This window comes from Bradysia coprophila, unplaced genomic scaffold (assembly GCF_014529535.1).
Source record: "Bradysia coprophila strain Holo2 unplaced genomic scaffold, BU_Bcop_v1 contig_391, whole genome shotgun sequence".
Taxonomy (NCBI): Eukaryota; Metazoa; Arthropoda; class Insecta; order Diptera; family Sciaridae; genus Bradysia; species Bradysia coprophila.
Genome location: NW_023503649.1, coordinates 152,856 through 213,999, shown reverse-complemented (window position 1 = coordinate 213,999; position 61,144 = coordinate 152,856). Strand labels below are relative to the sequence as shown.

Below are 61,144 nucleotides of genomic sequence, written 5' to 3'. Positions count from 1 at the left end.
CCACTGTCGATTTATCTAATTTTTATTTATTTCATTATGCGGCCGGAACTTATCGCAGTCGCCGTTATTTTAATTACTTATTTATACGGCCGGAACGTATCACTGTCGCCGGTATTTTAATTTATTTGTTTATGCGGCCGGAACGTATCACTGTCGCCGGTATTTTAATTTATTTGTTTATACGGCCGGAACGTATCACTGTCGCCGGTATTTTAATTTATTTGTTTATGCGGCCGGAACGATCACTGTCGCCTTTATTGAATTATTTTAATTCGAACACTTAACTTTGACGAACGGTTCAAATTAACGGTATCGGACAAAGAAATTTTCGAACGATTTTTTTTTCATTTTTTAGGGTAATTTTAGTGGACTGTATTACATTATTGGTTTATTTAATTTCACTTCATTTCACCGGTTATCACTGTTGGCGAACGAAGGACCATGAACGAAATTGGAATATATTTCGCCTTCGGGGTTGCTTCAATATAAATATCTTCATTTCAAATATAAACTTCTTTATTGATATCCGTCCGATGGTTGATATGGTCAACAAAACAATACTCGAAAAGGCGCAATCCGCCCCTATTTATAGACAATAATTGGTATAATTTGATAACAATGATTACTAACAGATGTCGCAATGTATTAATTTGATATGATGCATTGATTTGAAAGGATTTAAATATACAGCGCCTTCGGATCTTGTACATGTGCAATTCCACACTTCACTTGGCAAATTTCCATGGTTCTTGAAAATAATAAAATCGTCAGGAGAGTGTAAGCTAAATGCTGAAAAATGAGTATACGGAAAAAATTTATTGTAGAAAATTGGTATCGAGTTTTTGTGGGGAATATATGAGATAATACATTTGTAGCAAATAATTAAATATATTCGCGAGGGGCAAATATTTATAGAAAATCCTTCAGAATTTTACTAAGTAAAATCCTCAAATTGATAGAAAATCCTCAACAAAATCTGCAAAATCATAAAAAATCCTTTAAAAGGCTCAAGAAAATCGAATAAAAAGAAGATAATCCTTAAAAATTGAAAATCCATCATGAATCAGTAAAAATCATCTGAAAATCCTTGGAAAACGGTTGTCTTTTTAGTGTAGCCTCTAAAGAAAGGAGGGAAATTCCGGTGTGAAGTAAATACGGATAATATAATTGCTGATACCTCGGCTGATACGTGTTCATTATTACAATTAATTAAAATTAACAAATTAAGAAGATAAAAATGACCAAAGAGACTTTTTATACGCCATCATGTAAGTATTGTGGTCAAAGTTGATTTTGAAAATATACCGCTACGCTCTTCACGAAGAAAATATTGCCATCTATTGATTGTTTTATATTGACTGTTTTGACTGTTGACATTAGAGCACCGCAAGAACTTTACAATATTTTTGTTTACGAAATTCCATTAATTTTACGATTTGTTTCTAAACGGACCAAGATGAGTAGTAAATCGAAGTGAGATTAACGAGTTCCTATTAGTAGCTAGCAAGTCTGACCCAATTATTCTTTTCTTCTTCTATCAGATTGAAAATCTACCCGAAAACTGTGATATGTGATGACGAATCGGTACTCATTGGTGAAGTCACTATATCCAGCGGCTGTGTTATCCATCCACATGCAACTGTTAATGCGAAATCGGGCCCAATAATAATTGGTGAAAATTGTCTAATTGAAGAATACGCCACGATCATACACGACACCGGCAAAGTTGACCTGGACAACCCAGGCCCAACTTTAGTTATTGGTCCCAACAATGTGTTTGAAGTCGGTTGCACCGTTGAGGCCTCAGCCATAGGCGAAAGAAATGTATTTGAATGTAAGAGCTACGTTTCCAATTTGGTAACGGTGTCAAACAATTGTGTGATCGGGGCGGGTTGTAAATTGATCGATGAACATAACTTGCCGGAAAATACGGTGATTTATGGCAGGCGCTCCGAGCAACGAGAAACAATCGAAAAACAGAAAGCTTTATCGATGCAATTGGACCATTTACGCAAAGTGCTGCCCAATTATCATCACATCAAAAAACCAACATTTGATCCGAAGAAACCACGTGAAATTGCTTAGGCGGAACAGCGAGTCATAATTTTTTCTAATTTATTCAATAAACCAATTTCAGTCGAAAAAAGACACAAAGTAGTTTTCTTGATCCTGACAGATAAAATAGATATGAGAATGACTGACTCTCAAATCTTATGTCTTCGGATAACAATCAAAAATAATAATATTCGATCTTTTATCTATAAAAACTCGTCTGAAGATGTCAATCCATATCTTAAATTGTTACAGACGGCAAGCAAATGACCAGCATCAATCCTACTACTGTACAACTAACCAATACCCTCTCTAGCAACCTAGAGAAACTAGAAAAAACTAGGAAAATGATGGTGGTAAAACTGTACAGTGTATTCTGTCATAGAAAATTTTACTTTTAAAAATAAATTAAATGAAGTATGAGTCATTTTTTGTGTATGGAGAGTGTTATGACGAAAGAGAAAGAAATATTTTGACAAGTACCCCAAGGCAAGTTGTAATTAACTAGTCTTCGGTTCTCTCGCTCTGATCATAACAGTCTGTTGAAAATATTACGTTTCCTGTTACCATTTCGGTGTTCGAAAATAAATATTTTCTGATTGTGACGTGTTTTTTTTTGTGTTGATCCGTTCAAGGCTGTAAAGTTTACAGCCTTGTAATCGACCAATGGTACAAAACTTTATTTTACCTGGAAGCCAGACTAACTCCAGGGGTGGCGTTATCTAATATGCAGAACAATCACCAAAACAAACAAACAAACAGAGCACAATTACTCTTCCCTTTCCCATGGATCGCGTGAAGCGAAAGTGGAGATAAAATGCTGTTTCGACCTCTGGAACCAGTGGCGGTCAGAGGTTAGCGTGGTCTAACCATCTTCAGTCGTTTCCACTGGTCCGTTACACGAGACAGCAGTAAATTTTCTGATTGAACTAGTAATTTGAAAATTTACAAAAAAAAGTTCTGCCACCTTTCGATGGAAATTTCGAAACTTAGTGAGAAGCTACTACGAAAACGTACCCACAAAACGTAGCTCAACAAAGAGAAAATTCATTTCAATCAAAAAAAAAACAGAAAATTCATTTCAATCAAAAAACAAACACGGAACAAAAACCTACGTAAAAACAAACTAAAAATCACTCACCCCACCCCACCAGCTCACACACGGAATTACAATATTCAAATGGCTTCCAGGTAAAATAAAGTTTTGTACCATTGGTCGATTACAATAAAGTTTTGTACCATTGGTCGATTACAATGACCATTGGTCGATTACAAGACCTGAAAGATGCTTTGTAGCAATTTGTTGTTATGCGCTTCACGCGATCCATGGGAAAGGGAAGAGTAATTATGCTCTGTTTGTTTGTTTGTTTTGGTGATTGTTCTGCATATTAGATAACGCCACCCCTGGAGTTAGTCTGGCTTCCAGGTAAAATAAAGTTTTGTACCATTGGTCGATTACAAACCCCAAAGTTTACAGCCTTGGATCCGTTATTTTGGTCTGCAAAAATGAAATAAAGTTTAAAATTTGTCTTTTTCGTATGACGTCGATATTGCTTTTTTAAAAAATACCGTGGCACGGCAACTCTATTACAAAAAAAGTCGCATTCGCATTTGTCAAAATAAGGTGGTATTTTGACTGCGTCAAGACGAAGTTTGGTTCCTAGAGAAGGTATTGTCCGTGAGCATTACCTTCAGTGTTTACATTTGATTAGTAACACCTTCAGTGCTTCACTACTTCTCGTTCCGTTTCACACGTTCCGTTGCTTATTTTCTACAAAAAAAAGGTACGAATGAAAACCATGAAAACGGAAATAATGATCAGCTTTGTCACGCGTTTTCATGTCAAGATTCAACTGACCCAAATCGAATAATTCTAGATATTGAAGTTCAATCAAATGTTATAGTATTCAAATGAAAAGCTTTCAACAGATTACTAATTGCAAAGAATTTCAATTGCTATTCAAAGAGGAAACGCAGCATGTATTCTTGGAACGTTGGGAACGTTCGAAAAATTTTGTGATGGAAATAATTTTTATTGAAAATTTAAAATTACCATTTCAGTACAATCGCTAAACCGAACTGGTGTGCATACGTTATTTTGCACCAGCTGGTCCCATTTGGAATTGTATGTGACCAGCTGGTGCAAAATAACGTATGCACACCAGTTCGGTTTAGCGATTGTACTGAAATGGTAATTTTAAATTTTCAATAAAAATTATTTCCCATTTGGAATTGTATGTGACCAGCTGGTGCAAAATAACGTATGCACACCAGTTCGGTTTAGCGATTGTACTGAAATGGTAATTTTAAATTTTCAATAAAAATTATTTCCATCACAAAATTTTTCGATTGCATTGCTGCTGGTTACGTCTAATGATGCGTTTATAATGCTATCATCAAAAGAAGACAAATTGAACATAGTGGGTTAAAATTATTAACAAAATATAAATTTGAAATATCATTTGAATTTTTTATTTTAAGATAAGCGAAAAAAAGACTGCTCAAATTGCACAGCCAGTAAAAAATCGATCTTTTCAAAAACAGAAATTACAATAAATAAAAATCGTCCACTCTATTCCTTCCCAACGTTCCAAGAATACATGCTGCGTTTCCTCTTTGAATAGCAATTGAAATTCTTTGCAATAAGTAATCTGTTGAAAGCTTTTCATTTGAATACTTTTCATTTGGAATTGTATGTGACCAGCTGGTGCAAAATAACGTATGCACACCAGTTCGGTTTAGCGATTGTATTGCGTAGTAAATTCGAAATGTTTAGCTAACAGCCATTTTAAGTATAAGGAACATGGGCTGGAAATATTTACGTTTCATTTTGTAAGCAGGTTTTTCAACGACTCAGACAGGCAAGCATATTTTAGCCGGATACAAAATTTTCGAAGTGGACTAATTCCCGCAGCATCCAGACTTACGGTGTAAATTGCATAATTTGAGAATTCAATCTATACGGTTTAACATATGCCCCTCTGTTCTACTCGTAAAGCTCTGAGACTTTGCCGAAGAAAGTAACTCTCTATCTCTCATAAGCCAAAAAATGTTACTCCTTTCATCCTACGCTCGAGCAGCTCAAAATTTGGTCACTCTGACCATTCTACCTCAACCGAATCTGCACCAATTTTTCTAATTATTTTTTTGTTCAATTCGTGTGGCGAATACCTTTCATTTGATGGGTCACACGCCCCTGTAGGTTTCAATACAGCTGAGCTACAGCCGAAAACGCGTTCCCGACCTTCAAAAACCACACTCAGAAGCCACTTCGAGGCCAATAAAACAAAATTCTGATCTTTCCTGGGGAATGGCGTATCACATTTTCATTTTTATGCCCACCTTGAGGCTCCTGCAAAATTTCATGGAGATTGGCTGACTAGTTTCCGAGATCGACCGTCGATAGATAGACAGATAGATAGACAGATAGGCAGATAGATAGACAGATAGATAGAAACCTACAGAGTAAGTTGAAAGATTTTGATTGTTTGGAAAAAGTCAATTTGGTGTATTTTGTATGAAAATGACAGATTTCAAAACGATGTATCTCCGGCAATTTTAAACCTACATAGTCGAGTGATAGCTCGTTTTGCTCGTATTTGAAGCGAGAATATGATAGAATAGGTTTTGTGGTGATATAGACCAAAGGGTAGAAACTCAAATTTTCGGCTATACACAGTTGTCGCGTCTCAAAAAAAATTCTTCGTTCTTTTTCTGGGGGTTAGACTGCGTCAAGTCCTCCGCTATCGCTTCGGACATGATTTTCATTAACACCCTCAGTCATTTCATGCGCTTCACTGCTTTGTTCCGTTTCTAGAGTAATTATCTATTTTTAAGAAAAACAAACACTTTAAGAGCGATATCGCGAAAACGTCGACCAGAATCAGAAATTTTGGGACAAGGGGTCGGGACTCTGGTCGAGTTATAATAGCTCGTTCGATTCGTGGGACTGATGCGAGTAAAACGTAGTACTACGTTTGGCGAAATAAATTCTGTGGTTGGCGCTAGAGGGTCATTTTTTTCACCGAAAATGGGCGATATCTCCGGCAGGTCGAAATGTGCATGATCGTATGTATACTCAAAATAAGCGTCTTTTCAAGGCCTACAATCGTGCTGAAAAAAGTTTTACGATTATTTTTTATTTACATGAAATATCACACAAAAACGATTTTTGCCACTCTCATGCAGACCATCACTTCGCGCCCTCTAGCGCCAACCACAGAATTTATTTCGCCAAACGTAGTACTACGTTTTACTCGCATCAGTCCCACGAATCGAACGAGCTATAACTCGACCAGAATCCCGACCCCTTGTCCCAAAGTTGGTCGACGTTTTCGCGATATCGCTCTTAAATGTTTGATGGATATAAGAAAGACATTTATTTGTAATGTCGTCTTGAAAATAGGTAATTCCTCTAGATAGCTCTAGATTTGTGAGTAGAGCGACCTCGATGCAAAACTTGTTCATCAATAATTCTTGTAAAGCACAAAGTATGGCATATTTGGTATCGTTGTAAAGCTGAGACTCTAAGCTACCATATAAGCAACCACATTGACGGAAAATACTCTTACCAGTAAGGTATTGAAGCGTCCAAAGTTCACCGAGGGTAGCCTAAAAGAGCAATTTCATTCAAAGGCTTTCCCAGTTGCTTTGTAAAGGAGATATCAGTCTTTTAAAATGGTGAAATTTTAACTTTTAGCTACTATTGCTCGATGAAGAAATTATCGACATCCATAATTTTTACACTGTAAATCTTAGAATTTGTCCCTCTACCAATTCCAATGTAAATCTTAAGACCTCACTGTTTCACAAGCCCTGGCTGACGCTGGTGCTGGTTCTCAGGAACAGCTAAGGGGATTTTTCTAAAACTTGTTTACTTGAACAGCACTTCCCTCCCCCAACTCACTTATGAAAAAAATCTGGATGTTAACTTACACGTTTATTTAAAAATTTTAAGCCTCACCGTGAATTGTGTTGGCTATGTTTTGCGGTAACAAATCAGTCTATAAATTTTCTAATACTCAGGAGACATAGTGCTTTCATACCAAGAAGAATTGGAATTTTTAGCCTGCCAAGTGTGACTTGTGTGATCGCAAAAGTCGGCGGTTAGTTGCGTTACACGTTTGTGACTTTACAAAATATTTTCACCAAATAAAAACTGATTTCGAAAAACTTTTTTTCCCTGAAAGCTATGGTCAAGACGCACAGTTTAAGCTCAATATGACGTTGGTAGCCGAAAATTTGGGGGAGATATGTCTATAAAAGTGATATTTTTCAGTGGTCATTAACAGCCAGGATTTTTTTTTCACAATTGGTGGTTGTTACCCAACAGAAAATGTTTCTTTGGCTCAAAACCGTTTAAAAAAATGGTTACAAAATTTTTCGAGATAATCTCGACGAGTTAAAATTAGAAGATGACACTTCTCACCACTGGGAAGCTGTTTTCACCTACTATACTCATCCAACTAACCTGATTGACCCAAAGTTATTTTTCTCGTGAAGTCATATGCTGTAGCTTTCGAATGACACCGATCTTCAGTTTTTATTTGAAAAAATGTAATTTCGGCAACGTTTGGGCCAAAGCAGAATGAACCAAAAATCTTTTAAAAATTTAATTTCGTGTCATTTGGAGCAATTGTGGAATTATATAGTTCAGATCTACAGGAAAACAAATTGACAAAAATCATTTGAGATTTATTGAGAATATCTCGGAAAGCCGAATACGAACAAACACTTTTTGGTCATATCTCCCCAAGACCTCATTTTACAATGACCTCATATTGGTGTCAAAAAACGCGTCTTGTCAATAGCTTTCAGCAAATTTTTTTTTAGTGAAATGGGTTTAGGTTTCGTGAAATAAACTATAATTTTCAAAAATTTGCTAGAAACAACCATACATTCTTTTGGTGGTATCTCCCCGAGATTTTCGGCCACCGACCTAATATGGGGCTTAAACGACGCGTCTGGTCAAGAGCTTTCAAGGAAAAAAACGTTTGCCGAAATCACTTTTCATTTGGTGAAAATATTTCGAACAGTCACAAATTAGCTGGAATTACCCTTACCATCTGTTCCAATGAGATAATTAAATGATTCCAAGAATTCAAACGCAATAGTTATGGCAATGTTGCTCTTTAATATATAAAAAAGAATCAAAAAGAAGTGATAATATAATCCTGCTGTATAAATTGTCTTATTGAAGATATTGATTGACATTTATAAAATATTTTTAAAAACAAAATTATTTCCAACAAAAAATTTCGAGAAAAATTATACATTTTTGTACAAAATCAAAATTAATTCCAAATCGTCAATTGTGTTTTGCTTTCTCTTTACACAAAATAATTAGATTTTTCTTAAAGTTTGATTTTAATACTAAAAAAAACATTTTTCTGATGAATGTTACTATCCTGTTTGTGTCTTTAGTTTCCAATGAATTGTCTTCTTTTCGATCGCATGTTTTATTTCAATTTAACAAAAATGGCACTAAAAGTCTGATTTAAAAAAAAAACTTTCAATTTAGTGGTTTGCTTTTGCTAGAGATTCAAAACGGATCTCGGCTGCATTTATAATAATAATGTTCTCTCTGCTTGTATAATCTTAATTAACTAACCTTTTAAAATTATAATTTAAATTCCTTTTCTACTGATTCATTCAACAGTTTTTATAAATTTTTTTCTAAATAAAAATGAAAACAGAAATTTAAAAAAAACTTTTTTTTTAACACACAATGCCGTTTACATGAAATGTAATCAACCCAGTTTGCAAGATGATGTTTTATAAAAATTTGTTAAAACTTTCCAATGGAATATAATCTTATTTGTTTTAATAATAATAATTTTAATGTGATCTATAAACTCGCTCACACAAAATATGAATCAAAACGAATTGTATTTGATCCCAATATAATTTCATTTTCCCTAATATCTAAATTAAAACCTATGCTCGTACTATTATCCATCTCCAGGCATTCAAACTGTATATTTCAATTGGTTGATACGGATTGAGTTTGTTTCTTTAACAAAAAAAAAACAAATTCTGTACTGCTGCTATTGGATGTGTCTGTGTGTGGTGAGCTCAATCCGGATCATAGTTTCCGTCCTTAATATGGAACATTTGAAAACAGATAAGACACACTTTCACCATTGTGTGTCCTACGCACGGCCTCGGCGAACATCATCGACACATCGATGCACTGTAAATAGATAAAATGTTCAGAGATCACTAACGTTTCTTCTGCGACAGGAATCATTTTATTGAAGGGAATCCTGTGCATCTTGCTCTCACCTGAATTTTGGGACAGTCGCGCATATGACCATCTTGTGGAATTGTATTTGTAACAACAACAGCCTCGAAACAAGCATTATTTATCCTAGAAATGGCTGGTCCAGAGAATATACCATGCGTTAGTATGGCATAGACTTTAGTAGCACCAGCTTCCATGAGTTTTTCTGCTGCATGGCATGTTGTGCCACACGTATCAGCCATGTCGTCAACCAAAATAGCAGTTCTATCTTTAACATCACCAACCTGGAATTTAAATGTTCCTCTTAGGATTATCTCCATCGATGAGCTAACACTTGACGAAACTCACCAGCACCATTGATGCCACCTCGTTAGCCTTCTTTCTCTCTTTGTGAATAAGAGCAAACTCAACGTTTAATCGATCAGCGATCGATGTAACACGTTTTGCACCGCCTGCATCTGGTGACACAATGATGGAATTTCTCCATTCGGGAATGTTTTCTTTTATCCATTTGAGAACAGCCGGTTCGGCGTATAAATTATCGACGGGTATGTCAAAGAAACCCTAACGAATAATTTGGACATTTTTACGTTATAAAGGCACATTGGCCGTTCGGTGTGAAACCACAAACCTGAATTTGTGACGCATGCAAATCCATAGTTATGATGTGATCAGCACCAGCAACGGACAACATATTCGCCACTAATTTTGCCGATATTGGTGCACGACTCTAAAATAATGAAAGAAAGGAGAAAAAAACGAAACCAATTTAATTGCTCAAATGAAAACTGTTCAATATTAGTGGATTGAAAAAGTAAAAATTCCCAAAATGTTGCTGGTTAATGTTCGATTAAAATGTCTAAAATGCCTGAAACAAAACAAAAGGGACAAACACAGATGATCTAAACGGAACACAAAACAATGACGAAACATCTGTGGAAGACTGCAGTATAATCACGACCAAAAATTGAATTCGGAACAACAACATCTTCAATTAAATTAAATTGTGACTTTGTATGAATTACTACCAACACTTTCCATGCCAAAAACTGTAGTTCATATTTACAATCAGTCAAACGCATAAAGGAAAATTATGGTCCTAAAGCCAAAAGGCTTCTAAAAGGCAATCTGAAAGACTGGGCTTTCGATACTAAATGCCATTACTTCAAAAGTTAATGAAAGGTAAGTTATTACGCGATGATGTGAGACTCTGTCCACCCACTATTTCTTTTCATTTTTATCAAATCAATGTTCTGTTTTGAAGGCCAATCAGTACCAGATGAGACTATTTCTAAAAAAAAGGTTTTTTGTTGTTATCGCGATAGAGTCTGGAAATAGTTCCGATTTCAAAGCAACTCAAAAATGATGTAGCCTTTTTATTCGTCGATTGAGATAAGGAAATGAACATGTAATCAATGCTAAAGTTCAAACGTTCATGCTGATTACGTGTTTTTATTAAATTATTTTCGTAATTCTCTTAACTATTGAAGTGACCAAAACAATGCCACACCATGTGTTCGTATTTGAGTTCAATTGGAAAAATTCTTAGCTGTTGAAAACAGAACGGAGCACTGTATCAGTGCCACTATTATCTGCGCTCCTGCTATTAAATTTCTTCTCCTTTAGCTCGGACAATATTTTTTTTTTTAAATTTGATTTGATAAAAAATCAATGCGAAAATGTTATTGGACAATTAGAACAAAATCTATTGATACTCTGGATAATAGAATTATCTACATGAAGAGAAAGATCTCCCTCGAGTTATGCAACGATCTATGATCTGAAAAAATCTAGACATTTTTTAGTTTCGCTTTCGTGTTTGCATAATTCGAAAAAGTGAACTGGAAATAGTAATAAAGAAAAAAAAAACAAAAATGAAAATAAAATACAAAAATCTTCAACTTCGGGTTACTCACAGTATAGCTATGGGGTGAAAATTCCTATAAAACCAAGAGTTTTGTTTATTTTTACTTCGTTTTGATTTGTTTTTGTTGATGAAAATGGCGAGATGATTGACCCCCGTGTATGAAATATACGAGGGATTTTTTTAAAGTCCGTCAAAAAAGTGTGACATCTGAGACGCAACTCTATTTTATTTTACAAACAATTGCTTAGAATATGCGGCTAGCAACGATTCATATCAACTATGCTACCCTCATAGAAACGACTAGTTATCTACTACCGACAACGACTACGAGAATAAAAGATGAGCACTAGTTTGGTCAGCTTATTCTGTGCCGGTCAAATGAACGTGTACGATTCTGAGAATAATAAAGTTTTAAAACAAAGAACGATGGGTACGAGGGTCAGTGTATACTTTCATATGACCGGCGCTATATTTACAAGCTTATATACATTAAAAATGTTGAAATAATAGATTATTGTGTCAAATGAAGTAATAGATTTCATCATTTTAATCTTAAACAAGTATGTAGCTATCGGGTCCGTTCGAAATTAATAAATTATTTGAAGCCGATTTTTGAAATAGGAAGCAGCCGAATCCAAAGTGTACTCGTAGGTACTTCCTTAATATCGTATCTACATTTTATTCAAGTGACTGTGCAAACAATCACTAAGCCAGATAAGAAGATGGAAAATTTAAATAAAATTCTTAAATTGTAAGCCATTGATCCGACAATTTATCAAAAATAACCTTTTGAGCCATCCAATCTGAACTTGTGTGTCCAGTGGGGCAACATTTACGAAATAAAAAAAAAATTGTTAAAATGTTGTATACGCAAAACATCGTTCTATTGAATGTTTTGAAATCAACCGCAACCAACAACAGTGATGATAGCAAGTTCATATTTAAAATTTTCAAAATGAGTTCAAATTAAATTTTTTTTTATCAATTAAATTAATTTGTTATTGTGTTGTCTGGAATGGAAGTGCAGGTTTGATCCTAAATGAATCTTGAAAAAAAGGCGTACCACGTCACTGACTGGTGTGATTCGTCTTTCCAAATAAATAATTTGTTTTGATAATTTTGAGAAAAAAATATACTTATTATGACGACAGTCCACCGAACATAAACAAATATATTATCAAGCATCAGAGATCACGTACATAAAACACATAATATTCGTTTTGTTGTTAATAATATTTTGTTATTGATGCATTGACGAATTTCGTTTACAATTTTCCTAAACAACATTTAGCATCGACTAAGCATAAAACATCTTACTTATCGCACACGAACGTCACAGAAGAAATATTTAAAATTAAGAGTTATTGATTACTGGAAGAGAATAACTTTTATGAATGGAAACCAAGAGTCAGAAATCTTGCAGGTGTTCTCCGAACAATTTTAGTGTTCTCATTTGTCCCCATTTTTGTGTTACTCGAAACTTAATGCCGAAACACAGAAAAAGCTGTCCCAAAATTGCAAAATGGTCTGCTTCCATTCCTAGGCTGCATGGTAAAACAAGAGTTTTTCACTATTTTATGATACAAAGGAGCTTTTTTAAAATTTATTTCAAAGCTATGTCATCAAATATCGACAAATCTAAAACATCGAAAGAATGACACTTCATTCATCATAAACTCGGCTCTCTTTTAGTCTTAACGCTCGAGTGCCATCTTTGAAAGAAAGTCGATCCGTTAGTAATTAGTGCTCTCTGATTAGGAGAGGAAAAGCGACAACATTTGTAAAATCGAGGATTCGTTCTGTCATGAAATAGTGTTAAGCCAGGAACGGTGGTAGTATTTAGTCGAATATTTGTAGAACCATTAAAACCGGCCTTGTGACTCCATAAATAGTAGTACCTCTGACTTAGGGTTTGAAAGAATAGACTAAGTAGCCTCCGAGTTGATCACTTGAATACAATCTTCATGAGTTCTCATTTCTGATATGTTAGGAACGGTGACTCAAATGCTTGTGGCTCATAGGTTCTGATTTCATAACTTGGAAGCATGATCCTTACTCTTTATTTTATATGTATCCCTTTTCCATTCAGGTGATTCCTGACAAAGTTGTACAACAAAATGTAAGTTTATGTCATAAAAATGAACCGTTCAAAATTGGATGGTAGGTGTTTAGCCAATTATTTCAGAACCTAACCTCTGACTCCTTTTTAGTTTGAAAGGTTCGACAACGTGGAATATATGGAATATGTGACTCCGCGCGCTTCGAAATTTAATTCAATTTTATTATCAAAATAGTGAAATATGTTGAGAAGACACATTCTTGGGATTAATAAAAATAAATAAAGTTTGGCAAAATATGTACTCGAAAGGGAAAATTTGGTGGAGAATTGTTGTTAATATCTTTGATCACGACTAACCTAAGATTGTTAAGGAGACTAACGAATATGATTGGGCAATTTCTTCTGTGTGCAGTAAATAGAACATTTTGTGGCTATACAATATAAGACGATGGACAAATAACATTCATTAAACATGATAAAATATTTCTTATACTTAACAAATACAAAATTTATTACAGTGAAATTGTGAAATGACATTGAAAATGAAAATACTTTAAAACATGCCAATATCTTGTTTGTTTATGTAGCCCCAAGTATAAAATGTTAGGTATATCAATGCGCCAAAATAAAAATAGTTCAATACACGATATGTTTCGAGAGTTAAAAAATAGAAAAAAAAATTGTTGTTGTTGCCGTTGTGTGTATGTTACAGTTATTCAACAAACAATATTTGAAATGTTTGGAAACTTTTTTTTGTTTTTTTTTTACGACAACACCGAAAACAACAACATTATCGTGTAAAGAACTGATATATTGTGTTAAATAAAAAAAAAGGAAAAAAAATAATAAAAAATTGAAAATTACTAATAACTTAGGTTGTACCCTAAATTTCCATTCGTTGTATTTCAGGACATTGTTATTGGCTTGTTTCGCAAGTCCTTCCGTATCGCCGGTCTGTTTGGCGGGTGGAAATTCAACAATAAAAAAAGAATAATTTTCTATGAGAAATGTGGTGACAAGAAACGAAAAAGAATTTATTTACAATAATATATCGTGATCATTATCTCTCGTCAATTGAATCACAGGCAGTACAGGCATATCGAAATGAAAAAGGTCAAGTTGGAAACACAGTTTTGTCTAATGTCTTGCGTACAGAAACTGAAACGTATATTGAAGATAATTGAAAAGAAATTAGTTTTTTTTTCTCTATTTTAGTCTTTCCGGATGCTCAGAGTCTATTTTAAAGAACATATCAATTGATTGTTGTGGAAATGCAAACAATCAACGTTGAAATAATAAACACAAATTTATTTTTAGTTTTATAGCAATGAATTGCGTTAAGTGCAAAAACATTTATCTAGGTATTCTTTGCCTCCAATCTACCTTTCCTTATATATCAAGAACTGAATAAAGCGAACACGATTACAGGCCTTAGATTACGCATTGACGAGTCCGATAAATAAAGTAAAAATCTGAAGTGAATATTATAGGATTCCATCACAAACGGGCGATATTTTCGACTATAGCAAAACTGATGAAAAAAATATCGAAAGTTCGATGTCTAGAAGCGAAAGTAGGTGTGTGCCGTTGATTGAATGTGTCCAACCAAAAAGTGTTGTAAACAAGCACAATAGAAAAACATTAAATTATTTCTTTAAAATTCGTAAGTGGAGCAATTCACATTCACTGTCATGTCAAAGTCAATGTTGTGTACGTCCATACCACATTCGTAATTGAATCATTTTTATTTTATGCCACATTGCCGCACGACTATAATATTACAATAGGAAGAAAATGGAATCGTTGCAAATTTTGCGATGATAAAACATGAAAATTTACAAACGAAGGGCAATCAGATGAAATAGAATGCTGTAATATTCACTTGTTTCATGTTTGTTGTGGTAATTGTGTATAGTGTAAAAGCACATCAAATTTTCAATGTCATTTGTTTTTTTGTTCACATAGCCAATCGATTACGATTCCTTAATTTCATTGACAAATCCTGTTTTGCTAATTCTTTGCAGTTTAGTTAAACTGGAAATTCATAAACTTGACAAAATTGCATATAACTAAGCAAAGTTAAGCGGAAGTTGAAATTGAAATTAACGGAAAAAAATAATTCCAAAATTAGATACCAAACTTTCATTGCGGAAGCTTTAAAAAAGCCCATCCAAACAACAAAATTCGATGAGAAAAACAGCCAAAAATAAAAGCAATTACACTGATCACAAATTAGTATACTCAAAAATCAATTGATCTGGATCAGCAAATCTTATACGAATAAGTCTACAGTTAAGAAAATTAACTTATTTCCACCGAAACCATTTTTTTAATTCTAGAATAGGAAATAATCGGATCAAAAAGTTCTCTTACAGTGCTTACCTTATCTTTTTTGTCCTGTCTGGCATATGGAAAGCATGGAATGACGGCGGTTACACGCGATGCTGATGCTATCTTGCATGCATTTATCATGATAAGCAATTCCATAAGATTGTCATTGATTTCACCAGATCCAGATTGAACAATATAAACATCCTCGCCACGTACCGATTCTCCAATTTCGACACTACAAACAAACAAGAAGGAACTTTGTTATTGCTTTGCTTGTAACATGTATAAAATAGAGAGAAAAAGTCTGAGAATAAATTATCTGTATGTCCGAGATTACTTATGTCACATTCGAAATTGAAAATCATCTATCAGGCTATTGATTTTAAATAGATGTTTCCAGTGGTGTTCACATCAGCGTAGTCATCACATGACTTAGAAAAAAAAACGATTTTGACAAACTGTTTAATTTTAGAATAATTGATGAAATCGGTTCCGTCTTTTACAAAAAACTACTTTCAATATTTTGCACACAACAGGAAATAGAAACCTTCAAAAAATAAAAGGCTGCGGACCTAATCTACCTACCGATAAATATACCTTAATCTGTAAAACCAATCTAAAGAAATATGTTACCAAAAGACGATTGCGCACGTCATAACTTAGAAAACACTCGATCGTATCGATCAAACAAATATGGTTGTTATCACAGTACCCATACCCAACCATGTCACAGGTCAGAAAATACAAGGTTTTCGTCGTTATTTTTTTGACCTAATTGAGAAGTTTCTACATTTCTATTCATCTGAGGAAAAACATATTTTGTAAAATGTGCAGTTGCAACGAATTTGAGGAAATAGTACATTACTATGCAAGGGAAGTAAAGTGATATCTCGTATCCAGATGAGAAAAAGTATCCGAGGGCGGCAGCCCGAGGTACTTTTACTCATCGTGATACGAGATATAACTTTATTTTCCGTGTGTAGTACGACGTTTTACTATGCGAGTGATGTAAATGTTATTGCCTATACATGTAACAGCCTTATTACATGCACCAGCATAGTAAAGTTTTTTTTTCAACGAGCGAAAACACAGCTACAACTGACTATTCAAGAAAGGTGAATCTCGCAAGGAGATCTCAGCCAAAGATAATTAAAGTGAACCGTTCTTAAAGCATAAGCATACATAAATAACCATCATATGCGAAAGGTGAATCTCTCAGAGAGATCGGAAGCTCGATATTAAACGTGATGAATGGTGAATCTCCCACGGAGATCGGAATAGCAACAACAATCTAAACATAAATGTCGTAGTTAGTCGGACTTTACACCATTTGAGGGTCAGTTCTTTGTGTGTTTGTCCATTTTCCACATACTTGGCCTAGCGTAACCTAGGAGGCATAACAAATGGAATACATCGCTCCCTGGGTATAGTGAAGTCGGGGTTGGAGTTTTTTTGTCATCGAGGGAAGAAAGTTGGAAAATGCAACATTTTTCGCAACAAATGCTTCGGAAGTTTAGACTTTTTCAGATAATTGTACAGTTAGAGAAAAGTGAAATTCCACATAAAATTTGTTTAACAAATGAAGATCTAGATTATTTATTTTAGTATTTTAGTATTGTTGCAAGAGTGTTACTAACAAAAATTCACAAAATAAAAATCTAGATTTTCATTCGTTCAACGAATTTCATGTACAAACCATAACAACGCCATGTATCTGTTTAAGTACTATGGAGTGGTGTAATATTTATGGAGAAGATTTAGTGGACCATAATAATATATCAATGAATAATTGTAATTTAGAACAACTGAAAAATAACTATTGAATTATTCGTGGAAACCCCTCTTGATTAATTCATTAACAGAGAGAAAAAAAACCTGAACTCTTACTTATCTGGACGTATGCGAGTGACTTTCTAGAACGGGTCTGTCCTTTCGTATAATTATTTTAAATCATTTCAATTGGCTAAGAATTCCTTTACAAAAAAAATGATCTTAAACTCCAACACAATTAAAATCACAATCCGAAAATAGATGGCAAAAAACACCTGCTACGGTCTATAGAATATTGAATAGCGTATGAAACATTATGTACCGTCAAAAATCTCCTGAAACCTGTGTGTCGCATGCTCAAGACAAATGTGTACGCGAATGTTTTATGTTGTTTTCATATCATATAAATACCTGTTTTCGTGTATACCGTGAAGAGAGATGCATAATCATAAAAACCACATGTGGAATGGTTAGAGAGACAAATTTAAATTACCGATTCATTCACAAAAAATCTAAACATAGTGTGGCGCATATTTTTATGTATTAAAAGTCGATCTCTATACATCTGACCTCGAAATTGTACTATCTCTGTACACATAGACGCTAATAATTCATTGCCCCAAAAGTTATATGTTAGCCGCATAGACAATCCCAACCAGCTGTTTAATTGAAAGCAATATATCAGAGCGGCCAATTTAAATCAAATTAATTGCGAATAGACGACACAACCAAAATGAAGCCAAAAATACTAATTCGATGATAATAAACGTGGTATATAAGTACGATATGTAGCATTATTACATCACATTTGATATGACCGATGGATGTGAAGAAAAAGTTGTCACGTTTCTTTGGCCAAACATAACAGTTTGGATGATAATTCATATCAAAAAACTGATTAATTAAGTTGAATTAGTTAATATTTCGATGGAAATTTGATCACAAAAATGTGCTTCCTACAAGTAAAACCGATTTGAGGTTAATTCATGCAGTTTTTTTCCGTTCATCTTCACAGTTTAATCGAATACACTATGTACATTTTTCGATGCTCGAGGCAATCCATCAATTTAATTAACATCAATAAATCAAATTCAAAACGCAAAAAAATCGAATAATAAAAAAAAACAAATCGAACTCACCATGTTTCCAAGTTGCTGAATTTCTTTGTAACAACTTTTCCCAGATCGATACCGAGACGGTCAACGATGCGTTGGGCCAAATCCGGGTGCGATGTTCCCGAGAAGACTTTGATGTTCGGCATTCTCGATTGTATTTTGAGAACACTTGACTTTTCCAAGTTATTCCTGATTAAACTTTTAGCGCGAATCGGGTTAGCACTACGAACAACTGGCATCACATAGAAATCTAGAAGAAAATTTTGAATTCGTTTTCGCAAGACGAGTCAAGTGTGTGTAAAAATGAAATAGAATCATAAGAATGATAACGAATGCTGGCATTGGTTGGAAAGAGACGTGCATATCACGTATAGTTTTTGTTTAAACTGTTGGTCACAGTAGTTGTCAAAAATTGTTTCCATATGTCATCGTATGTCTGTTTTCGGATCAATAATCTCCACACACCATACGAGACGAAACATCTTCGTATGCAAACCGTCAATATGACATTTGTTAATACAAAAATGGTGATAGAAATTATCGCCCCACAGATTGACGACCACAAAAAACATTTCCAGCACATTTTTGTCAAAATTAAAATATTCAAATTTCATCATTCGTGCCCCAAAATATTACCTGAAACTGCAAGTAAATATTTACGCTTCGACTTGAAATATTTTCTTGTCTGGTCACCGGTGTATTATAGTCACGAATTAGGAAAATTTAACAACAATCTGGCAATCAGTTTTTAGAGTGACGTTAATGTCGCACGCACGCACGTGTTGATTGTTAAGTGCATTGAATTTTTTTTTCTTTCAGATGGTACTGATATGTTTTCAAAAGTGGAGGGAGTGGAGGTAATAATGCTGTAAAGCCATTCATAGATGAAAGCCATGTAGGCAGTAAATATGACGTTAGACGTATTCCATTGATCGTTTAGAGTTTGATGTGAAGTTAAATAAATGAGGCTTTACTGAATCTGAACTGAATCACTTGATAATTGTATTAATCTGTAAGTGATTCATTTAATTTCGACGTGACTGAAGGCAGCGCGGCAGATTAAGTCTGTCACATCAGTTTTCAGGTTTCTAAAAAATTGAATGGATACTATAGAACTTAATGTAGATAATGATCCGCCGGTAATACCAATTTGCACACAGAAGATTCACCACGCCATACAAATTAGTATCCAGTGAATTATTTTGTATGGAGAATGTGTCTTCCCGCGTATTTAATAAAATGGATGTTATCGTGACGAAAGTATACAAACATACTGAAGGTAATGCAAATCCACAAAAACTGACGGAACCCTACTTTCGTGTGAATATAATTTGTACAATGTTGGCCACTAGTTAAATTCACTTTGTTTTAGGTTGCATCTTTATACTCAACACAAAAAATTGTATGCCGAACAACACATTTCTACCAACATTAAAACGTCAAACGTCACGCAAGCAACAGAACAAGTCTTATATTTACTCGAAACTTGGGTTCCGTAAAATTTGTGATCCGCTGAGCATTTGCATTACCTTCAGTATGTTTGTATACTTAAATCGTGACCTCCCCAATTTTTAGGGCAACAATAAATCATCTCAATCAGGTTTTTTTTCTAGATTACTTCACCTGACGTGAACCTTTACGTCAAGAAATTATTTGATTGTGGTGACGCAATGACAGTATAAAGTTTATACTATAAACCAGGTACTGGTCACAGTGTGCCTGAACCAAATTTAAACAAAAATTTTTGCACCTCTGATTTTTCTTCTTATTTCCCTTTTTTGGGTTATAACAAACAACTTTTGTTCGAGGGGTAGGTGGGCGCAGCGGGCGCTTTTCAAAAAAAAATGGCGAAAACGTCATCTGAAGTCCATTATTTGACCGTTTCCAACACTTTAAATAACTGTTGTGGGCTAAATGACTTATTATATAAATTTTGATAAGTCATCTGATCATTGAAAGTGATCAAGAATACTGTCAACTAGTTACAAGAACGTAATGTGCCAATAAATATGATAATTAGGATGGGATTCATCAATACATGTGAGCAGCGCTCCAAAATTTCGGAGTAGCCGTACGTAACAGCATTGTAGGACCAATCAGAGTTTAATATGACCACAGTTTCCTAATGTTAGTATCTTTTCGATGTCTTCGAAGTATATAAAAGCGATTCTCTAATTCAATTATATATTTTTCGTTCGAAAGTGTCGGTTTTGGTGGTTTCGGTTTCACGGAGGTCCCTTAACTTAGCAACATTTTTTCTATAGTGTTGCAATATTGGACAAAAAGACGACTAGATAACATCACAAAATGTTTTAATATATTCGGTATGGCTAGAAGCATGTATGGCAAAAAAATGTCAATCAAATCTTCAAAAAATATAGACGGAAAACCAGCACACTTTTTAGAAATCTCTGTAGACCTGACGGAATTTGGGAGTCACCACATTCACCTCTTAATGTTTACGCTATTGTTAAGTTTTACTAAAATAAGTGTTATAGAGTCTATACTACTTGTGTCTTAAAACTACAATTCGTTAATTTCTATATTTTTCTGTGTTAAGTCACTGACATCCTGCACGTCGCGCTCTTCCCTCTCGTCATAACATGCGGATGCGATTCCCGCAAATCACTTGAGGAAAAATAAGCGGTGGCTCCTATGTTATTGCCATTTCTACATTTTACGAACATCATACCCCCACAAAAAAACGACTGTCATTCACAATATATGCATTTTACGTTTTTTGTTGTTTTTGTATGCCTTTCCGTGCATGATAATCGAAATATATTTTAATAATTACCTAATTTTTCGAAAAATCTGGTTTTCTAAGAAATATACAATGTAAACTATGCAAATTATCGACACTATTTCAATTAAAATCAATTAATGTTTGATATTTTCGGTTTCAGATTGTCAAACAAAGTGTGAAAAATGGCGAATATGGCAGTGTCCAGGATAAAAAGGGAGTTCAAAGAAGTGATAAATAGCGAAGAGGTAAGATCAACTTAAACTATTCATTCAGACAAAGTAAGTGGCCTTGCGATTAAATTTAACCATCCATTTTTCGGCACAGAACAATGACACAAATTTTGGTGTTATTTTGGTTATGATTATACTGATGTGCTATTGACTGATAATTTCACACAATTGACACAAAACAAAACTTATATAAATCGCACACATTTTACCTTTGTTAACACACGCTGTGTTGTCATTTTCCATCTTTAAAATTAAGTTCCTTTCGCGTGTCGAAAATTTAGCACAAAATTACTAAAGATCAAAACAAGTAAATGCACATAGAGAATCTACACGAACCGATTGATTTACGTTGTTTTAATGTTTGCGATTGTGTAACAATTTAGATTAGTACGAAATATTATTCCCAGGGTTGTAGTCGGCCCGGCAAATTTTGATAATGTTGAGACAAAGTAACTGGTAATTGCACTCAAGGAAATCGGTCCTTAATGCAAAATAACCGAGAAGTTAGAGGAAGTGTTCACAGATTCTACGTTTGCACTCGTAATTTTTTACGAATATTATTCTGATTGACGTAAAGTCTTTGACCTCGCGCTCATTAAAATTTTGAAGCGATAAGGGTAATCCTTTGCTTTTGGGACAAGTTTGTGTAATGAAAAAAATTTTGACTGTCTCTTTTAAAACTCATCTGGGGTTTAAGACAGAGTTCTTAAGCAATTAATTTTACACAGAATTTCAAATGACTTGAATCCCGTCATAGTGCAAAAAACACTATGAGTCATTAAACGCAAATTCACAATTTACTTACAAAATTGAGCAGATGAAATCCTTAGTTAATTGACAACTAGATACAGTCAAAAACAAATTTCTAATGTTAACCCAATTGTACTAAGATCGCCACTGAATGTGAATGATTTTACTCATTGAGGAATTGATGAATTTCTAGTGTATTGTCTTCATTCAAAATTCTGCTGACTAAGCTACGCATTTCCTGTTTATTATTCCAAGCAGAAATGAACATTGAGAATTTCAAACTATAGTGAAAAGATGAACAGTTAAATGCGTCGACTAAATTAGTTTTACACTCTGGAGACTTTCAGTCAACATCGAATAACTCTAATCGACGACCGTGCAACAAACTCATTTGGAATTGAGAAAAAAAGACTTGTGTCGTGTTTGTAACCAACATTGTACTCAAGTTCACCATTCTCTGTCATTATTTGCAATTTAAATTAAACGTAACTCGGTTCGGAGAATTAAAACATTAAATTGGATATTTTGCAGATTGTTCAATGTTCGATCAAAATAGAATTAAACAACGACAGCTGGACAGATTTACGTGGAGAAATAGCTGGCCCACCTGACACGCCGTATGAAGGTGGAAAATTCTTATTGGAAATTAAAGTACCCGAAACCTATCCGTTCAATCCGCCGAAGGTAATTTCATCCCCATGAATGTTTGAAATTTAAACAAAATTTATAAATTACCTCGTTCGTTGCAGGTCCGTTTCAACACCAAAATTTGGCATCCAAATATCTCTAGTGTGACGGGTGCTATTTGCCTCGATATCTTGAAAGACAATTGGTAAGTAATTCATGCGTTTTTTACCGTTGATTCGGTGATCACAAATACACTGATGGTTATCCTTAGGGCTGCTGCTATGACATTGAGAACAGTTCTGCTGTCACTACAAGCCCTTCTATCGGCTGCGGAACCGGATGATCCTCAAGATGCTGTGGTTGCATCACAGTTTAAGGAAAATTACGAAATGTTTGCCTTGACGGCAAGACACTGGACGAATGCGTATGCCGGTGGTTAGTAAATTATTTTATTTTGCTAAATTGATTTGAATGTGATTCGTCAAGACAATACGTGTCATATTGTGTTCACTATGTTGAACAAAGTAAATCAATGACACAGACAGGAACGCCTTCGGTACTTTGACAAAGAGAATCAATAATTTTTCCATTTTCGTTAGGTCCGAATCGAATCGTGGATTGTGATCAGAAAATTCAGCGTTTAAAAGACATGGGAATTAGCGAACTGGAGGCGCGTGCAGTTCTATCGAAAGAAAATTGGAATATCGAAAAGGCGACTGAAAATTTATTCAGTTAGCTCGTTGTTGGTTCATTTTAAAATACGAGAGTGTTTGTTTTCTGTTTAAGGTATGAGAATGGACGGAGAGAACGGATTTTACAAGGTTTTGAAGATTTTTTTTTTTTAATATTGTTACAGTCGCTCGTGTAAAAGGAAACGCTAGTAATTTGATAAACAAAATTTTTGGGTTCAGAAAAATAAGATTGAAGAATGAAAATGATTAATGGCCTGGTTGTCCATTACTTGTAAATAATTTTTGAAGAAATAAATTCAGTTCTGTAGATAATAAGAAGACGTTAATTGAATCGTAATATTATTAGAAAACTGATAGACTTTAATGCGCTATTAATGTTGATAACTTTGTAATATGTGGCCGTAAAGTCAAATAAGTTAAGTTCTTGTCATTTAATAAGTTTTAAAATCTACAGTTTCTTGTTTGATTCCATCTGGATTTGTTTATTCATTTCAATAAAATCATTTTTCTAAAACTTAAAACATAATAAATCTTTTCTTGCCTACTGGTGAACTCTGGTGTCGTTAACATTCGTCATCGGCTAATTCCATAGGTTTTGTGAACATACGCATCTCTTTCACTCTTAATGCTGGCGCCATAATCTCATGCAATCACGCTCTACATTGTGCATGTTCACAAAAATATAACGTCGTAGAAGGTCTCCCTCTCGCGTTTGGAAATGATGTTTTCTTCCCGGTATCCGAGTCAAAATTTCCCGGTAGCCAAAAAGCTGAAGGGAACTTCCCGGTACCTACATTTCCCGGTGGGTTTGTTCGGCAGTGGTTTTATTTCCCGGTATCCGTAATTTTTGCCAAACGATTTCCCGGTATCTAGGATACCGCGGATAGCGTGAATTTCCACACGCGCTCCCTCTTTCGTTTGACGGCAGTACAAAGTAAGGCTCACTATCGGGTCAGGTCAACCTGAAAATTTCAGGTCAGGTCAATTTCAGGTCAGGTCAAAAATGACCTGAAACCTGAAATTGTTATCAGGTCAAAACCTGAAAATTTTCAGGTTGACCTGAAATCATTTTGTATGAAAATGAAAAATGTAAAAATTTTTGATTTTAGTTATACCTAAAGTCTTTTAGAAAAATTTTCGATGAATAGGACGTATTTTTTACAAGTTCTTATATTTCTGGTTCCATTACTTCACAAATTTGTTGGATTAGTGACGCTATAGTGTCAAAAATGTTTTATCAAGCATTAAATAAACTGTTCTCTTGAGTTAGGAGAATTTATTTTCTTTTATCAAGCTCGGTTTTTGATTGAATTAAAATACTTGATACAACTTTCGTTCCTTGTAATTGTATGCAAAAAATCTCTATATAAATTCAATTTCAAAAAAAACATACGATTCGTAAAAATGCACATTTATCGGTTCCCATAAATTGTACGAAGACAATTCTGGTAATTGCATACGCGTTACATATCCTCTATCACTAAAAAGAAAACGATTCTTTTGTCAAGTGTCGGTACGAAGATGAACTTTTTTCAATTACATCTTCCAGAATACAATTTACACTTTTCACTGCATATTAGAAGCATGAAAATGTACATACCGTAATTTAGGTCCTTTCTTAACAAAAGTGATGAAAAAAAACTCCGTATCAAGAATAAAGGAAACAGCATACAGCATGTAAAATTTGTAAAATTACCTGATTTTAAGTAGTTTAGCTTTTATCAGAAATTCAATTTCAGGTCATCAGGTCATTTCAGGTTTTTTCAGGTCTTGACCTGAAAATTCAGGTCAGGCCAGGTCAATCAAATTTTCAATTTCAGGTCAACCTGACCTGACCTGTCGTAAGCCTTACTACAAAGAGTGAATATAGTTGAATGTAACGTATGAAACTGTGGAATTATTAACTACGCTTCAGAATTTGAATTTTGAGTGAGCCAATGGATTGAATTAGTAAATTACGTCAGTGGTTTCAAATTTATATTTTAGGAATGTTATAGCTCGGTATTCCAACTCGTCAAAATAAAAATTTGGAAGAAAGATTAAAAAACTGTACTTTTCATGCTTCAAGCACTTCTTGAGACGACCGCATGTAACACAACGAAAACGTGTGATTTTATTGACCTCGGAATCGCTTTGGATCAGCAAACTATACTCAATGGTTATTTACATGACAAGGGATAAAAATTTGAAAGTCCAGTGTGATCTTCACACTCTGAAGGCTTCGCCTCGGATCAACAATCACTTTGTTCAAGCATGCCAGTGTTTTGGTGAATCTATCAGGTAATCGGATGAAAAATCCAATTTTCTTTTGAATGTGTAGTTAGAAACTGAATAACGTAGTTATTCGGACTGTACGCCAATTGAGGGACAGCTCTTTGTGTGATTGTCCATTACCACTTACCTGGTTGGCGCGTAAAGCGAGAGAGAGACAAAGTTACTGTTTCGACCTCCGGTTCCATAGGCGGTCAGAGACTAGCGTGGTCTAGTCATCTTGAGTCGTTTCCACTGAGCCGTTACACGACACAAAATTTAATAATTATTATCATCATTACAAGATAAAATACTGGTGATATACTGGCAGTCTAAGAAGATTTTGAAAAGTAGTCATCGAAACGTAACAGATGTATAGTAAAACATCACTGCCTCTGGCATAAACATTATAGTTAAAACAGTGTTCGTGCTAGTAGCAGTGCTATGACAGTAAAGAAACATCGCTGATATCACATCACAGCACTGCTACTAGTACGAACATAGAAAATAGTAGCAGTGCTGTGCTGATACAATGAAATATCGAAAACTGTAGGTCATAAACTCCATCTGCAAGAAAGAACTTCATGTTGCACAAACTTTCGTTATCCCTCTCTTGTTTTCAACAAGAGTCACATATACAACAATAGCAAAATCCCTTCTACTCTATCTGCAAAATATTTGTTTTGTTCTGAGCGCCACCAATGTTAGTCCCTCTCTTAAATGACGATTTTCAACGCTGTTCGAATACTTCAAACTTTATGCACGCATTGTCATTTTGAGTTAACGTTCGTTTTATAAATATGACATCAAAGGAATATTTACCTTTACGACACAAATCTGTTGCATCACAAAAGCCGAAGCGTAAATATGGGCTCCAATCGCACATTTCCAAAGTTAGCAAACAGGCAGGATCTTCAGCAAGCAACAAAAAGAATCGATTTCATAGCCTGAAACCTGTAAGCGACATGAAAAAATGGTCAACATCCAATGCTGACTCGATGGATAAATGCCAAAACTCTTGTGGCCCTCAATCGTCTGCTAACAGTAAAATGGATTTGAGTGATATTATTGAGGATGAAGATTTTGCAGGTTTTACGGATATGGTAAGAACAGCAAAGAACCGCAATTGAAGCTGTACGAGCTTGAATGGTTTCGATTTACAGACTTCAGATGAAAAAGAGAACGTTCGATCACATGAACATTTTCCCATTTAAGGAAGACGATGCTTTCCAGCTGGCCAAATATGTTGAGTCGGATGGTCCTTTCGATGAAATAATGGTTGAAACACATCGAGAAAATCGCCCAAATCTGACATCAAACGCCGTTTTTGATCCACGAGTCGAAAAAATGTCGATGAGCGCCGCATCTCTTGAAGAATTATTGGATATTTCAATACTTGAACTACAGAAAGCAGGCATGCCATGTAATGGTAACACATCCAGTGTAACTTTTCGAAACAGCATCCAGTCTCAGAATAATGTGGCCAACAATTGCAATTCAAACAGAAGTGACGAAAATAACGATGAAAGCGAATGTATTTTCGTTTGTGAAACTAGAAGTGGCGCAGCAACCTTTCACAATGTCCAAAGCCAGAAATCTCATTCGTCAAGTGGATATCGAAGAATGGTGTCGAATGAAAGAGAGATCACTGGTGACCAAAGACGATCGTAAGTACAAGATTACTCAAGATTAATTTCTGATACAAGAGAAGATTAAGAAATTGAGTCTGATCTTAAAGAACACTAGAAGAACGTTTTATGAAAATATTGCCTTTGTTCTCTTTGCAGAGTTTCAGCGTCAGTTTCGTCACACTGTAAGGGTGCAGTTGGCCGGACACCATATACAACATTGACGAAAGGTGTTGCACTCAAACAAAAAGTGTTCCATTTATTCAATCAACCATGCCATAAATATTTGAATGACCAGTGCATTGGCGGCGTATGCAAATGGAACCACAGCTTGCCACCTGCTCGGGACATTTATCACAAACTGATGCTGTTAAATGACGAGACCGTGAAATACATGTATTTCAATTTCGTTTTGAGAACCAAAAAAGCTTTCCTCGTCTACTTTCCATCGATGTGCGAAGTGCTCGGAAAACGAAAAATGAGATCGATTCTGATAGGAGCAATCAGCAAATGTGAAGAACGGGACATTGCATCTCTTAAGTTTGTGTTCAGTGGGCTGGTATTTTATGGTTCGTCGAAAATGGAAGCCCTAACCACCATAACCGATTACTGCAGCAAGAGCAGAAAGTGTTATGACGTTCTTCTTGAAATAATGATTGAAACGGATGCTCTGTATTTCGTTGACACGTTGAAGCAATACTACTTATACGGGACTATCCGTACGGAATCAATGTACAAACTGTTACAACAAGTCGTCGACGCACCTGGTACGGCATTATTGTCGGTATTTATTGATGTTTTGGATAAATACTCAATGTGCCGCGGCTTCGATGAGAAAGCATTGAAAAATATTATACCCAGAGCTGCGAGTCTCGTTAAGGGTAATCTAAGTCTGACACAACAACTAAGTAACATCGTAAAGCGAATGGATTAGTTTTGTTACTTTGTTTTACTTTTCTGTATAATTTTGAGCATTTTTGATATTTTGGATCCTTCGAACTGCTTTGGACTTTTTTCATTTTGTTCTTTTGAGTTATTTGCTTTGAATTTGTCTTCCTTTAATTTTGTTATATTTTGAATCTGTTGAACTGCTTCGAAATAATTGAAATTCATTTACCAGTAATTAACATGAATTCACTTCTATTAATTTACTTTCTGTTTTCATTAATAAAAACCGCAAAACAAAATCAATTCTTTTTATTCAATGGAATCAACGTACTTCGAGCATGAGTACTGAAACTGGACAGTGTAAATTTTGGAACAAATTTTCATACTAAATATTTAACACCTGTCATTAGAAGCACTTTTGCTTGAAGCGCGTTGATGAAATGCAAGAAATGGTCATTTTTGATTTTTCACCGTTTAGTTGTATAAATCATTCACTTTGATTAAATTATTTAAATTGTGGTCTCGCTTCGCTCTGGCCACAGACGTAGAAATAAAATTTTCAACTTTTCTTCCCTCGTTGAACAAATCATTCATTTTCATGCCGAGAGCTTAAATTACGAGAAAAATTCTGTTTTACCCAGAGAATTTCAGGAAAGTCAGGTGACCTGTGACTAACACTGTTTTGAATAGTTAATACAAGAGAATTTTTCTGTTGCTAGAGGTCGATTTTAGAGCAAAAATCCAAGATTTAAGGTACATTTTGAGTGGCTACTATGTCAAGAAAACGATTCGGGAATTGATGTGTGTGGGCTCGTTAGAAAGTCTCGTTCATCACAAAAAATATACTCCAGCTCTCAGAGACCGAGTGGATTGAATTTCGAAGAATCTAAATAAGTTAAAATAACTTTGACATTCTCGTCGAAATAAGTGAATAAAAGTGAGAATAGTGTGAGAACGTAGCTAAACAATGACTGTCTTTCAAAATCTTTGAAAATAGTGAGTCGCATGCCTGCCTACATTTGTGTGCCTCAAAATTTGTAATTTGTAAAATTTTAATGCGTGGAAAAAGGCCATATTCATGTCAACCAGCACGAATATAATTTTAAAATCGAACTGCTAACATTAGTCAGAGCTTGTCTCTTATTTATGACTCCGTTAATAGATCAATCGAAGAAAGTCTAGTCCGCAAGGCAATTCTTTCATTCTACGTTTTTGAATATATTCCGCTTACGTGATAAGCAATATTATTGTCAACACTGCTAAACTGTCACACTAGCGCCACATAGCCACCTTTTAACCGAACTACTCTGTTCAATCATTTATTCTAGTTCAGTGTATTCAGTACTCGTTTCCATAATGGCCACAGTTTTTTGACATTCCGTCGTTGTTACAAAGGTGAAAGAATTAAATTGTGTTTTTTAAGTTCTGCCTGTAGAAAACTTAGATTTCCGTGATAATGATCGTACAAAAAACTTTTGAAGAAGTAATGTGAATACAGCGACTTGGACTTGGATTGTGAAAATTTGGTGAAAGTGCTGATTGAGTGATTTTTACGTGTGATTATTAAAAAAAAAGAAAAGAAAGAAAGAAACGCAAAATATAAGACGGATATTACAATAAATAAAAGAATTGCCTCGAGAATATTGAGTTGTGCAATTTCAGGTAAATTCGCAATTTTACTTCATTGTTTCATATTTTTAATTGTGACAACTTCAAATAAAGAATATTTCTCTTGTTTTGGAACGATTTCGTGAGATTGGCCCTGACATATTTCGTTTATTAGTTTAGTTATACTTTTACCAAACGATATTTTTTACTTCCAAAATTAATCGACACCTAAGGTATACCTTTAATACGTTTCACGATTGTGGATGACTCAATTTTAGTAACATTTCGAGATAATCCCCTGGTTACATGAATCAATGTTTTGTTGACCTTTTCGAAAACAAGAGTTTTGGTCGTTTTGGTGTAGTAATTTTCTTTTCGGTTACAATAACACGACAGGAAAATAATAAGCATTTATGACGTTCGCGTTCCATATGGTTGAGAAATAAGTGTCGTCAGTGCGTTATTATTCTATAGCACAGTCGAAATTTGGAGTATACAGTAACCAAAACACTTGAATTCGTTATTTACCTACAAAATCCATATATTGCGTAGATACCATGTGTGCTAGCGGTTCTTCTTAAACTTGTGGTGGAGGTTACAGTATCGATCTTGTATTTTTTGGGTGGAAATGTAATAAAACATTGTTTAGACGAACAAGACATAAAAAAAACTCTTCAATTAAACACATGTAACGGTCTTACAGTGGCGAAATCCAATTGAATGTGTTTCAAATCGGTGCATAAATTACGATATTTTCTATTTATAAACGTTTTAATGCTGTCGTTATGCTTTTGTATGTTACCATATTGCCTTACACGAAATCCGAAATTAGCGCATTGTTCAGTAGCTGCGATTTCAGTTCGTAGGCGTATGACATGGAGTTTGATTTGAATAGCTCGACAGAAACAATTCAACCGTTATCTGCAGCAATTACAAAAATAAGAGGTCGCAAAAGAAGATGTTAGTATATGGTCTCATATAGACATTAAACAAAAGAAGTAATAGATTTAATTGTTATTATCGCGTCTGCTAAATGGTTAAAAAAAAGCTGTAATCCTCCTACTGTAATTATTGTACCATTACAACTGTATATTCGGGTGTATAATGCGAGGCTATTTAATTTGTGTGATAAGCAATTCCATGAATCCGATTGAGTCAATTCAATTAATGGAAATACCAGACTCAAAAGTTTTCTTTTTTGAAGTTACAATTACTGTTCTCATCCGTATCGTGTAAAGTTGGTAATAAATTGTCTCAACATTTTGTTATCATTATCGCTTTTACAGTTGTGTCACAATGCGATAATTATATTAAATATTGATAATTTGACGTATACGGTGCTGTGTATACTCGTAACTAACAAAATAACATACGAACGGCGAACCAGACACATTTGAATCTATATCGAAGTCATTATAATTTTTCTGTTCAGGTTTTTTTCGTTTTGTTTAGCGTTTGTGTTTTTATTGAGTGATACGATCATATAACTCACGATAAATTGAATCAATTTTAACTTAATGCCAAACAATTAACGAAGAGAGGAAGCTGAAAGTTGTTCTGTTGTGTATGATGTAACTCGTTTTTATTTGAAAGAATCAACATTTTATCTCCTTATCTGAAAGTAGATACCAAAATTGTTTTATGCTTGAGATAGAAATTTATTTTCTTTTATGACACATTAGAGCCATTAGAGTTAACAACAATGTGAAACAATTTCGACGAGTTTTATGTTTCCTTTAAATGAGTTGAGCACTTAAAGTCAAAAGGTGCTAAATTTCATTCGTACGATCTGTTGATTTCAAATATTTAGCATTTAGCAAGGTGTATGGTACACATGACAAGAAAAACATTTATTTTTCTGCAAAATGTTGAGTTGTGAATTTGAATAAATGCAATTGAACGAATAACATTTTTGTATAGTGCGTGACTCGATTAATATTACCTTCAAGTATACTGGTTACTGGTTATGCGGCTTGTATGCACATGGTGTTATTATTTCAGTTTGTCGCAAAACAACATTCTATGGTTTCGCAATTGATGCACCACATCAGAAATTGACTTTCTTTGCACAGAAATTCAATCATTAAATCAGCGACCATTGCATACATAACAAATTAATTCTTCAATGCAGAGGTCACATCCCCGGTTCGGAATCGTTTTTAAATCATACCTGTTCAGTTCTTAAGAATGAAATTGATTGACTAATGATTGGATGAAAATATACTCATACAACAATCGAGTGAATTGGTTCCGTTGTCACATACATTTCTGTAGTTGCTACCTCAAAATTACAATAACAGATGGATATTTCTGTTGTACGTCTGAATTTTTCCTATTGCGCCAAATATACGTCTCGTATGTTTTTAACGAGCTTCATGATTAATTAATTACTGTCAATATTGAACAAACAGAAAGGTAGATATAATTGTCGAATGCCATTTGCATTTCTATAATTACAAGAAACAGGCTAATGTAGAAATGAATGAATGAAGTCGACGAGAAAAAATGTGTAAAGTTTGTCATCCCATTGGAATCATTAACTTTGTTACCTCACATTGCGTGTGCATGAACAGCTACAGCTATTTTATAAATACGTTGCAATATGTGTTACCCCCTGGTAATTAATCTCGTTTTAAAATGACTCGTATGATTCTCGTCTGATCAAATTGATACAGTCTTTTCAAGTACTATTAGCAGCTCTAAACATATTTTTATCCTCAAAGAACCTTGAGCCGTATCCTGGAAGTTGTATCATTCTCACAACGTAATTGTCTTCCCATCCCCACAGTTGAATTAATAGGCAAGAAAATATTAGAAAAGAAATATTTTATAACCTGTATCACGTTAAGATTACACTAAATTCGAAAAATTCATCGAAAAATAATGTTTCCCTTTCTACTGGTTTTTTTCAGAATTATAGCATGTCTGTGCTGCCTACAGAATCCGTTTTGAATGTTACAACAAAAACTCCTAATCTTATGGTAAGAGTAACGGAGACATCAGCTGCCGCACTTGCCATGGACCCGCTGAGCCATGTTGGAGATGGTATTTTTCTACAAACAAAAACTGCGCAAGGCATCGCCGGGGCTTTCGTGTGGGTGGCATTATTTTTAACATGTCAACAGGTTCGTCTGAATATTTTATTTTCCATTTTATGCTCTATCAGCTACCATAGAAATTAATCACGATTTAGAAGGTTGTGTCTGAAATTTGTGGCATCTAAACGATTGGTGTTGTTTGAACACTTTTTTTTCGTTTGAATTTTCAATAAAAAAAAATTGAAAAATGTAAATATTTGATGGGAACTAATAGTCAATACATTTCGATAAGAGAAATTAATAACATTTTTAGCTGATAAGATTACATTGAACGAACAATTTCAATTTATTTTTTGTGTTTGATTACAATTTCTACTGCACACTCAGAACAACGTACAAATTACAATACACTCATATAAGCCGAAACGTCAGTACGTACTCGAGTGTATTCTTATTATTTTAATTAAAACGGCAAGCCATCTGTTGTTTTGACAATAACGTCAAACGTAAGCAATGGGCAATATGTATTTTCAAATAAATGTTTAAACAAATAAAGTGCTAGATTTTGCATAACACTATGCGACACTTTAAACTAAATAACTAACAGACTGAAACGTTATATGACATACAGATACACGTTCAAAGACTGAAACATAAGAATCGTTTTATTGCTTGAAAAACATATGATGATTTCATGCTATCAAGATTAACAACCAATTTTGCCAAGGTAAACTTCAAAAATTATATTTTCAATTAGATGACTAATTTTAGCGAATTTGTTCATCATATGATTCAAAGAGTTACCAATTTTTAATTCACTATTTTATTCAGAAGTCACGTTTTATTGTCGCTTGTTTTTGCCAAGCATTTTTATGTCCAAAAATCTTTCGTTTCACATATTCACTAACTTGGTAACTTAGTACTGAGTCAACATTCAACACAATCATAGTACATCGTAGGTCAAATCGCCAAAAAAAGGTTTTCCTATGAAACTACACACTACGACCTCTTGCATATATTTGGAGGGAAGACGTATGTGACCTTTAAATTCGCATTGAAAAGATTATTCTTTCAATGAACTTCTGTTGCCAAAAATGTTTATACAAAAATTTCTGCATCAGGCTAGGTGAAAAATGTAGGTATTTAATCGGTCAAATTACTGGCTTCCATCAAGGTAAGCGAGTTTAATTGCGTTGCGCATAAAGCGTATAAACGAGCTAATATTTCAATGTGAAACAGATTCAAACAGAATCAAACCGAGCGCCATTAATTGCTACTATATATACTATAAGCGTTGTAGTGTTGCAACAGTTCTCATCAAAACAGAAATGAAAATTTGTAAATTATTATTATCAATCGGCTGATTTACTCTCTGCTACCAGTGTACGCACAACACAACATTTTGATCAGAAGTTGTGCGAAACACGAACAATGAATTTTTTACTCATCAGAATCGAATGTTTTGAATTTATTTTATTGCCCATTTTTACTCGTGAATGAAACAATGTATATTCCATTGGAGGTTGGGCATTTCTATGCTCATTACATTATGGTAAACCGAAATTGTTGATAGATGAGCGTTCAATGACTCCTAAAATGTGAATGTATGATTTATAGGTGAGTGTCTATGTATATATACAGTACACGGTACACATAATACGTTGGGAATTATATCATCTCTCTAAACGGTTTAAAAATAAATATAACAAAATTGGTAAAGAAGAACTGGAAACAATATACACTAAAACGAAAATGAAATAGAATGTGGAAAGACGCGATACATAACCAGCCAATTTTGCAAGCAAATCGAATATCGAATTGTGTAGCCATCATAAAAAGAATTAATTCATGCTAATTAAGCGATTCGTTTGATATATGTTTGGACGGTTGCATGAAAGTAAAATAGAAATTAAGGGAATCTGTTATTTTACTATTTATGTTGCCCATTGAGCGTAGCAAGCTAACTGTTCTGATTTGCGCTATTTTTCGAAGAAATTGTTTATGTTCTTTGATTGCGAAAGATTTGTGCTTTTTGGACCAAACAATTTTCTATGCGATGAATTGATGATTGAAGAATAACTTAAAATACATTAGCAATGCCCTGACCATGGACCGACCTGTTTTAGCTCAAGTATGATATATTATACCTGAGACCTGATACTCAAAGTTTCAGGTTCCCGGTGAGGTCTCTGTAGGCTCTACTAATTGCTTGTTAAAATCACAGCTGATCAATGGACAAAAGTAGCAGCAAAATATTGTCGAGATCAGGCTTCATGGCCTGAAAACTTCCAGAATCTTGATTTCTGAGCCTAATTTTTGATTGACTAACTTATATAACTTGCATATTAGTACATGTCATTGACTTTAATGATTCTAGAAATATCGGTTTTCTGGGTAGAATCCACCTTTTGTTGATGCTAGAAAGTTTGAATGCGTTTGCATATTGTGTGGATAAAACTGTCTATCTCAGTTTGGACATAGTTTCGCCATCGTGAAATAATGCCGTCCACATTCTCAGTGCTGTCAGTAAATTTAAACCATCGATAACTCGACAAAACTGCATTCTAAGCAGCAAAATGTGTGTATGGGCCTAATTAGGAAGACTGGGAGACAGAACGCACATTGGACTTCATAAGATAAACATTTGTCGAATTATCGACGATTTAAATTTACTGGCAGCACTGAAAAATGTGGACGTTATTATTGCATGCTCCAAAAATCTAAAAATTAATTTTCTTTTGAAACACATTTTATGACATGCTAAGCTGAAGATTTATATTAAAATTCCAAAATCCATTTTTTTTATGACCAATAATCCAAAGAAACATCTGTGTGAAATCAAATCAAATCATCAATCTCGATTTGTTTGATATAAGTACGCACGTCGCACATTGACATGCTTTTTCATGTGTTCAACAAGAGGTATGTAATTGATAAATAATCAATAAAGAAACTGGATATCTGAAATATCCTCTTGTATTTAAGATCAACTCAGGAAGCAATCACATTTACCCTAAACGTGCTGTTCCAAAGCGGACGACAAGAAGCATCACATTTAAAATAAATCCAACTGTTTGGATCGATGAAACGTTTCCAAGTTTTGCATGCAAAAACTAAAATGGAACATTAAAAAGAAATTTTGATAAAAATCAATACATTTCCGGACTTTATTTTCTCGTTTTCGTCACTAAATCCATGTCGGTTGTTTGCGGGGAGATTTCAACTTAAGGCTTTTTTTAACGATAAAAACAAACAAACCATTTTTTATGAAAAGACACCACTTGATACCATATTGATGGTGTGGATGTTAAAGTTCTTTTTTTGTGTGTCGTCCATAAGAATTGATTGAAATTATTGAAATTGATTCGTATACGACACACTGACTAAAAATATCGACTGCGAAGCAGAAATAGAAAAATAGAAATGAAAAATAAATGAGACTTCGTTGTGTGTAATTGGTGCTAACAATCGATTTATTTTTATCATTTTGTCCAAGTTTAATTCTTACTCGTCGATAGTGGAAAAGTTTACAGTCGCACAACTACTTCCACTTATGTGGCACACCTAAGTTTGAATTGCGAACATTCACTTTGCAGTTAAGCGTTACGTACGTTCAACTGAGAGCTAATTTATTTTTATCAGCAGGAATTATTTATTAAAAGTCAGGAATACCAGACCAAACAAATCAGACATGAATTTCGACAACGAAATTTTATTAAATTCATAAAATTCAGATAAAATAAGTTAACATTTCCTTATACTGTTTGGCAAATGTCTTGAAAAGAATTTTATTTTGATAAAACGTGAAATGTGGATGTCACGTCATTCTTATATTTAAATTCAATTTCGATAAAATTAACACGAAAGCGGAAAGCATACCAATGTCGGCTTGGCTTCTGTGATTCGAAATAATACTTCCAACTCGACACAATATTGTGTCAGCTGAAAGCAGAAAGTACCTGTATTATCGGTATACATATAAGGCTTATAGCTTTTCTTTTGATACTGTTCCATCTTTTGAGTACATATATATAAATGGAAAAAACAACATCAGCACGAACCGAATCACCATAGGGGATGGTCAAAGAAAAATCGATATGTGTCGCATAAAAATATATAAAAAAAATTGTTTAAATTAATAACTTGTTTGCTTTCTGTGAACTGGTGACTTGTCGTTTATAATAAATTACAAGAAGCGTGAACGTTGAAGATCGAATAACTTCAATTTATTTTAATGGAAACTGAAACATTTTGTTTATTCTTCTTGTCAAGTGAATATCTTCACTTAACTCTCAATTCTATAAATAAGTTGTTAAAGCTAGGGATAATACCGAATAATAATAATAATTCTCTAGGCTACATCCTATCTGAAGGATCTAAACTAAAACACTTTCGAAAGTAGCTGCCAAATGTGTCAAATGCCATGTGAAAGTGAAAAGCATATTGCTTGGATTTAAGAAAAGCCAGATCGCAAATGTGTCTTATTAACTTTGCAAAAAAACATCCAAATTATTATAAATGGGAAATTATAAATTGATTTGCTTGTTATCGTTTGTTTATTCAAACATGTAAAATGGACTTTACTGTAGATTACTTATCGATATGCAAGGCAAAAACATAATTTTTCATTATAAAAATGAAAGGAAAATAGAACATTAAAGTCGTGTCCCTTGACAATCGAGATCTGGTTTTCTCAGTCGCAAGATTAATTTAAAAATAAAAAGATAATTTTTTGGTTCGAGCTAAGCAAGTTACATATACAAACAATTGTTTGTTATCACAAAGGCACATTTCAAACGCGTGCTGATGCTGATACAAAAATGTATTTGTTTTTGGATAATGATTCAGGGTTTTGGAGACAAAAATTTGAAAATGTCATACTTGTTGAACATATAATTTGAGCATAGCGCAAACATTTGTAAACAGATGAAGACGTTCATTTTATTTCATCATAACTGTTCGATGCCATTTAACCTTTTACAAACTGCAATAGGCTCACCGTATAATCGTAAAAGTTACATCTCCTGGTCCACCTCAGGGCCTATTTTTGGAAATTTGTTTGGACATTTTTTTCCAAAATTTCCAAAAAATTGCTAAAAAATTCCAAAAACTGCGAATGTCCAAAAACCGAATTTTTCCATAATTTCGAACTGTTTTGGCAACTCTTGAGCTCAGCCTTATGTTTTAGCCGGCTCTCAATGATTTATGTTTGATTATTGACGCTCTCATCTTTCAAATTAGACATGCTCGTCTTCATTTGAAACCTGATAGTGTCAAGAAATAATCGAGAGTCAGTTAAAACACAAGGCTGATTCAGCAGCTGCCAAAACCGTTCGAAATGGTTGAAAAATTTGGTTTTCCAAAAATATGCTCTGGTCCGCCTAATGATAACACAAAATCTTGTACTTCAGTACATTACAGTACTGTACATCTTGGTATATTGAGAGAACCTTATTCGTTGTCAATAATCTAGCTGTTTCTTAAAATTCGTTAAATTCGTTTAAAATCAAATTTTTATTATTTACCCTACCTATCGTTTTACTCAATGTTCCTTACAGATTTTAATACAATAACTTTCGACGGCATCTTCAATTTACAGTCATTCTTAGAATTTGCTTACATAAAAATGAAGCAGCGAAGATAACCAATTTTGCTCTCCCTTCTTTTCAGATCTACCAGCACTTGAGATGGTATACAAATCCACAGGAACAAAGATGGATTGTGCGAATATTGTTCATTGTTCCAATATATGCAACATATTCGTGGATAAGTCTACTGTTTTTCAATTCAGAAAGTGTGTACGTGTATTTTTTCACTGTCAGAGATTGTTACGAAGGTTTGTTATATACGTTCGACTTTCACATTACGCTTTATGATTGAAAAGGATGTTCACATGAAAATGATTTTCGTTTATTTTCCTTTACAGCATTTGTAATATACAATTTCCTTTCCCTTTGTTATGAATACTTGGGTGGTGAGGGTAATATTATGTCAGAAATCCGTGGCAAACCGATAAAATCATCATGTCTTTATGGAACATGTTGTCTGGGAGGTTTGTATTTTGCGTCATTTATTTTTGCTTTCTCTGACTTAATTATCACCTTCTTTATACGTAGGTAAAACTTACACCATCGGATTTTTACGGTTCTGCAAACAAGCGACGTTGCAATTTTGTTTGGTTAAACCTCTGATGGCATTTGTAATAATATTTTTGCAAATTTTCGGTCATTACCATGATGGTGATTGGAGGTAAAAAAATTTATTGCTGTTACTCATGCCTCAAACTGTCTAAATCTAAATGATGTTCTTATTTTACAGTGCGAATGGTGGTTACATTTACATAACAATCATTTATAATATCTCCGTTTCGCTCGCTCTTTACGGGTTGTACTTATTTTACTTTGCCACACGCGATCTACTGACTCCATTTGAACCTGTACTTAAATTTTGCACTGTTAAATCGGTGATTTTCTTGTCATTCTGGCAAGGTGTTGGTCTGGCTATCCTAGAAAAAGCTGAGGTGATTTCGCCTATTGTCAGCGATGGAGCTACCACCTCAGCTGGTACTGTATCAGCTGGGTATCAGAATTTCTTTATTTGCCTAGAGATGTTATTCGCTGCTATCGCCCTCCGATATGCATTCCCTTATCAGGTATTTTCATCACATTAATCATTTGAATGGAACTGGAAATTTGAGTAAAATATTTTCCGTTTCAAACAGGTGTATGCTCAAAGTTGCATGACAGACGTTCATGGACGATCCGTAACTATGCAGTCTATTTCCAGCAGCCTGAAGGTACATTTTTGTTCATTGTTATGTCTGAAGCATTTTTTCTAATGAATTTTGAATGTAGGAAACGATGAATCCAAAAGATATTATGACAGACGCGATCCACAATTTCCATCCACAATATCAACAGTACACGCAGTACAGTTCAGGTAATTGAATTTCAATTTTATTTGGACATTTGGATGTTTAGATGTTGTGCACATTTGTTGGTTTGATTTTTTTGATTTTATGCGAGCCGAGATTGTTGCAAATAATAATCGAACAGCTCTGGCATGCTTTTTTTTATAATTTTCTATCAGCACATCAGTTCTTACGCGGTAGATGTTATAGCAAGCACAAGTATTTTTTCATTCTCTGTTTTTGTAAATTATTTCTTAATGCTCATAAGTGACGTGCGTTTTTGAAAGTCAAATATTCGGGTTACTTCCGGTTTAGATTCACACACGTTGCCCAATGAAATTTTATTGTTTGAAGTTAAATTTACTTCACATCGGTTAAACAGTGAAATGTGATACGGAAATTCTACCGGCGATCCAAGAGTAGTGTAATTTCGTCATAAATACAGCTGATGTAAGAAGTACTTTTGAGCTGATCAGCATTCTAACTAACCGTTCGTTTTAGTAGATTACGGTGCCATTAGAATTTATTTCAAATGATTTACGTACGATAGACGCTAGCAGTTTTATTCTGATCACCGTAGAAATCGTTTAGAGCACTTGATCACAACTAATGAAACAAAAACACCAAACTAATTAGAAAGCTGTGAAAGAGCAAAACGAAATTGTCGAAAGATTTTTTCTTCGAAAATGTAATTGAATCTAAATTATTATTTCCAGAGGTCACGTCGTCCCAACAATACGAGAAACTTTAAATAAAAGCTACCCAAAATATCCATTACACGAAATGCTTAAACTTTATCTCATCGACTTTTATAACATGCATTACTATAGCTTGAATGAATTGAGTAAAATTTATTGTTTTTTCAACTCAAGAACGTCTGTCGATTTTGTAAAAGGATTGTTTTCGTTTTTTTTTTCAAATAAATATTTTTTTTTGTGTTAATAGATAGTCTGTATGTATTTTAGTAATACTACTGCCTGATTTTCGATTTTTTTTTAAAGATGAAGTGAAATGAATTTGTGTTTATTTATGATAATTTCTTATGAAATAAGGTCAATGAAGTGAAACTAATGTGAAATTTAATTTAAAACAAGAAACTAAAATCGAATTTATTATGCAATGAAAATATCGGATCGAACCTAAATCTACACTCGGGAACTCTGACATACGGTGCCAAAACCACACACTCGTCAACAACGTGAAAAGCCAACTGGCACAAGATTTCATGTTACCAGAATTTGGTAGATGCGAAATTAAGTTGATGAGGATCGGAACAGGATCTGAAGGTCAGATTATCTGAATATGATTAGAACTGATTGAAATGTTTTGCCTGGCCAGAATTTACAACTGATTGAAATGTTTTACCTGGCCAGAATTTACCTGAAATCTGATGGTCACATAAATCAGGTCAGACATCAGGTATGTCTTGGATTTTTTCAGGTATCACTGAAATCTGCCCTGATTTACCTGGACTTTTACCTGGTCTTCAGATTTCAGGTAAGTTCAGGTCAGTTCAGATTCAAGTTGTTCCAGATTGACCCGAAATTCGAGTTCAGATCAAGGGATACCTGACACTCCAAAGTCTTAACGGGATTCGGATTGTGAAAAAATTGATTTAAAAAAGTGTGATCTTTTTGCTTCGTGTGTGAGATTCCCCGACACAATCTACTCATCGGCAAGCATCCAAAATTTGATTAATCTTTTGTTTCGAAAATGTTACTTCCGTACAATTACATCCATTTTGGCAATGTACCTGTTTTGTCAAGTCGTCTATTTGAGATAACATCTCATAAAAACGCAATGGCCTCATTTTAAACGTTTGGATAAAGTCAAAATATTAAACTATCATCATTTGAACCAGAAAGAGGAATTGTTGCGTGTTTCCGTTTCAACGACAAAATCGGTTTTTATTAACTGTAAAGCTACCCGTAGTTGTAGTCACATCTTTGGAAATGTGTATTTACTTTTACACTACAATTGGATGTAGATTTTTCATTGCATTTTAAATTTTTTGACTCAATTTTTACATTATATGGTATAGTTTTCCTTTAACCTTTCGGAAACGGAACTCTGTTATCGATATCGATAACAAGAGAAAGCGATTAAAGAAAATTGTAATTGTTTAAACAAAGGAAAAGGCAGATGTAATCTAATCATTCCATTGTGATACGCTTGCCGTTTATGAAAGGTTAATTTAAAAGAAATTAAAATTATTAAAATGCACGCCAATAGTATTTACTGAGACGGGCTTAAATTGCAACGAAACTTAATTTTCTTTTACCTCAAAGCGCCAACCAATAATGTAGATACAGTTGAAGTAAATTAGCTCAGAGGCACAGTATTTAATTTGCATCGATTTGACCACCACAACTTAAAATGTGCCTTTCTTTTTCACGTACGGAAGCAATGTCAAATATTTAAAAAAAATCACTTTGGATACAAAGTTTAATTGGTCAGATTGGAATTTATCTTAAATGGGTCCGTCCTAAAAACAGTGGGAGAAATATTGTATTTCGTCAATCTGCATAATTTCATTGGTGTGAATTTCTTATCATCAGAATTATACAGAAAAGAAAATGTTCGAATTATTCTTACTGAAAATAAAACGAAAATTTGTAAAAAAAAATAAACACGGACCCTCCGTCTAAACGAAAATTCTGTTTCTGGAGAGTGTTTCAATAGATCAGCTCAATGATTTGAGTTGGTATATTTGGGATGTACATTTTTAACTGAAAACATTGAATTGTTTTTTTTTTCTGTTAATTTATTATCAAACTTGCTCATACATAAAGGCTTTTGTAAATAATGTTGGCTGATCGCATTCAAATAAGAAAAACTATTTAATGAATTTATAATGAAACAAAACTTTAAAATTATAAAAAAATAAAAATTTGTAAATTGCACGAGAGCGCATGATTTAAAATTTCTTTTATTTTTTAATTGATTGATATTTTTTACAAATTTGATTTAAGCAAATTATGGTGAAGATCATATGGTAGAAATAGGCCATAGGCAATATATCCAATAAACACAGAGTATTATATAATAAAGGACCTTTGCTTAAAGGCATGAAAAACGTCGTCAGTATTCTACAGTATTAATCATTATAAAAGTGAAATTGAAACTGGAAGTTACTTATAACTGAAACTTTTCAATTTAAAGAAGAAATAATTTCGAAATCAAATTTCGGTCTTTGCTCATGATTTTATTTAAAAACATGAGAAAATATCTAGAACAACGTTTCAGCCTACAATCGAATTTCACAGTTTTACGGTTGGATTGAACATATTTCATCTTCAAATTATTTCGACAGTAACTTTTTGTTAACTCACTTTGAAAATCCGTTCCGTATTCCAAATAATTCACGAATTCTTTTCCGTTAAATTTCTAGTTACATAAATGATTAATTCGGTTCTGGTAAGGATCCTATTTTATACCGCTCCGGAAAATAATGTGCGAAATTGACAAACAAATGATCTCTGTTTTAACACATCCAATTCAATTTTTATGTTATGATCTTCACCGCTGTTGAATGGTATAAGCCAAACTTTATCTATCTGAAATCTCAGAAATTGATGTTTGGTATTTTACGTATTATTTTAACAGTGTGCTTAATATTGGAATGATTTTTATTATATCATTATCTGCAAAAGACAAAAAATAACCTAATGTGATACAAACATAAAATTTTGCGGCAAAAAAAGATAAAACAAATTGATTGAATAGTTAAGTTAATTTTATTATCCGACTCGGGAGTGATTGAATTTGGATTTGTGTCAAATTGAATTACTTCGGAAATTGATTTTAATTTAAGATAATTTTAAATCCATTTCTCTTAATTTATTGTGGTAGATTTTCTTCTTTTTTTTTTGATAAATACAGCATAATGTTAGTACAACTTTTTTGGTGTTATTTTTATGTATTCTGGTTTGTTGTCGACCTGGTTTTTGCTTTTCAGTTGATTGGGGATTATATATTGTAATTCAGATAATTCAGGGAACATGTATAAAGATCTAATTCTTTATGATTCGATTTAACGTGTCGCTACCTCAATAATAAAATGTCTCTTAATCGCTCAATTTAGGTAAATTTTCTCAGAAATATGTTAGGTGCGTCTAAATGCAACAAATTTAAATCATCGTCGTCAGTCCGTCCTATAATATGATAGATATTTTTTCGTTTAAGTTTTTATCCGGCTTTCCAATCAGGTAAATCGGTGGAGTTGGCTTGCTAATTAGACATATTCAATCGTATTGATGATAATTCATCTGCCTAGCATTCGTTGTCAATCTGTGCGAAAATTATTTTAATAACAAATTAGAAGACTCTTTGCCTTGGTTAACACATTCAAATTAATTGCGGCTTGCCAACTTTCGGCACCCTGGACTTTACTTAAATACACGGAAAATTCGGCAAATTCGACATTTGTTGTGTGCTGCATATATTTGCTGCAGACTGAATAATGTTCCCGTGTGTTGTATTACAACAAACATGTAATATGAATATTTTCAAAATATAGTTCCGGCAACAATATTATTCAGCTCGTAGGAATATTGTGAGGTTCCCAGGTATATATTTGCTGTGTGCTGAATTATATCTTCAAATTAGTTGTGGGATGTATTACTTAACTTTACCTGCATGCCGAATATTGACTAAATGGTACTGTCGAACTATACCTGCATGCTGAATATTGACTAAATGAATAAAGTCGTCTGAATTTAGAATGGACTTGGACTATGCAACAATAAATTTATTGTTTTAATGAAATAAAAGGAAGATCTCAAGAACATACGCATAAAGATGATTATCAAATCTAATTTTATTTCTTCATTTAAAGTTATTTCTATTTTTACCGAATTAATATGCAATGATAATGTTACATTTATGTATTTCAATAGAAATTTTGACGAACGAACTTTTAAATCCATTTTCGGTGTTAAAGGCTTTTGAAATGTTAACAGAAATAGTTGGTGGTATTCAGCAATAAATGATGGAATTTGTTTATGTACTGTCCGTTTGACAAGAGGATCGCCACGGTTCAGCAGGGGGTTTTGAACATTTGTTTTTTACACGTTGGCACAAGTACTCTTGTCAGATTCAAGATTCTTTTTACGAAGGTTACGCTGATTATACTTTGTGAAAAAGGCCAATACCTTGCAAATATGTCACATCTTGGACAGAATTTGACACTGCAATATCTGCAACATGAAAAAACTAAATGAAACCCCCTGAAACCCCGTGCTTCCACCTACGTAATATACACAAACTAGGTGAGCCAATCTTAATTTATTAATTCGCGTAATAGATGCTCACTATTAATGTGAACAGTTTTTTTGTAGAACGATTGAAAAAACCTCTAATTCAGAACCAGGCTCAGAATCAAAATAATAATATCCGATTACATTGCTTAGTGGGGAGGAGTACTACATTTCATAGAAAATAAATTCAATTAAATGTTGTTGCATAACCCATTCTAAATACGGACGACTTTATTCATTTAGTCAATATTCAGCATGCAGGTATAAATATGCCTGTGTGCTGCATAAAGCAAAGTAACAACGGTTCGAAATAAGACTGCCACTATATGCAAGCAGTATAGCAGCAGTGGTAAAGTCGTTGGCAGTCAGAAACTGAGGTTAAGCATCGATGGTCGCGGTCCGTACTTGGGTGGGTGACCGGAAAAAACGTAAGCAAAAAAAAAATTCTGTTAGCAATTTAATATGATGAATTTAAATATAAATCTACGGCTAATAACAAAAAATAATAATAAAATTGAAAATAATAAAAAAAAAAATTTTGAAAAAATTTTTTCGTTTTTTTTGCTAACGCAAATAATATTGATAAAGTTAATTAAATCAATTTCTTCTATTAAACGATAAATTAGGTTGTTTATTGAATTGAAAAAAATGGCGTCATTTTATATTATAAAACAGGCATACAGCTAAGACCTGCACGCTGAAAAATAATATCCAGCACACAACAACAATATTCATTAGGCGGGCATTGTATGATCCTCAGATATGCAATATGCAGCACACAACTAATGTTCTATAATCGTGAAGCTGTTCCCGATTTCTTCGTCTGGGGTGCATATATGAGTTTTCCGTGTAGTCGAGGAATGCCTCCAAATAAATTTCTAAAAATCCAAAACTGAATTCTAGATTTTTAGAAATTTATTTGGAGGTATTCGACGACTATTTAAGTAAAGTCCAGGGTGCCGAAAGTTGACAAGCCGCAATTATTTTGAATGTGTTAAGCGATGAATGGGCCTATGTTTATTCGAAATCAGTCCTAACCCGCGCTCGTTTCGTAAAGTTCGATTCATACAGGCTCGATCGAATTGAAATTTGATCAAATTGAAAAACTCAAACTTGGAAGGTAGTAAGTTGGATTTTTTTACATAGACTACAGGTCGATCGTGGAGGGACGCACTTCTGAGATTTATGGAATAAATGGATTGAATTGAATAAATGGAACAAATGAACCACTTGGGGTCGGTTCTTTTACGAGTAAGTCACACATTTGATCGGAAAGAAACTCAGCCTCTTAAGAATTCTCATATCAAATGAAGTAATAGTAAAGCAGCTGATATGCTTGTCGTCTGTTAAAAGTCAATTCTTTCCGATTGAAAAAAATTAAACGAAAATATTTTTTCCATTGTTAAAACAATCGAACTCAAAGAACGTAACTTAAGAAGATTGTTGACAAAACTTGGGAAATTTTGAAGTTTCCGGAAGTGTCTGGCGCTATATAAATGTGTCCATCAAACAGTACTCAATCGATAAAATTGATTAATAGTAAACCAGCTGCTCGATTAGCAGTACCTATTTTCTTGAGCGTAGATAGGTAGATGGGTAGCATCAAATGCTAAGCGCATTACTGACTCACTGTAATGTATGTGACCATTGTATGTAAAATAAACCGTAAGTACTAAGCATTATTCTTCATTATAAGCTTTATAATCGCTATCTGTACACAAAATTTTTGTTTATTAAGTAAACGTCTCTGTTTTCGGCAGGTGGTAAAAGCGCAAGAGGAATTCGTGTATCATCCTACGATCCCGATGATCCAAACAATCAAAGTCAAACCGGTAACAGTGGTACGGAGGCCGGTGGTTATGTTGCGTCAAAAACACTGGGAAATCAACGTAAATTTATGCCAGGCAGCCAAAGAGTCGCTACAATTAGCCAAAATTATAATGAAAAGACAATGCTATTAAGCAGTGACGACGAATATCAATAAATTTTAGTTTTTTAACGATGTTATTTAGTCAATTCTTTCGTATACATGTGAAAATTAATTTATTTATTTCATATAATAGATTTAAGTGTGCTTTAGAAAAATTATTGAAAAGTTTTAGTTCATCGTTCGTTTATTTATGGACCACTGTAATGAGTAATTTAGAACTTTTAGGTTTTTTCTATTAAAATATTACATCCCTTGCCTCGTATTTCATTTTTTATATAAAAATTTATCATTTTTAAGAAAGAGCTTTTGAACTGAGAGCTTTTTTCTGAAATGCCAGTCCAACACAAACAATATTCAATTAACTAAAAGACATCGGACACATCCTAAAACGTAATATGAATGTAATTAAAATTTAAACCAACCAGAAAATGTAAATATTGAGTCCAGCCTGTGTATACAATTTCCACAAGTGATTAACTGAAATAAGTTAATAGGATTTTTCGTCCGGTGACATCGGTTGTTCGTTTTTAGCCAAAGGTATGTTTAAGATGAAGTGTAAAATTGCAGAAACTTTATGTGCGTATGCGATGACTGTTCAATTAACATCTTGCTTGCTTCAATTTTATCGCTTCGATTATTTCGAATTATTGATCATTGGCTACCATGAATATGTACTCTTGACGATCCTATTGATTTACAATGTTTTACAAGGATTTACCGATGATGAATGATTGAACAATTTCATCATCACACGTAATGAAACAGTAATTATACAGAGAAAATAACAAAAACAAACAGAAAACGAAAAGACAAAATTTTATTTTTATTTTTATCAATGAACAAATGAGCAAACCCTGCCCCGCTTTCATACATTAAATTAAAAAAAAAGAAAATGAAACTTAATATTTACAACAAAGGAAAATTTAACCACAATAATAATATAATACCTCTAGATAAAAATTATGTATTTAAATTACAAGAAAAACAAAAAATATTCTTAAATATCCACATAAGTTATAAATGAAACTAAAATGAATAATCTATAACAAAAAAAGAATGATTTTATTTATGATAAATAAATGCAAACGAAGAGAAAATCTAAAACCTGTTCTATTAACTTCAACTCACACTTTATGTCAACCTCGACAACTGTCGAATATGTTACTTCTTTTGATCTAAGTATTTTCTACAGATAAATGCAAAATATTTAAGGTAGCCAGTGGAAAGGTGAATATCCAACAACACCATCACAGCTGCATTTTCCGCCTACATACTTTTCAAAATGTTGAACATACGATAAGCAAAATTCAATATCTGTAATCAGAAATAGTAGATTACGTCATTGTTCGGAACTTTTTATTTTTCCAAATGTGGTGTTTGTAGCTCGAGCAGAAGGGAGGGGATGCAGGCACACAAAGCAAAATACAAAGTTTTAAAAAATTACTCAAGTTATTTTACTCACTAGGTCTCCAGGAAAAAAGGTTTACTATGCTGGTGCATGTAATAAGGCTATTACATGTATAGGCAATAACCTTTACATCACTCGCATAGTAAAACGTCGTACTACACACGGAAAATAAAGTGATATCTCGTATCACGATGAGTAAAAGTACCTCGGGCTGCCACCCTCGGATACTTTTTCTTATCTGGATACGAGATATCACTTTACTTCCCTTGCATAGTAATGTACTATTAACACTTATGTCAATGATATAACGACTCATTTTCCGGGGTTACAGTGAGTAAAAGTTCATTCCCAATATTCATCGGTAAAATGTAACTCACATTGGTAAATATTTCCACGTCCAACGGATACAATTTTCCAACGACTATTTGCTCCGGTCGCTTATAAACTTCCATTAGAATAAAAATAATTTGCTTCGTTGGTTCAGACTGATCCATCCAGTTAGATTCGAACAAGCAGTATGATAATCTACCACTTGAGAGAATTATTTCGTTGCCGAAGTAGGTGATCATAAATATATCGAAGAAATTGTACAACAGAGAGATGACATACACTCCGTATTGGGCTGGATTTTCGGCGTCGTTCTGCAAGAGAATCTTTTACTATATCCAAACACAACGACCAGGCAAAAAGGTAAAAGTGATCCATGACTAACATTTCGAGAATTTTACAAAAAAAAACATTGTGATTCAGCGGTTTTCAATGAATTCACAGTAAAAAATCGGGACGTTGGTCATTGGACAATTTTTTCAATATTCTTTTAGAAACGGCGAGCGTTCAAAATTGGAAAATCTGTTACTTCATCTGTGTAAAATATGTGTGTTTGATACAAAATCTATTACTTTTATTGTTAAAATATTCATTTCACTACTTTATAACCCATGTCAATGTTGTCGATAACAGATGACCAGCCGTTTCAAAAAGGTTAATATAAAATGTTACGAACGAATGCAAGAGCAAAAACGGAACCACAAATTGCCAGACCACTTGTTGCAATTTGGATGAAAAACAAACTCGAGAAGTATGAATTAAACCCCACCGTTTCCCTGTAGGTGAATAATAAAATTTTATGAAAAGGTTGCTGGACAGGTAATGACTATAAGAGTATACCTTTGAAGATTTTTGTGTTGTTTAATCAGTAAAAGCAGTTCCTTCTCAAATGTATCTGATCTTGAATCCGTCTTATTAAGTTTGCCCATATTCTGAAACTCATTACCCAGTATTTCGTATTCTAATACGATCGACATTACTAGATACCAAATGATCACATTGAAGCAAGAAAATATTATGGTCATCAATAGATCATACGAAACAAGCACGTAGATGAGCCAATAATAAAATTCATTATTCCTCCAATCCAATGGAACGTAAATGTTCAACGGAAAATGTTTTTCAGAGGAAAGAAATGGCATTGCTATTGATATCATTGTGGTAACTGCTACCACCAACATAGCTTCGAAATAAGTTGCAAATCTGCCGAAAAGGTCAACTGTATTGTCAACGCGATGAAATTCTTTTTCAGAATCTTTTATTTTATGTACTCCTAGAGTTCGAATAAAATTCACTATCTTTTCCTTTCCCAAAGCGAAATAGAACAGTCGCATTGTGAGTAGCGTGGCTACGATTGCCAAGACGGCTAAAAATATAGCTTCCGTATCACTGTCACAGTTAAGAGCCCCTAAGGCCAACGACAGCGGATAGTATCCATAAACGATGAGATGCCAAAGAGTTTTAGCCCAGTTAAGATATTTGTTTTTAGTTTGGTCATTATCGTCATGCCACAGACCAATGTAATGGAATAAGGTAATAACTTGTTCTATTCGGCGGTGTACTTCAACTCTGTACATTTTATGTTTATGTTTATGTTGGCTTCTTAACTTTACAACCTATCTCCACTCGATTTACAGCTCGAATGAAGGTGTTGATGGCAATCACAATTATTTCAATTTGAATTTACTGAGGGTTCACGATTGAAAATTCAATTTATATTTCGTTTAAATATTTATTTTAATCATTATTATTAACATGTCTTTCGTCGTCTCCTTGGCCATTGTTCTTGAAAACTATAGGACCGAAAAATCCACACTTTATAACTATGATTATTACTTTTAACTACTAGTTCACAGGTAGATTTCAGGCTTCACCGAGAGGTATATTATATCAGTAGTAAAATTATGCGGACTGAATTATAGTAATAGAAAATTAAGTAAGACGAAAATTGTAGAGGTTCTGAATTTTAAATTACATAACTACCATCAATCAATAGAAGAAAAGAAAACGTCAAACATCCACTATCTCCTACACCACATCTATTGGTTTCCTTTTAAACGCATGTTCGCTGCCTCCATTCTTGAATTGAACAGCAGTAGCTGATTATATTATGGAACACCCAGTTTCTTACTCCATTCCGTTTGACACTCTACGTGTATATTATCTTTCGGTCTTGTCTGGTAGTCTTGCATACCTCCGTTGAACGTAATCATTTCCGTCAGATATTATGGTAATCGGCCACATCTTAACTAAATGAATGATAGTGTTGTAGTGTACACTCTCCGTTTGACACTTAACAATCCAGTGCCTCCAGCATAAACGGAATGGGGTTGAGGAATCAAAAGAGTAGTGGAATGAAAATAAGGAAAAAATTAATAACATTGACAAAAAAAGATGAAGATTTATGAGTTTGAAGCTGTCGTGTACTAAATATATGTACAATGCTACGCCCTGGAATTTCGATAAACTTTCTTGTCGCAAACCGAAAAGAGCTCCATATCAGTCTTTACTACAAAGTCTTTAGCAGTAATTTAGTTTTAACCTTTCACAGACGGCAGACATATCAGCAATTTTATTTTACTATCGGATCTGCTACTTCGTTTGATCTAAAGATTTTTATGAGATTGCTTTTTGCTATAGCTAGGCACTTATTCCTGAAGTCATGACCGATAACATCTGTCTGTAACAGGTTACGATAGGAGTTTTTATCCGTCTTCGTTTTATTGCAACCGCAAACTTTGGTATAGATTTTAATACACGACTGGCTTTCTCAAATCTATTATTGTTGCTGTATCCGAGAGTCGTCATTTAAACCATGTATTACAAAGAAATTCTTCAAAAAGAATATTTCCTTTGTGCTCTTCATATACATACAATTCTGTTAAAAATACATTTTTGGTAAATTAGTCGAAGTAATCAGCAAACTTAAATAAATAAAGAAATTTGAATTCGTGCCAAAACGCGACCACAAAAGCAGTTTCACATCGGCGCTCTTACTTTTTAAATTGCTCTCTGATATTTTATCGGTGTCGGCTCTATCGGCTCAGAAAACGCAACCATCTTTCTTTCCCGGCTGTTCTTTTTGTCCGTCTGGATTGAGTTTTCACGTCTTATAACCAATTTCAAAGTAAGAATTTACTGAGTTTTTACTTAAATTAAGTTCAAAGTCATTCATCAAGACTGATCGTAGCCGAAACGAATCGAAAATCATTTCAATATCAGGTGAAAATTGCGTAATTTTTGTTTATTCCGTTGGACTATAATGTGTGTCCTTGTGAATAGAGTGTTGAATCGATTTTTTTCATCATCGTGGCATAATTCGATCACATTTTTACAGAGAAATTATCGTTTTTATTTTCGCTTTGCAGCAACAATAAATAATGGCTGCTTGTCCTCTTGCTTCTGAACGTGTTTGGGTTGAAAAATCTCAATATCAAGACGCTGAACAGAAATACTTCGAACATTTATCGAAGGTAAGTTCACACACATGTCGAATGTCTTCTTTTGTATATAATATGTATACATCTGTGCACTTACATAGTTTGCTGCAGCAGTTATTCAATGTGCAGTTATTTCAATCATACTATAACGATAAGAACAGAGTTTATTTTGTAGAGTTTCTAGTCCTTCGAAATCCTATTCATTGGATTCACAATTTCCCATTACTAACAAGTTAACGATTTGAAATACAAAATTCATTTGGCATGTAAAACTAACCTAACTAAAGTGTTATTGAATCTTACACCCCCGCATTCTTGACCATGACCCGTCTGACCCGTCTGTAGCCGGGGGTTCGATGAAAAAGTAGTTAAATTAACCTTTTATAAACGGCATTAAAACTCATCTGTTTCTTTTTGTACTTCCTCACTTTTGCTATAAGTGAAGCTAGGGCTATATACCATCATTATTCATTGTAAACGTCGTTGTCAATAACAGATGATTGATGAGGCGTAACAAAAATTAGGGAAGTTGTTATAAGAGTACGTTATCCGAAGTGGCAAGAACAATGTTGTTAATAAGAATGAGCTTTCTTTATAGAACTAATGACAATCAATCCATGCATTTAATTATTTTAGTTAATTAGAATCTACCAGCAGAAAATCGTTAACAAAAATCATTGTCATTCTAGTCTCAAAACCACTTTTTTACAATAATAACGCCTACTGCGTAGATGAGTCCATTTTTTTATCCCATGAACGTTAACCAAATTCTCGTCTTTTTTAATCCTTAACAAGCTGCTTAAAGGATCTTCCACTATTGATATGCCAGAGATGTCAACTGACACGATTGTCGTTAAATCTCCCATGAAAAAATCTAAGAAAAACAACAAAAAGGAAAAGAAGGAAACTGCATCAATAATTGAGCTACCAGTTAAAGTTCAACCGGTTCAACCGTCAGTAGTGTCATCTGCAACATCATCGTCTAGTGACGCCCCCGTACACAAAACTAAGGCAAAGAAAGACAAAAATAATAAGACCAAACAGATGACAAAGCAAAACACTGCCGAGTCATTACAATCGATTGAAAATAATAAGGAAATCGATGAAGCGAAAGAGTGTCCCTTTCAAGCTGCTTTCGAAACAGTCACCGGCAATAAGCCGAAGAAGCAACGGAAGGCGAAAAAGGTTACCAAAGAGGACAGTTTCGTATCCGAGGACCTTTCAACGCAAGCTGAAAGGAAGGTGATTGACGTTGAAATTAAACCAAAGGAAAAACGATCAAAAGCTGAGAAAAAGAAACTGGCTGCAAATTGCATTGATGACAAATCACAGGTCTGAGCCGATTTGATTGGAATATGTAGCTGAGAGTTTTTATTTTGTTTGAGTATTTATGATTTCGTTGTACTGTGGACCTGGTCTGTGGAGTCGTTGATATTCATTATGAGTGAAACGGTTCCCATGAAGTCATTGGAATTTAAGCGCAAATTTTCCACCCGTTCTATAAATGGTTTCTCTCCAGTAGCGACCAGGGATCGTATCATTTGATTATGTAGTTCATTAACAACTTAATTTTGATTTAAATTGATTGGTTTTTTAGTTCTTAGAATTATTGCCCACAGTTTTACTAAATTTACTAATTTTAACTAAATTTTGGTGTAGGCTGGTGGTGAATGTACTCTCGTCAATGAAATAGCTAAGGCTCGTCAACACATTAAGAATTCACTTGAACGCGTAAGTAACCAAATAGGGCCAGCTGTCACATTTTAGAATTGGTTTACATTCTCGATTCTATTTCTCAACAGATGGACGGAATCGCTGCACTAGCTTCAACACCTGGCAAGGATGTTCTAGATCGCATTGCATCTCTTGAAAAGGAAAATGCGTCCCTTCGAGAAAGTAAAGACAGCCATTATTTGATGTGACTATCGAACGATCTAAATTCCTTTTCGAAATTTCAGTCGTCGAACAGCTGAAGAAAACCTCTTTGAAGACAGAAGATCGCATCAGTAAATTGGAATCACGATTGCAGTCAGTAAGCAATGGACCGGCTCAGGCAGCTCCAGCTCCAGCAGCCGCCAGTAATAGTAAGTCAGATGATGATGATGGCGTTGATCTATTTGGCTCTGATTCTGAGGACGAAGATGAAGCTGCCGCAAAGATTCGCGAACAGAGATTAGCTGAGTATGCAGCGAAAAAGTCAAAGAGTAAGTTTGCCCCATCTAAAATTGAATTGAATCAGATCTAATAAAGGAAAATTGTCCATTGCAGAGCCGGCTCTCATTGCTAAGTCAAATGTTATCTTAGATGTAAAGCCGTGGGATGACGAGACTGACATGAAGAAAATGGAGGAAGAAGTTCGTAAAATATCCACCGACGGTCTTCTTTGGGGTGCTGCTAAATTAATACCGTTAGCGTTCGGCATACACAAACTGAGTATTTCGTGCGTCGTAGAAGACGATAAAGTGTCCATTGACTGGTTGACCGAAGAAATCGAAAAGAACGAGGACATCGTACAGTCGGTCGATGTTGCTGCGTTCAATAAGATCTAAGGCGCTTGTGATGGGACGTATTCATGGTCATTTGGCATTCCTCAATAAACGACAACCATTTTGAAAGCAATTTTGATAAACGAGTAATCCACTTGAGTGACTGCTAACCGTTTCTCCTTATTTCTTTTGTAATGTGAAATGTAATCTAAAAAGCTGTAGTCTCTCAAAATTTCAATTTCATCAATAAATGTTTTATCCCAGCGAAAGCTTTGCCGCTTCTTTTTTCTTATGATTCACCTTTGTCTCTCGACTATGTTGGCTGCAGCAAAAAATGTTAATGAAACCATCGACTGTTGTAATTTGCGCAAACAACAAATTTTAATCAAAAAATACAAAAAGAAACAATATGTACGAAATCTTTCAGAATCTGTTTGCTAGGAAGAAATACTTAAAAAAAATCGCACTCCTACAATGTCTTCATATCGTCGCGTAGTCGTATTCGATGCAAAAAAGAAAAGGAAATGAGAGATGAAATGATTATTCCGACGACACAATTTCTCAATTTGCTGATACTTCTCTAGCCGAACTAATGGCTGAATTGGTCATTTCGCCCGGTTCGGTACACTTCCACAAACCGTAGTTTTTGCCGACCGTTGTTTGCCACAATCGTAATGTGCCATCTTCCGAACCGCTCGCGTATAATTCACCATCAGGACTAAAACTCACAGCGTGAACGGGTCCGAAATGTCCTTTAAACGATTCGATTTCATTGCCAGTAATGTAATCGTATTTGTACATTTTGAAGTCATCACCGCCGCACACGAATATATGCTTATCCGGATGCAAACTAGCCGCATTCACTTGGGTTGGAATCGAGATCTCCTTAAACTTTCTCAATGTGTCGGTCTCCCAAAAGCTGACACTCGTTCCGTGAGAAACAGTAATCACATTACCGTCACGGGACAGCTCCAATGAATTTGGATTGGACGTAAAGTCGACACGTTGCACTTCTTGGCCGGATGAACGATCCCAGAGTCTCATTGTCTTGTCTTCGGCAGCACTGATCACATATTTATCGTTTCGGCAAAACAGGGCACGTCTAATTGAACCTGTGTGACCCGAATATGTTTCGCCTAAAGTGGAAAGAAAATGTCCGTGATACTTCGCATTGAAATGGACACCAGTGACGAAAAGACGAACCTGAGTTGGCAGATTGTAGATTAAACACTCTGATTAATTTTTCATTGCTTCCTGTTACTAAATGTTCGCTGCTATTGTCAAAAGCCACTGTTTTAACAATGTGTTTATGCTGGAAACTGTGCATCTCTTCTCCAGATATGGCATTCCATACTTTACCTACAAGGTTGCAAATATGTTAATTCTGTGTAAAGTAGCTAAGACATTAAGTTGTTATACCCGAAAAATCGGCAGCTCCCGTTGCAGCCAGATTAGCTTTATTATTTAATGCAACTCCCCATACGGCACCTTTATGGCCTTCGAATGTGCCTACCCAATCGCCAGTGTCACCTTGCCGCAACATGGGGTTACCATCTGTAAAAATAACAAAAATGTCGTGAGCTTAACTGTGGAACGAAATGCAATGAAATACAGAAACCAATCATCTCTATCGACAACAATCTAAATGAAATGCGATGACCTCTGTTAAGTGTTCTTGCAAAATGTAAGTTAAGACCGCTGAAGATCTTGAATCAATTATTAAAATCAGACAAGCTTGCCGCTTCTGGAATATGTTATAAAAGACAAATAGCCTTCAGAAACAGCAGGCTAGGTAGGTATCTATTCTAAAAATCAGATTATTTTCTTTGAAACTATTCACTTCATTAAAGAAATATGGTTGTCTCGCTTCTTATAAGTTAGAAGAAAGTGAACGATCTGAAATTACCTAACAAGCACTTCCTAACGAGCGACTTTTTATGTTTTGGGTTTTTCTTTGTTACCTTCCATAAAAATCCCAGGACTTGCAAACTTTACTGTAAAAAATTAAGACCAAACAAATAACGTAAAATAATCTCAAAGTAATCCGAAGTAATTCACCAAATAAATCTGTGTCAATCCCAATAAATCATAAGAAATCCCAAACTGGATTCCTTACAGTCTACAATAACAAACGATGTAAACGTTAAGACAGTTACATCCGACCAAAGGCAAAACATATTTTCCTAATAAATAGCAACTTCGCGTAAAAAATCGCATTTCTGTTAATTATAGCAAAAAATTAGATTAACCTGTGCGATGACATTCGAAGGCTAACTTTACAGGTAAGGTAATTTGAGTTTCTCAGCTTGACAAGCTAATGGGTCATATAAAACAACAGTATTAATATTATAATTTCGACATAATAGCAAACAGATCCATAAAAATCATAATTAGATGTCTTTGTTGTGTCGTTAATTTGAAAAGAAATTGCGAATTTCAATGAATTTTTGATTTACAGATATATTTCAGAGCAAAGCAGATGAGTGTACCAACTGGATAATAGAATAAAATAGGGAAATGAAATAAAATATTCATTATTATGTAAATTGAAGCCAGTACAAACGACTTTCAAATTACAATTTACATCCGTATCTACTCAAGTTAATTATCGAAATTGAACGTCCACATCAAAATGTATATTTGGGCGTACAATTTATCAGAATGTAGAATTGTAAATGTTTTGATTTATCTTTTTCGTAATTACTTAATGTGTTTCTAATGTGAGTTGTATAGACATTTCAATCCTGCTGTTGATTGTGATATCCAACTCGACTGTTTATGCCTATATACTGGCTGTATAACAGGCTAATTGGCATTTAGCGAGTGTCGTCTCACACAACAAAATCCATGTTAAAACAAATGCGCAGGAGAGATCTTACTTTAATCTGCCTAAAATACGTAGATCAAATCAAATTATTGAGCCCATAATTAATGATATGCTTTTGAAGATATCGTTAAAAATATAAAAAGACATTTTCCTAATTTCATTTGATTCTCTAAGGTTACATCCTACTATAAGCCAGCTTATAAATCCCAACTTAAAGTTTTCAGTTGCTACTAGCTTAATAAATCTAGTTCTGTAAAGATGTTTAAGCGTGAGTGAGTGACGAGTTTGAAGAAACTGACCTGCACCTATCTTAATAATGCTGAAGTCCAGAAAACAACTTAATCCTAAAAATTCCTGAGGTCTATAGAAATGAATAGGTTGGAGCGGTGGGTAGGAAATATGTTCGGTTCTCTTATCATTTAACCTTACTGTTCACGCAAGACATCCTAGAAATTCCATCAAAAACGAGGTATATCCGCAAACAAAGTTACAATCATCTTTCGGTGTTATTCAAAGATGTTTTGCATGAACTGAATCCACAGGTCAAATAACAAAAAAGGACCTACCGGTTCCACTACTACATTTCTCTAGAATTAGCGATTTCTTCAGGTTTTTTTTATATATTCTAGACCTTTGGGATTATTGAAATAGGTATAGGTCAGTTCCTAAAATTGCTTAAACACCTTCCCTGCACTAGAACTTTCGACTGATAAACATGTGACGTATAGACTTAAAATACTATTTCTAAGTAGCGGCCTATAGCTTATGACTTATAGACTCCAATTCATTTGCTATGGATAACAACAATAAGAAGAATAAGTGATGAGCTTTGGCCAAAGTTCTTTTACATAGCGAAATGTATGATTAATTAAAGAAGTAATAGATTTTTCATCAAACACTTAGAAAGTACGTTGCACAAATGGTGTAGTAGATTTAATGATTTTGTTGCGATACTCAGTTTCAAACTAATTAAAGGAGTTCTTTTTTAAATAAGGTCACAAAGAAATGAAGGATTATATTCAAATCAGAATGAGCCAGTTTGTGCAAAATATCACGCGCACGGGATTTCCTCTACCTAGCAGCATAAGAAAAATAAAAAACAAGTTTTTGTCTTCAATTATACATATATCTCAGTGGTGCTTATGAATATCCATTTGGCATTTTACACAAAATGATCTATTCTAATACTAGCCTGGATACGAGACAATAACAGCAACAAAAAGAAATTAAATGCAAAATCCACGATCAATCTAAAATAGAAATATTTATTCAATGCATGAATAAACAAAGTGAATTTGCCGGAAGAAACCTTGGCTGACTTATAATTTTCATGGTCGAAAAAAAGTGTTCTACACATTCATACACTTCATTTGACATCACACACTGCATGATTATTTCATGAAGTTCAAATCTAAACAGCACACAGAGGAGTTATAGCACCCATATATACATTATATGTCTTTCGATCGCACCGAGTTGCACAGATCGAGAGCGCTTTATTATTACTATTTTACTTATTTAACATTTTATTTAATAATAATTTCCGTTGAAGCTCTTTCTCTTTGTCAAGGAAATCACCTTTTGTTCTATACTTTGCGGACAATAAATTTGTTTTAAAATTTAAAATGTTACGCTGTAAAACGTACAATTTAATTCAAATATCAACTCTGATTTAATGAAACCATTTTTTCTTGTTGCAAGTTGACGCAAGTACAAAAATAAATAAATTTCCTTTATCGACATTTTCCTGATGACATTTTCGCACTTGTTCACGTCTTAAGTTTGGTGTTAATCCGGTTATGTGATTATGAAACTAGAAATGGGTTAAACGAAGAACGACTCTATTGTTGTTTTTTTTTGTTTGCATTTATATCGCCGCACCGCCGTCGAAATTATTCATACTAAACTTACGCTTAATAAAGTTGTAAAGACCTTGCAAAGCAAAAGATTTTGTCATTTATTCTTTTTCGCTTTATTTTATATTTAAAAAAATGTGCGTCTTGCGTACGTGATTCGAGTGTTTTAAACGACAATATGAAATTAACATGCTGAATGACGCGGCTGTAATTTGTGTAAAAGACCAACTTTAATATTTATTTTTATTTGTCGTTGCTCTAACTAGGTAAGCAACAAGCGAGTCACATAATTATCGATCACGAGAAGAGAATCACGGACTGAAAGCAAGTCACCAATATTATTATCGAATCTATTACTTCTTTTCATCAATGTATTTTCCTTCATTAGTTTTATCCGAATAACCATAACTCATCGTTTATTTTGATCGTCGTTGTCGATAACGTCGTTGACAAATATGATATCAGAGCTAAGGTAGTAAAGAACAGATTAGGATACCTCTTATTGTGATACCGAAACTCGATATTTCGTGTAATCAGTCGTATATTAATCGAAATTTTAGATGAAAGTATTTCCGGTATAACATCGAAATTTCGGTGGAAGCAGCCCTCTGTGATCATTATAACCATAACCAGTTCCCCTTAAACTATTGGTTCGAACAGACCTCGAATGAATGTGTAATAATATCTTGTGCTGGTTATAAAGAGTTTTATTTTAAACGCAGACCATGATTCACTGCGGTAAACCACCTGGAAGTTCGGATCAGATAATTTTAGGAAGAAAACCTGACTTAAACTTGAATTCAAGTCAGACCTGATCCAATTTGTATATTAGTGTATCAATTCAATTCAGGTCAGATTAAAATTCAGTTTCAGGTCAAAACAGGTGCAGGTATTTTCAGTTTCACGTAAATCTGTTGCAAGATTGTTATATTTAGCCTTTGGTGCTCTACAAGGAAAATTATATACTTTGATCGTTCCAGTAGGTTTTTCGGTATTGGTATTCTGATTTTCATTTAGTACGTTCTACTTTTACAAGAAAATTTGTGTGTACAATTTAGTCAGTCCCAGATACACGACAAACTTGATAAATGACTTTTTAGTTTAAGGTTTACCTATAACAATATTTGGACAGATGTTGCAGAAACATTTCCGTAATATTATGCATTTATTCAGAAATAAAGCATCGCTTTTAACTCACTTTACGTCATTCGTGTAAGAATGGTGTTATACAATTGATTCCTACTTTAACTGTGTTTTCCCAATATGTTTTTGGAAGACTTCTTAGTATTTAAGTTATTAAAATTAAATTTTCGGGAAAAGGAATCATGCACCATGAAGAGTCGATTAAGAGAATAATCTTCTCAGCATATTTGAATGCATACATGGTATTAGCCAAAAGTGGCAAAACAGAAATCATTTCGTGTAATCAATGATTACTGCCTGATTACCAATCATATTGCCTTCGATTCAAATTAATTGCAAAAATGGGTTTCCAACGGTTATAAAATTGAAGGTGCGAAACAGACAACATTTATTGCGTACCATGTTTAAAAAAGTGATGCAAATTTATTCAAGACACTTCATTTTTTTACAACTCCAACTCACCGCACTAGAAATGAAAATAGGTAGACGTGATATCCTTGTATAGGAAATCGTATGAGTAAAAGGCTACGCGGTATACAAGAGCTTTTATCCATCTACTCAGTTAGTGAAACACAGAATATTATTATTTGATATTACGTTAAGTACAATTTTGACGTTGAATATGTTCATAATGAAGGAAATCTTCATAGTTTTCGCATCTGCTA

At 34.1% G+C, this 61,144-nt stretch overlaps 7 protein-coding genes across 22 annotated transcripts in view; 5 read left to right on the top strand and 2 right to left on the bottom strand.

Annotated features, from left to right (window-relative positions):
- The first annotated feature begins 1,388 nt into the window (after positions 1–1,388).
- Positions 1,389–2,147, top strand: LOC119082179 (dynactin subunit 6-like). Its single transcript, XM_037191593.1, has 2 exons — positions 1,389–1,473; positions 1,542–2,147. Exons 1-2 carry the CDS (start codon positions 1,457–1,459, stop codon positions 2,083–2,085), a joined length of 561 nt encoding a protein of 186 aa, XP_037047488.1. The 5' UTR covers positions 1,389–1,456; the 3' UTR covers positions 2,086–2,147.
- A 6,070-nt stretch (positions 2,148–8,217) lies between these two features.
- On the bottom strand, positions 8,218–21,784 carry LOC119082191 (ribose-phosphate pyrophosphokinase 1). 11 transcript variants are annotated; one of them, XM_037191615.1, is made up of 8 exons: positions 21,623–21,671; positions 18,462–18,687; positions 15,595–15,787; positions 14,086–14,175; positions 9,927–10,025; positions 9,644–9,859; positions 9,337–9,579; positions 8,218–9,244 (listed from the first exon to the last, which is right to left on the bottom strand). In XM_037191615.1, exons 1-8 carry the CDS (start codon positions 21,654–21,656, stop codon positions 9,152–9,154), a joined length of 1,194 nt encoding a protein of 397 aa, XP_037047510.1. In that variant the 5' UTR covers positions 21,657–21,671; the 3' UTR covers positions 8,218–9,151. The 11 variants fall into 11 exon arrangements, with proteins under 11 accessions (XP_037047510.1, XP_037047513.1, XP_037047511.1 ...); XM_037191618.1 differs by having other exon boundaries at positions 8,438–9,244; positions 14,104–14,175; positions 15,604–15,787; positions 21,623–21,784; XM_037191616.1 differs by having other exon boundaries at positions 8,438–9,244; positions 15,604–15,787; positions 21,623–21,725.
- LOC119082193 (ubiquitin-conjugating enzyme E2-22 kDa) lies at positions 21,118–23,802 on the top strand. Of its 3 annotated transcripts, none has more exons than XR_005088596.1 (7): positions 21,118–21,275; positions 21,344–21,428; positions 22,695–22,847; positions 22,913–22,995; positions 23,062–23,225; positions 23,390–23,576; positions 23,621–23,802. XR_005088596.1 is itself a non-coding variant. In XM_037191627.1 (6 exons), exons 2-6 carry the CDS (start codon positions 21,366–21,368, stop codon positions 23,524–23,526), a joined length of 600 nt encoding a protein of 199 aa, XP_037047522.1. In that variant the 5' UTR covers positions 21,118–21,275; positions 21,344–21,365; the 3' UTR covers positions 23,527–23,802. The 3 variants fall into 3 exon arrangements, 1 of the variants encoding a protein (XP_037047522.1); XR_005088595.1 differs by having other exon boundaries at positions 21,119–21,275; positions 23,647–23,802; XM_037191627.1 differs by having other exon boundaries at positions 23,390–23,802.
- Positions 23,803–26,459: 2,657 nt separating this feature from the next.
- Positions 26,460–28,547, top strand: LOC119082162. Its single transcript, XM_037191570.1, has 3 exons — positions 26,460–26,835; positions 26,948–27,399; positions 27,520–28,547. The coding sequence occupies exons 1-3, from the start codon at positions 26,533–26,535 to the stop codon at positions 28,292–28,294; spliced, it is 1,530 nt and encodes a 509-aa protein (XP_037047465.1). The 5' UTR covers positions 26,460–26,532; the 3' UTR covers positions 28,295–28,547.
- Positions 28,548–29,570: 1,023 nt separating this feature from the next.
- Positions 29,571–47,875, top strand: LOC119082185 (transmembrane protein 184B-like). Of its 3 annotated transcripts, none has more exons than XM_037191607.1 (9): positions 29,571–29,910; positions 32,769–32,981; positions 38,565–38,730; positions 38,821–38,946; positions 39,011–39,143; positions 39,213–39,546; positions 39,616–39,690; positions 39,749–39,833; positions 46,823–47,875. In XM_037191607.1, the coding sequence occupies exons 2-9, from the start codon at positions 32,778–32,780 to the stop codon at positions 47,044–47,046; spliced, it is 1,347 nt and encodes a 448-aa protein (XP_037047502.1). In that variant the 5' UTR covers positions 29,571–29,910; positions 32,769–32,777; the 3' UTR covers positions 47,047–47,875. The 3 variants fall into 3 exon arrangements, with proteins under 3 accessions (XP_037047502.1, XP_037047504.1, XP_037047503.1); XM_037191609.1 differs by lacking the exon at positions 46,823–47,875 and adding an exon at positions 40,521–41,999 and having other exon boundaries at positions 29,572–29,910; XM_037191608.1 differs by lacking the exon at positions 29,571–29,910 and adding an exon at positions 31,262–31,420 and having other exon boundaries at positions 46,823–47,272.
- A 3,888-nt stretch (positions 47,876–51,763) lies between these two features.
- Positions 51,764–54,922, top strand: LOC119082187 (elongation factor 1-delta-like). Of its 2 annotated transcripts, none has more exons than XM_037191611.1 (7): positions 51,764–51,854; positions 52,096–52,200; positions 52,963–53,499; positions 53,827–53,898; positions 53,970–54,063; positions 54,126–54,371; positions 54,436–54,922. In XM_037191611.1, the coding sequence occupies exons 2-7, from the start codon at positions 52,108–52,110 to the stop codon at positions 54,714–54,716; spliced, it is 1,323 nt and encodes a 440-aa protein (XP_037047506.1). In that variant the 5' UTR covers positions 51,764–51,854; positions 52,096–52,107; the 3' UTR covers positions 54,717–54,922. The 2 variants fall into 2 exon arrangements, with proteins under 2 accessions (XP_037047506.1, XP_037047505.1); XM_037191610.1 differs by having other exon boundaries at positions 51,792–51,949.
- Positions 54,923–55,009: 87 nt separating this feature from the next.
- The window catches only part of LOC119082188 (serine-threonine kinase receptor-associated protein), a 7,334-nt gene continuing 1,199 nt past the window's right edge, over positions 55,010–61,144 (bottom strand). Inside the window, exons 2-4 of the mRNA XM_037191612.1 lie at positions 56,073–56,207; positions 55,857–56,012; positions 55,010–55,789 (exon numbers count right to left, since the gene is read on the bottom strand). Coding sequence (XP_037047507.1) covers positions 55,215–55,789; positions 55,857–56,012; positions 56,073–56,207 — 866 coding nt within the window. The 3' untranslated portion in view covers positions 55,010–55,214. The remainder of the gene's footprint in view (positions 55,790–55,856; positions 56,013–56,072; positions 56,208–61,144) is intronic.

Bases quoted from the DNA above. Each gene is read 5' to 3' on its own strand.
- LOC119082187 (XM_037191611.1), top strand. From the start codon at position 52,108: ATGGCTGCTTGTCCTCTTGCTTCTGAACGTGTTTGGGTTGAAAAATCT. The intron at 52,201-52,962 runs GTAAGTTCACAC...ATCCTTAACAAG, and splicing joins ACTTCGAACATTTATCGAAG to CTGCTTAAAGGATCTTCCAC. The intron at 53,500-53,826 runs GTCTGAGCCGAT...ATTTTGGTGTAG, and splicing joins GCATTGATGACAAATCACAG to GCTGGTGGTGAATGTACTCT.
- LOC119082185 (XM_037191607.1), top strand. From the start codon at position 32,778: ATGTCTGTGCTGCCTACAGAATCCGTTTTGAATGTTACAACAAAAACT. The intron at 38,947-39,010 runs GTTTGTATTTTG...CTTTATACGTAG, and splicing joins TGGAACATGTTGTCTGGGAG to GTAAAACTTACACCATCGGA. The intron at 39,144-39,212 runs GTAAAAAAATTT...CTTATTTTACAG, and splicing joins TACCATGATGGTGATTGGAG to TGCGAATGGTGGTTACATTT.
- LOC119082191 (XM_037191615.1), bottom strand. From the start codon at position 21,656: ATGGAAAATGACAACACAGCGTGTGTTAACAAAG. The intron at 9,860-9,926 runs GTTTGTGGTTTC...ATTATTCGTTAG, and splicing joins TGCATGCGTCACAAATTCAG to GGTTTCTTTGACATACCCGT. The intron at 9,245-9,336 runs GTGAGAGCAAGA...ATCTATTTACAG, and splicing joins GCGACTGTCCCAAAATTCAG to TGCATCGATGTGTCGATGAT.
- LOC119082193 (XM_037191627.1), top strand. From the start codon at position 21,366: ATGGCGAATATGGCAGTGTCCAGGATAAAAAGGGAGTTCAAAGAAGTG. The intron at 22,848-22,912 runs GTAATTTCATCC...CGTTCGTTGCAG, and splicing joins ATCCGTTCAATCCGCCGAAG to GTCCGTTTCAACACCAAAAT. The intron at 22,996-23,061 runs GTAAGTAATTCA...GGTTATCCTTAG, and splicing joins GATATCTTGAAAGACAATTG to GGCTGCTGCTATGACATTGA.
- LOC119082162 (XM_037191570.1), top strand. From the start codon at position 26,533: ATGACATCAAAGGAATATTTACCTTTACGACACAAATCTGTTGCATCA. The intron at 26,836-26,947 runs GTAAGAACAGCA...TTCCCATTTAAG, and splicing joins TTGCAGGTTTTACGGATATG to GAAGACGATGCTTTCCAGCT. The intron at 27,400-27,519 runs GTAAGTACAAGA...TTCTCTTTGCAG, and splicing joins ACTGGTGACCAAAGACGATC to AGTTTCAGCGTCAGTTTCGT.